General features: G+C 42.9%; 4 protein-coding genes across 4 annotated transcripts; all 4 read right to left on the minus strand.

Annotated features, from left to right (window-relative positions):
* Positions 1-4621: 4621 nt before the first annotated feature.
* On the minus strand, positions 4622-4941 carry LOC139179959 (late cornified envelope protein 1E-like). Its single transcript, XM_070780738.1, has one exon. The coding sequence runs from the start codon at positions 4939-4941 to the stop codon at positions 4630-4632; it is 312 nt and encodes a 103-aa protein (XP_070636839.1). The 3' UTR covers positions 4622-4629.
* Positions 4942-20357: 15416 nt separating this feature from the next.
* On the minus strand, positions 20358-22816 carry KPRP (keratinocyte proline rich protein). The gene has a single exon (XM_019958166.2). The coding sequence runs from the start codon at positions 22814-22816 to the stop codon at positions 21086-21088; it is 1731 nt and encodes a 576-aa protein (XP_019813725.2). The 3' UTR covers positions 20358-21085.
* Positions 22817-50441: 27625 nt separating this feature from the next.
* Positions 50442-50786, minus strand: LOC139179687 (late cornified envelope protein 5A-like). Its single transcript, XM_070779482.1, has one exon. It carries the CDS (start codon positions 50784-50786, stop codon positions 50442-50444), a length of 345 nt encoding a protein of 114 aa, XP_070635583.1.
* A 17332-nt stretch (positions 50787-68118) lies between these two features.
* KPLCE (KPRP N-terminal and LCE C-terminal like protein) lies at positions 68119-68892 on the minus strand. Its single transcript, XM_019958167.2, has one exon. The coding sequence runs from the start codon at positions 68890-68892 to the stop codon at positions 68119-68121; it is 774 nt and encodes a 257-aa protein (XP_019813726.2).
* Positions 68893-72089: the final 3197 nt, after the last annotated feature.

The raw sequence follows: 72089 nt of genomic DNA on the forward strand, positions 1-72089 counted from the left end.
CTCTTATCCCAGCATAAATGTTCATAAACCTTCTTTTCAAATTCAACCCTGTTCCAGTTCAGATAATGACGATATAGTCACACTACCATCCAATGATGTCTTCTTAAGAGGCTTCACTGATCAGGATAAAACCTAAACAACTTGGCCTTGATTCAAATGTCTATACAGTATGACCCTTTTCTGTTTCTAAAAGTTTTTCCTTTGTTCCCTTAAGAGAAGAAATCCTCTTAAACTGAAATGGCTCATTAGCTCTACTTTGAATAGGCTGCATGCATGCGTGCTAAGCCCTTCAGTCGTGTCCGACTGTTTGTGACGCTATGGACTCCAGGCAAGACTACTGGAGTGGGTTGCCATTTCTTCTCCAGCGGATCGAACCCCCACCTCTTATGTCTCCTGCATTGGCAGGTAGGTTTTACCACTAGCGCCACCAGGTTACTTCATGCCTTATTTTTGTTTTGCTTATGTGACATATTTCTGATCAAGTATTTATTGAGAACAGGGTCTGGATATAAAACATTTATATCCCCCTCTGCTCCTAGAGCAGAGAGATGCAGATAGCCATTTCACCAGGGTTTCTTAGCACCCAAGAGTTTGTACATAGCTTTTCCATGGGATTTAAGTCAATCAGGTAACAGTTTGATATTAAGACGTGTACTGTTATATGTGCTGGTCATATCATCCTACAGAGATCTCCTTGTACATTACTCAAGTGAAATATTTGTTCTCAATATGTTCTAAAGGGCGTAGCTATGGAAGGAGAGATTGGGATATTGATTCCCTGGCTCACACAGTCAGTAACTACTCCAAAGCCCAGCTCATGGATTCCTAGGTTAATGGAGCTGATGTCCCACTGGGTCATGCCTCTGCCTCTAAGCATGGCAACACCCAACCTTTTATGAGTCTGACTCCGGGTATAGGTGATTAATCAGCAGTGTGGTTGCAATATCTTGAGGACTTCTTTCTAAGCCTTGGCTTTTAGAGTTCAATTGATGCAGTAACATTTCAAAAGAAAACAAAAATGTTTACTTACAAGGGATTGGTTTTCTGAGATTATTTACTCATCAAAGTGTAAGGCGAGTGCAGAGAAAAAGAGAGTGAGCTAGGCAGTCAGGCAAGGAAAAGAAATATACTAGAGGGAAAACGAGAGGGTGACTGGCCCTTGAGAAGAACCAGTGTCCTCCCGCTCTGACGGGATCTTTCTTATACACCTCCAGTGAAAAATTCTCTGAAGGGATGGTTAAATTTTAGCCTGTAGCTGAGTCCTGAGGTCACATAGCCGGAGGTCTGGAATCTGGTGGTCTCCTAAGATCTTTAGAAGGTAGGTGCCATCAGGAAAGCAGAATGTCGTTTGGGCAATTTGGTCAGTCTCAAGGGTCACTGTGACTTTATCCTTTGTTTGAGAGGTCAGCGTAAGTTATGTTAACAATGAGTCCCCATGTAGGCCCTATCACAAAGGTATCTGTCTCCCATGTTCTTGGATAATTTCACAGGATGGGAGGAAACACTGCTGAGATTCACAGGAAGCTATTAAAACTGGGTGAATTTTTCTCATTCCCTGCACCCTACAGCCCCTTCCAGAGACAGGACCTTGTACATCATCAATTTTTACTTCCCTTCCCTTCCCTTCTCTTCCCCCTCAAAATATTTGAAAGTGAAAGTGTTAGTTGCTTAGTCATGTTCAACTCTTTGCAACCCCATGGATGGTAGGCTGCCAGGCCCCTCTGTCCATGGGATTCTCCAGGCAAGAAAACTGGAGTGGGTTGCCATGCCCTTCTCCAGGGGGTTTTCCCAATCCAGGGATCAAATCTGGATCTCCTACATTGCAGACAGATCCTTTACCTTCTGAGCCACCAAGGAAGCCCTCAAAACCTTTAAGATACAAAATATTTTTAAAAGGACATTTTAAAAGTATTAAGGGAAAATATTTATTATTTCTAATTCATTGAGAAATAAACTTATTTTGAAGGAAAAAGAATTATAAAAGAAAAATTGATAAATGGGTATGCCAAGTTAAAAATCTATATAACAAATAGCACTCACAAATAAGACAGAAAGAAAATCAATAAGTGGGGAGATTGCAACACATTTACGAGGAACATAGAAGACAGCTCTCACAAGTCAACAAAAAATATGCAAGTTCAGTTCAGTCGCTCAGTTTTGTCTGACTCTTTGCACCCCGTAGACTACAGCATGCCAGGTTTCCCTGTCCATCACCAACTCCCGGAGCCTGCTCAAACTCATGTCCATTGACTTGGTGATGCCATCCAAATATGCAAGCACACCAACAAACAGATGAGCAAAGAACAAGAACAGGCAACACACGTTGTATTTGGAGTTTTTTACGGAGTATTTCCTGCCATATCAGTAAACAAGGCTGTCACAGCCATCAGTGATTTCCGCACCTCCGAATGTAAATTTCTGAGCCCAGAGGGTGTCTGAAAGGGAGAACAATGCCTGATGCCTGCGATCCAGCAGCTGTTGGATGCCACCACTAAAAATCAGGAAGCAAGATGCTGGCCCCAGATAGCTGAGATACATATGAAAGCAATGATTTCAGTGAGCCCAGGTGCTTGCATCTTCCCATACAAAAAGGAACGTTAAATTCCTTAACTTGAGGTATCTGGTTTTCCTTAATTGACAGTAATATTTTGCTGTTCAGACTGCCTTCTGCCTGCCCCTTTTGTTGCAAACTTCTGTATAACCTGACTCCTCCTGCATCCTCAAAGCAGTTTCTCAGGACTACTTGAGATACTACCTCCTGAGCTTGAAGTCCCAAGAGTTCCCACCAAATAAAACAACTCTCTACTTTCAGGTTGTGACTATATTTTTCAGTTGACACACATACCAGAAAATAAATACAAATGGCCAAAGAATAAGTGAAAATATATTCAATGTTGCCAATCAAAAAAGATCGACAAATTAAAAGGAAATGTCTTATGGAACAGTGTCAATCCGGTGTATTCATTCACTGGCAAAGATTGAGTACCTGACAGACTCTCATTGTTGGAGGGGATGCATGGAATTGGACACTCAAACTTCATTGGCTTGAAAATAAATTGGTATAATTATCATGCATGACAGTATGATGATTCATTCATTTAATCAGCCTTTATGATGTGTGAATGAATTAAAATGTAAAATGAGCATACTTTTTTGACAGTGTTTGAATATATAGGAACTTAGCCTAAAGAAATAAGGGAATGGTAAGAAAAAAAATATATGCATAAGGATGTTCCTTGTAGCAAATTATCAATAGTAGGAATACAGTAATCCTAACCCTGCCAGCCTCCTGTGTCCATGGGATTCTCCAGGCACGAGTACCAGAGTGGGTTGCCAGTTCCTCCTCCAGGGGATTCTCCCAACCCAGGGATTGAACCCACGTTTCTTATGTCTCCTACATTGGCAGGCAGGTTCTTTACTACTAGCACCACCAGTTAATCCCCCCAAAACACATTTTCCCTGACTGGGAATTGAACCCAGTTCATAGTGGTGAAAGGACCTAATCCTAGCCACTAGACCACCAGCCTGACAAATGGAATTGCTCCATCGTTGACACCCTGTCCTCAGGACTCAGACCAGTAACAGAGGAGCAGGTGTTTTTCAGAGAGTGTGCAGATGAGGGTCAACAAGTCTGCTGGAGTGCCTGTCCTTCTTGCTCTGGTCCATGACGGTGAAAGACCGTGAAGCTCTCCTCCCACTGGTTTGACCGTCTAAGATGGGGAAGAGGGTGGTCAGAGAGCATCCTGGGTCCTAATGTGTTGCCTGGACTGTGTGGACATCCTGACCTCAAACTCAATGGAAATTGTGGAGAAATTTCCTATGTGTGGGCAGGAGGGCTCCCACACATAGGAGGCAGAGAAGAAATTAAGTCCAACCTCCACTGCTGGACACTGATTTCTGGACTCACCAGAGATCAAAAGGTAAAAAGAAGGGAAGATCCAAGAGAGTTTGTCTCCTTGTTTGTAAGGAGCTTCAGGCCTTGAAGCATCTATCAGGACCCATATCAGCATTTCTCCCTGTGCCTAGAGGCAGTGGTAGTTGAACTTGCCACTTATCAACCTTTATTTGCCTTTCAGGTCTTCAATAAGTCAGCAGTTCCTTACAGAAAGTTCTGTCTGGTAAGGCAAACATCTTAATTTCTGTTCCCTGACCTCTTCTAAGAGAGTGACTAGTTTCAGCTTTAATGAGGACAGGAGTTGAAGGAATTTAATCTTAAGGACTCAATGAGTCTAGAAAGCAACTGATACTGTTCTAGGGTTCAGATGACAAGTGGAGAAAGGGCAGAGGGCAGACATGCTTGTATTTCCCGGTACGTCGACAAGTAAGAGGAAGACAGTCTAGGACAAGGTGGTGAATGGATGATTTGTTTTATTGTTTCATTTCAGGTAGGGAACTGCCAGTGGCATAAGAATTATTCTCTGGGGTTCCCAAGGCAGCCTGAAGAGATGGGATCAGGGATTGGCAGATGAGTTTTTAGGAAAGAACACAGATTTCTGGATTCCAAGTCAGAAGAAACTTCTAGGACAAAATTCGAAATCTTCACTGATAACGTCTCAGCAGACAGGCCAAAGGAAGATGGTCTTGTCTTTTTCATGCCTCTAATTCAGCTCTTCTTGGCTCAGGTCCACTTCAGCAGCAGCCGCCTCCAAAGGACTGACCACTCCCCCCTCCGCAGCACCCGGAGCCCCCCGAGGGCTGGCTGCAGCAGTCAGACCTGTGGCGTCTGCGGTGGTGGGACCTGCGGTGCCTGTGGTGGCTCAGGCAGCAGCCCCCACACCCAGAGCTGCAGCAGTCCCCGGAGCTGGGGCCGCAGCAGCCCTCGGAGCTGACATCACAGCAGGAGGAGACTGGGGGACACTTTGGGGGGCATTTTGGGGTGGGGCACTTGGGGGCACACTTAGGAGGGGGCTGGCACTGCTGTTGGTTCTGCTGGTAGGACATCTTGGTGGGCGGGTTCAGGATCTGAGGGAGAGACAGACAGCAGGTCAGACCAGCACACAGAGACTTCCCTGCCCCTTCCTGAACTTTCAGCATCTTTCTAGACCATTTATCTTGAAAGCTTTCAGATCAGACATAAGAAAATCATCTCTTTTGTGCTCATTAACATTTCCTAAGTGTCAGAAAAAGGACCAGGAAATAAATTGGCTCCAGGTCAGCATTCTCTCTACCACGTCACCAAGATCCTTGAAAATGTCCAATGTAGGGACCATTTTAGAGCTGAAAGCCTCATTAAGGAAAATGAAAAATCTTCCCCTCCATGAAGAATTTCTGCTATGTTTTGGTTTTGCAGAACATAGAAAATTGCAATGACAAAGGGCCTTGGAGTCAATGTGTCCCAGTCAGCTCATTTCAGAAGAAACTGAAACAAAGGCAAATTCACTGGCCTGGTGCTATTCACAAATACATCACAGTTTCATCCCCAGGTTCCCTGACTCCCAACCCAATGACTGTCTTATATCCTTCTCCCCTGGCTTGTTGCCGGGCTTCTCAGCCTCTACTATGGATCTTCTTGTTGGAATCCAAACAGATCCACAAGTGTTTCTGATTCTCTCCACTAAGTACTAACATCCTCAGTCCATTATTTCTACAACTGGGTAGGGATGTGTTTCCAAAATGATGTTTCCATTATATACCCTACTCCAGCATCATCTAGAGGTCAGTATTTTTATTCCCTAAAAGCAGAAAAACACACCCAGCAACTGAAAACCATTTGGTTTCTCTACAGCTCCAGCACTAGCCACAAGAATGTTTCCAGTAGCTCTTGGTCTGTCCCTCATCTTATCCTTCCCTCCTTCAGATTTCCTGAGCTTTTGTCCTTGCCAGCCACAACTCCACCCCCAAGTTTCTGCCCTGCCCTCTCCTCTGGTCTAAGCATCCTCTTTGGAAGGCCCTGCTCCCATTCCCAGTGGACACTCACCAGCGCACACGCAGCAGAGAGTCGTCAGCACCTCAGGAAAGGAGTGGATGGAGGTGCTGTGTCCCAAGGCCCTTTTATCCTGGCCTTGGGCTCTGCCCTCAGGTGTGAGCCAGGGCCTGGGCATCTGGACATGAGAGGACCGCCTCCTGCCACCTACATGGTTCCTGTGACAGGTGATGAATGGCACTTCTTCCCTGCCTCCCTCCATGTGGCTCAGGGCAGCTGTTCCTGGCTAGGAAAGCACCTGCCTAAAATGAGGGCTATAGTGGGTGGAAACAGACACCAGCATTTGTGGACTCCTCTATTGCCTTCCTTTCCATGGAAGATGGCTCTCTTCACAGCCTTCTCTTCACACTGAGGGACCTGGTCACATGATGCCTTTCCTTCCACCCCAGATATTAATTTTTCATCTGGACCTCTGGATCTAGATAGCTTGGAGTGAAAATCTACATGTCTAAATTGCAGGGGTGTGTGTATGTGTGTATGACTGTCAACTAAAAAATCTATTCACAGTCTAATAGTTTAGAGTTTTGTTTTATTTGGTGAAAATTTTTAGGACTTCAAGCCCTGGAAATAGCATCTCAAGTAACCCTGAGAAAACTGAGATGAGGTGAGGGGGAAACTAGGGTATTTAGGAGTTTTGCAACAAAGGGCAAATAGTAGGTGCAAAAGATTACCATTAGTAAAAGAAAACCAGATATCTTAAATAAAGGAACTTAGCACTTTTCTGTGTTTGGGAAGATGCAAGAGTCTGGGCTCACTGAAATCATTCCTTGGATATGTGCCTCAGCTATCTGGGACCAGTATCCTCTGTTTACACATCCCAAATTTCCTGAGGGCTCACCACAGGGAGTGGCTGCATCTGATGACTGCTAGATAGCAGGTATTCTTTTCCTTGGGGCTCACCAGCTCACCATTGGTGGTGGCTGCAGTCTCTGATGACTGTGGCATCCTTTGTTTATTGATGTGGCAGGCGATATTTCGTATCAGAATAGAATATTCTGATTACTAGAACCATATCAGAATGGAATATTCTATCATAACCTTAGTTTTCTAATATTTTAAATTGAGATTATGATAGAAATGTCTTCTTCAGGATTTACAAATTAAGATGGCAAAGAGAAAGTAGACCAGATTGCATTCAGCACTAATTGATGTTCAGGTTGATAGGTATAAAGAAAAATAGATTCAGACATGAATTTTTAACAGACAGTGGGCTTTTATTAAGCCAAAGCTATCTTTTAAAAATAGGTGGGTCTTATTAAAACTAAATGCCATTTTTCCCAATATACCTCAACAAACCTGACATTATGACGAGACCTCTAGAATTAAAATTGGAGACGAGGACTGAAGAGGGGCATGTTTCCCTAAATTATACCCTGAAAAGAATTCACAGTTTCCTGGGGCAGATCTGCAGGAATTAAGTAAAGTAAAAATGGGATAAGTGAAAAAAGAAAGTGACAAAAGAAGAGGTCTTAAAGTGTGACTTCAAGTGGTGTGACTGGTATACTTAAGAACAGACATATTCAATATTCATTAAAATTTTTTCATTACTGCAATATAGATTTCCTATGTTCCCCAAGGTTAAAAATAACCAAATGGAAATTTTAAAAATTAGAAACAGATTATCTGAAAAAAATTAGTTCAAAATTAAATATAATGTCAGAAAAGTCACTGGATGGTCTTAGCAGATTGTAAAGCACAGAAGAACAGATTGGTGAACCTGAATTTGAAAAAAATTATTCAAACTGAATGGAAGACAGGAAAAAATATTGGGGAAAAATGAACACATGATTGATAATCTGTTAAAAAATAGCAAACAGTCTACATACATGTTAGAGTCCAGAAGATAAAATAAATAGAATGGAGGAGGAAATACATTTTAAAACAATAGTCAAAAATTTTCCAAATTTCTTAAAAATTGTTAACTAATAAATCCAAAATGTTATAGACAAACAAAAAAAAATCCAGTAAGTAGTAAAGTGTGTCTAGGGGCAAGATACAAATTATTCTTGGAAAATAGGTAAAAGAGAAAGGAATTCTGAAGAAGGTAACCAGAAAGATTTGTCAAAGAGGTCTGGTACGAATATAGGCTTTAAAGGGTGGTGAAGACTTGATCCCTGGGGTGGAACCAGGAGGACGTTCAGTGGAGAAGAGCAGTGTGAGAATATGTATGGTGCAGGAGGATACAGGTGGTCTTTTGGGAGCAGAGTGGTCCAGCATGATTGGAATGTAGGGCATATGTGATGGAGTAGGGAGGGAGAGTGAGGCACAGAATAAGGCAGAAAAGAAGACTAGGTCCAGATTTTGGGGAGACTACAGCCAGGGTCAGTCCCCCAGGTTTTATGCAATGTTCACCAAAAATCCACTGAAGGTCTTGGTTCAATTTTATTATTGTTACTTGTATGTTTGACATTTTAGCAGGGTAAGGATAGTCACATTCATGCTGAGGATTCACGCAGGAGACTTTGGGACAGAGGACAACAGCAGTAGGGGGAGAGCTGAGAAAATGCCACTGCTGATAATCCCCTAGATGTTGTCAAGATTGATAATTGCTTTCTCATGAATTCCAAATCCAAAGACCTTCGAAAACTGAGTTTCTTGTCTGATTGTTTATGATAGTCATTAGGTGGCAAAAAAAACTGAACTGAGCTGACAGTGAGGTTTCTTCACCTTACTGTGAATGTTCCTATGTTCTGTTGCAGAAATACAAATGACCTCTCTGAGGGAACCCTGAAGCCATGGGGTGTGGAAGATCTGGACTTTACGCCCTGCCTCCCCAAGATGTGGTGGACTCCTTGGTTTGAGTTTGTAAAAAATTATGTGACTATCTCAATTAAATAGAGGCTAGCACCACCAGGGGAAGCTCTCATGCCCTGCAAGGATAACAGAGCCCAACAAGAAGAAAAAGACTTCTCTCCTGACCAGGACTCAGCCAATGAAAAACCATGGACTCTTGTTAACTACAGCCCTCCCAACTTCCTTTTCCCCTTCATAAAAGTGTTCTCCTTTCCTCACCATGTAGGGACTTGTATGTGACTCCCCATGGTTGCAGACACCACGTTGCAATTCACCAAGGATCCCAAATAAACTCATCTTTGCTGGAGAAATAGCTGGCAGTCTGTTTTAGGTCAACAAAATCCATGGTGTTGGGGTTGTACATGGCCAACTCTGAAGTATTCCTGCAGCATTACTATCAAAAATAAATTATATTTATTGACTATCCTCCTTTTTTAAAATGTCCTAAATTTTATTTGGTGCCAAGGGATTCAGATAAGGAATAGGTCTGTGGTATTTGTATCCTGGCAACCCACTCTGGTATTCTTCTCTGGGAAATTCCATGGACAGAGGAGCCTGGTGGACTATAGGCCACGGGGTTGCAAAGAGCTGGACACAACTTAGCGACTAAGCAGCAACAAATGCCAATATAGTTTGCTACTGGAGGATTAAGACTATACTCATTGGAAAAAGCTCCCGGATTTCTGACTGAATAAAACAAACCTCTGAAGAATGCAAATGGGATGCTTAGGAAATAAATGATGAATAAATGCTTGCTCAGCCCAGCCTTTTTATCCAGGCAAGGTCAAGTCAGGAGGCCTTTGAGTGACTAAGGGCCCAATCTCCATTCAAGCCTAAAAGGTACTTCTGATTGATGGAGAGCCTCTTCTCCCTGGTACCACCTGTCTCTCTGGCTGGTCCAAGGAGACACACCAGTGGTAAACTGGCTGCACAACATCAATAAGCTGGTGGTCATTTGTGATAGCTGCTCATCTCAGTATCCTTAAACCCAACATCCACCCTGGTACTTGAACTTTGTGATCTCAAAACTTCTACTCTTTCTAGATTCAGCGTTTTGCCTCAGCCATTTTCCAGCATCATCGCTTTGTCCCTCTTCTGTCTGCCATTCCATGTCCCTTTACTTCTTCAATTGCTTTTCTTCCAAGCCCCCCTACTTGACCTAGCTTGAGGCAGGAGATATATGGGCCCCTGGGGAGTCGGAGTTAGTTTCCGGTGAACCAAATAAAAATAGCAGGACAATTGAGAGAGGAGGCTGGGCTCTGCACAGATAGAGGACGTGTGTGTGTGTGTGTGTGCGTGCATGCATGTGCGTCAGTGCTCAGTTGTGTCTAACTCTTTGTGACCCCAGGGATTATAGCCTGCCTACCAGGTTCCACTGTCTATGGAATTTCTCAGGCAAGAAAACTGGAGTGGGTTTCCATTTCCTACTCCAGAGGATCTTCTCAACCCAGGGATTAAACCCACGTCTCTTGAGTCTCCTGCATTGGCAGGCAGGTTTTTTAATCACTGTGCCATTTGGGAACCCCCAGATAGAAAATAAGAGACCACATATTTCTCATTCTCAAAGTCAGGAGACCTCCCCAACTACACATATGCAGAAAGGCTCCTTGGAGGTCAAAATAGAGAAGGTGTCACCTCATAGTAAGTGATGTCAACTACCCATTGGCCTCTTTGTTAGAATCCATCTCGGCTAAAAGATGCATGTGCACACATAGGAGGACCCTGTGTTATAACAAATTCTGACTCAAAACTAGTCAAAGCAAGATAATTGGCCAAAGGAAACCTGGAAAAAAATGCCCCCAAAAAGTGATTCAAGGGGGCATTACTCCATGAGTCTATCCACACACACTGTACTTTTCTTCCTCCTAATAAACACTTTGATGGTTTCACTACTTCCCATCTCTTTGTGGAAATTCATTTTTGTATAGCTGATGGTCCAGGGCCTGTCACTGGCCACTGGCCCTCGTGGTCTAGCGGCTAGGATTCAATGCTCTCCCTATCACAGCCCAAACTCAATCTCTGTCTGGGAACCAAAACCTGGCTTTAAGCCACTGCAGGCCGAGGCCACGGGAGATCAAGCTGACCGCATTCACTCCTGTTTGTGCTTCTCTTCTACTCATTTGACCTCTGCTTGGGCCCGGACTTACCTGTTTTTGTGGTCTACCTCCTTTATCAAGTGGACAGTTCCCAGGGCCAATTGCTGTATCTTTCCTCTACTCTCCTTAAGGCTGACCATCTTACTGCCAAAAACAAATGTATTTGTAGTATTTTGTAACATACAAAATGTTTTAAATAATGTATCTCATTTAACTTTCAATGTGACCCAGACAGGTGTATGTATTTTTTTAGCTGAATTTTATAGATGAAAAAACTAAGTGTCAGAGAGACTTAGTTAAGCTAAGTCTTAGCTTAAGACCTCCTGCTGCTGCTGCTAAGTCGCTTCAGTCGTGTCTGACTCTGTGAGACCCCGTAGATGGCAACCCACCAGGCTCCCCCGTCCCTGGGATTCTCCAGGCAAGAACACTGGAGTGGCTTGCCATTTCCTTCTCCAGTGCATGAAAGTGAAAAGTCAAAGTGAAGTAGCTCAGTCGTGTCTGACTCTCTGCAACCCCATGGACTGCAGCCCACCAGGCTCCTCCATCCATGGGATTCTCCAGGCAAGAGTACTGGAGTGGGGTGCCATTGCCTTCTCCAGCTTAAGACCTAAGCTAAGCTAAACCTCCCAGTTAGTAAGAGGTGGGGCCAGCATCAAGCTCACTTTCCATGATGCCCATCCTATGTCTTTTCTATTCCTGTGTGCTGGTTCACAGTTCCACACCCCTCTGAGCCCCTTTTTGCCACCCACCACCTTCAGTCCCTCTCCCCTTCCTATGCTGTCTGGGATGCATGCACAGATCATCTTCATCATTGCTTTATTTGTTTTTGCCTCCAAACTACTTTGGGTATTTTATTATATAATTTAAAAACACATCCACTGTTTATATTTTTCTTTGCTAGAATATCAACACGGGCTTCCCTCGTGGCTTGAACACCTTGAGAATGATAATCTTTGTCTGTTTTGTTAACTGATATATCCCAAGCATCCAAACATCTGACACATAGTAAAAACTCAATTAATATTTGAATAAATATTTGTTGAATGTGTGGATAAATATTCCATTTCCAAACAGTTCTGCTATCTTCTTTATTTTTAGCCAAAATCTTCTCTTTATGCTTTCCATTCATTTGATTTAAGCTCTTGAGTTATATTTTCTATGAAAAAAAAAAAAAGCCTTTCAAATCGTGGAAGACTGCAACATGCTACTCTTTTTATAACATCACTATGCCTTTCACAGGGAGACAGACCAAGTTTGGGAGTAAGATAAGCCTGGACTTGGAGTCTAGCATTATCAGGTCTTAGATGTGTGACCAGATAAATTAGTTAACTTTGCTAGATTGTATGTGTGTGAGAGAGAAATAGAGAGGGAGACTGCTTATAAATTGGAGCAAATCATAGCATCTTTTCAAGGAGTGAATATGAGTAAGAATGTAGGTTTCCTCTTCAGGTGGTGGCTTGCACACAGTAGGTCATCATCTTCAAGCCTCACTCCTATTTGATCTGAGCTGAACAAACTAGGTACCCCGGTGTGCACTGTGTGTGCCAAGCAGAGCAGCACACTCATGCCTAACTAAAATAACAAGAGTTCATCACCGTTTGCCACAGATAATCTCACTCTTGGCCTGTATTAAGTTGTAATCAACCATGCTTTCTCCATACATGCAGGTTTACAAATACCAACTCATCTTCTATCTTAAGTGCGGTTTACATTTAAATTAAATTCATAACTTCACATTTACCTTAACTATAGTTTATCTTTTCAGATTAAGGCCATTATACTAACCTGTGTTGAATCACTGCCTACTCTTCAATTTCCCCATCCCTTGAATTCCACACTTGGAATTTCAGTCAATTTCTTCTCAAGTGTTTCTCTAAGAGGCTGATAAGAAGTTCATTAGAGCAGGATAAGAATTGAATCTGGGGACCATAAAAGTGTTAGGAACCAAGACAGATGATCAATGAAGGAAGAAATACCCCTCCAAGGGCTTCTCTCATTATACCATTTGCTCTGACAGCACGCCTATTATCATCTCTGTCTGGAACACAGTTCCTCTTCCCTCCATTCATTAGATAACTCCCACCTGTCCTTCACGTTGCTGATCATAGCTGCCTCCTCCAGGCACTTAACCCCTACAAGTGCCCCTCCAGTGGGCTTCCTCAGTACCCTGTGCCCCCACACTGAAACTCTTACGACTTCTATTGTCTCTTAACCTCTTGGTGAGACAAACAGGGTCTGCCTGGCTCACCATTGCCTCTCCTGGAATAAGCACAGTTCCTGGCAGAGCACTGAGGCTCCATAAAGATTTGCCAAATGAATGGATGTGTTGATACAAGTTGATACATGGGGTTTTTCCCCTGATAGCTGTTAGTACTGGAGAACAGAGGGAAGGTGTTAACCCAGCTCAGGGCTCCCATGATAAGATGTAGTGAGGAATGTGGTGGGCAGGTTTGACACATCTTGAGTTATTTCTAGGCTTCTAGGTACTTCTACTTTAACCTTCCAGGTCAGGGAGCTTCTTCTTTTGGAGGAATAATTTTGATTGTCCCTGGTGATGGGGAAAAACATGAGTCATCATGCATCACCATCACCCTCTCTTCCTTCCTAGTCTCAGGCCATAGGCATGTGGATCCTCTGGGATGTCCCACCACATCAGAAATCAGGAGTATGCTGTGGCCAAGGACCAAATCTTGCTCACCATCTGGCCATTCTCCCATTTGTCAACGAGGTGTCTACTTGCGCACTGCCTGCCTTCTGATTACTGCCATACACCTAGCTAAACCATTATGAACAGCCAAGCTACTTCCTTACACATGACAGTTCTATTTGCTTATTCATCCTGGACTATTCTAATCTGTTGGACAAACTATGGAGTGTGGAATTTCTCCCTTTTACTATTTGGGAAATTCCTGGGTAAAGGAGAGATATGCCAAAACTTGGCTTCTCCTATCCTAGCAAAAATATCTTACATATACTGGACACCACCCAACCCCCTCATCAGCCACTTACAAGTGCTCCATTCTAAGTATTTTTAGTGGCAGTGGGGATGGGGTTTTAACTGAGAGAAAGGAAGAAGTACTTTATCTTAAGGTGTTTCTAGACTGAGTATAAATTTGATTCCACACAGAGGATAATTACCTAAAACCTCCCCCACCCCCAAAAAAAAGCTTAATGGTCAGCACCCTATTGCCATCATGTCCACATTCTACTCATGTTGTACCCAGATATGTACAAGCTTTAACGTTCCTTGTAGGTATAGAGTAAGCTCATGCCCCTGGGTGTTCATTGTAACAATGGTCTCCCCACCCAGCTGATCAGAGTAATTTTCAACTACAGTCCAAGATTTTATTGCTGGAAATTCAAATTAAGTAGTTCTGGGTTGGATCCTGGGATTCCATGTCTTTAAGTGGGTTCCCAGCTTACTGTACCTTAGCCTTGTGCCTGTAACAAAGAGGAACTATGGAAATTTACCTGGTGCAAAGACAGCCTCTAAGAACATCTAGTGTGATTTCCTCATTCGACAGTGAGGATGCTAATCTCAAGGAGGGAGGCTTCAGTTCAGTTCGGTTCAGTCACACAGTCATGTCCGACTATTTGTGAATCCATGGACTGCAGCCCGCCAGGCTTCCCTGTCCATCACCAACTCCCAAAGCTTGCTCTAACTCATGTCCATCGAGTCGGTGATGCCATCCAACCACTTCATCCTCTATTGTCCCCTTCTCCTCCTGCCTTCAATCAGGGTCTTTTCCAATGAGTCAGATCTTCGCATCCGGTAGCCAAAGTATTGAAGTTTCAACTTCAGCCTCAGTCCTTCCAATGAATATTCAAGACTGATTTTCTTTCGGATAGACTGGTTTGATCTCCTTGCAGTCCAAGGGACTCTCAAGAGTCTTCATCAACACCACAGTTCAAAAGCATTAATTCTTTGGCGCTCAGCTTTCTTTATAGTCCAACTCTCACATTCATACATGACTACTGGAAAAACCATAGCGTTGACTAGATGGACCTTTGCTGGCAAAGTAATGTATCTGCTTTTTAATATGCTTTCTAGGTTGGTCACAGCTTTTCTTCCAAGGAGCAAGCGTCTTTTAATTTCATGGCTGCAGTCACCATCTGCAATGATTTTGGAACCCCCCCAAAATAACGTCTCTCACTGTTTACATTGTTTCCCCATCTATTTGCCATGAAGTGATGGGACCAGATGCCATGATCTTAATTTTCTGAATGTTGAGATTTAAGACAGCTTTTTCACTCTCTTCTTTCATCAAGGGGCTCTTTAGTTCTTCTTCGCTTTCTGCCATAAGGGTGGTGTCATCTGCATATCTGAGGTTTTTGTTATTTCTCCCAGCAATCTTGATTCCAGCTTGTGCTTCATCCAGCCCCACATCTCACATGATGTACTCTGCATATAAGTTAAATAAGCAGGTTGACAATGCACAGCCTTGATGTACTCCTTTCCCAATTTGGAACCAGTCTGTTGTTCCATGTCCAGTTCTAACTGTGGCTTCTTGACCTGCATATAGATTTCTCAGGAGGCAGGTCAGGTGGTCTGGTATTCCCATGTCTTTCAGAATTTTCCAGTTTGTTGTGAATCACATAGTCAAAGGCTTTGGTGTAGTCAATAAGGCAGAAGCAGATGTTTTTCTGGAACTCTTGTTTTTTTCATGATCCAACAGATGTGGCAATTTGATCTCTGGTTCCTCTGCCTTTTCTAAATCCAGCTTGAACACCTGTAATTTCATGGTTCATGTACTGTTGAAGCCTGGCTTGCAGAGTTTTGAGCATTACTTTGCTAGTATGTAAGATGAGTTCAATTGTGTGGTAGTTTGAGCACTCTTTGGCATTGCCTTTCTTTGGGATTGGAATGAAAACTGACCTTTTCCAGTCCTGTGGCCACTGTTGTCCAAATTTGCTGGCATATTGAGCACACCACTTTCACAGCATCATCTATTAGGCTTTGAAACAGCTCAGCTGGAATTCCATCACCTCCACTGGTTTTGTCCATTTTGATGCTTCTTAAGGCCCACTTGACTTCGTATTCCAGGATGTCTGGCTTTAGGTGAGTGATCACACCATCGTGGTGATCCGGGTCATGAAGATCTCTTTTGTACAGTTCTGTGTATTCTTGCCACCTCTTCTTGATATCTTCTGCTTCTGTTAGGTCCATACAGTTTCTGTTCTTTATTGTGCCCATCTTTGCATGAAATGTTCCCTTGGTATCTTTTCTTTTCTTGAAGAGATCTCTAGTCTTTCCCATTCTATTGTTTCCTCTATTTCTTTGCATTGATCACTGAGGAAGGCTTTCTCATCTCTCCTTGCTATTCTTTGGAACTCTGCATTCAAATGGGTATATCTTTCCTTTTCTCCTTTACCTTTAGCTTCTCTTCTTTTCTCAGCTATTTGTAAGGCTTCCTCAGACAACCATTTTGCCTTTTTGCATTTCTTTTTCTTGGGGGTGGTCTTGAGCACTGCCTCCTCTACAATGTCACAAACATCTGTCCATAGCTCTTCAGGGACTCTGTCTATCATATCTAATCCCTTGAATCTGTCTGCCGCTTCCACTGTATAATCATAAGGGATTTGACTTAGGTCATACCTGAATGGTCTAGTAGTTTTCCCTACTTTCTTCAATTTAAGTCTGAATTTTGCAATAAGAAAGGAGGCTTAGAAGAAGGGAAAGAAAGGAGAACTGCAGAGAGATAGAAGCAGGATTCCAAAGAATGAGACCTGAGCCTTAGACCCAATTTCTTACATTCCCCTGGACTACTTAGCCCTCATCTCTGGAAACTGGGCCCTCATTCTGATGCAGCATGACTGGATTACAGGCACAGACGTTTGGCTGACCCTTGCCTCACATTGCTTGTGACTTGGCTAGAGCAGTGGCATTTCTAGCAATAGTCCATCAAACTGCTAAATGGAATGATACTGTCCAACAAGTGGGTTGCCTCAGGTTAGTGTGGAATTCAAGCGGAGTCTTTCACAGGTCTTTGAACCCCTTTAAAGCATTTTATGAATGATTTTTTTTTTCCTCTGGAATGTTCAGCCCTTGTCCAGGGGACACTTTAAGTTTTGTTCAAATGGTTGATGTAGAAGGAGAAGAGAGCCAGATCTGGGAGGCAGGTCGTCAGCAAAGAAATGGAGAGTGGGGAGTGAGGAGATGACCATGCAAGACCATCCAAAGCCAGCGTTGAAGGACTGCAGGGTATCCCAAACCTTGCTTCTGAGTTCCCAGTCCCCACTGCCAAATGCATTTTAAAAGCCCTGAGCTTCTTTGGCCCATTTTTTGATTGGGTTGTTTATTTTTCTGGAATTAAGCTGCAGGAGTTGCTTGTATATTTTTGAGATTAGTTCTTTGTCAGTTGCTTCATTTGCTATTATTTTCTCCCATTCTGAAGGCTGTCTTTTCACCTTGCTTATAGTTTCCTTTGTTGTGCAGAAGCTTTTAAGTTTAATTAGGTCCCATTTGTTTATTTTTGCTTTTATTCCCAATATTCTGGGAGGTGGGTCATAGAGGATCCTGCTGTGATTTATGTTGGAGAGTGTTTTTCCTATGTTCTTCTCTAGGAGTTTTATCAGCAGCTGAATGGATAAGAAAGCTGTGGTACATATACACACTGGAGTATTACTCAGCCATTAAAAAGAATACATTTGAATCAGTTCTAATGAGGTGGATGAAACTGGAGCCTATTATACAGAGTGAAGTAAGCCAGAAAGAAAAACACCAATACAGTATACTAATGCATATATATGGAATTTAGAAAGATGGTAACAATAACCCTGTATGTGAGACAGCAAAAGAGACACAGATGTATAGAACAGTCTTTTGGACTCTGTGGGAGAGGGAGAGGGTGGGGTGATTTGGGAGAATGGCATTGAAACATGTATAATATCATATATGAAATGAATTGCCAGTCCAGGTTCAATGAAGGATACAGGATGCTTGGGGCTGGTGCACTGGGATGACCCAGAGGGATGGTACGGGGAGGGAGGTGGGAGGGGGGCTCAGGATGGGGAACACATGTACACCCGTGGTGGATTCACGTTGATGTATGGCAAAACCAATAAAATATTGTAAAGTAATTAGTCTCCAATTAAAATAAATAAGTTTATATTTTAAAAAATAAAAATAAAAGCCCTGAGCTTCTAAAGCACACAGACAGAAACAACAGTCAAATGGACATACTGAGAAACATGTAAAGCCCCCAAAAGGACATGTAAACACACATCCTCCTGAATACCCCTTTTCTCTGAGTGCTATAGATGGGCTGTGACTCTTCACTATGGGCCTGCCTGGGTGCTCAAGGCAGGGCATTCTGTCAGAGGAAGTGGAGGACCACTGAGGCCAGTTCATACCAGTGTTGGGGGAGAGGAGTGTTGGACCTTGAGCCCCTCTGGCTACTGGGAGATGGCATCACAGCCTCGGTCTGCCAGGGGGCACCAGGCTGTCAGGGGTTCCCTGGCTCAACCCCAGACTGACTCACCCAGAGACCCCTATATTCTACCATCTTCCAGTCCCTTTGCATATCCAGGCCCAGTTATCCTGGGGACCAGAGTGTGTCCCCTGAGGATAGGACAGGTAGTGGGACACTGTAATCAAGAGCCTGCATCATGACCTTCTCCTGCACCTGCAGAGGGAGCCGTTTCTTAGAAGTGAAAGCCCTTCCCTCTTAGTCAGTCTGAGTTTCTTCTGTACCTGGGTTGTGGGGTGGGGGTCTATTCCCCACCTCCCCCCAGTCAAGGGGGTTCCTGTCAGTAGTGTGTTTGTGAAAACAGGGGCAAGATCCAATGAAAATTGCCATCTGAGGCTTCCCAGCCTCTCCCTGTCCTGCTGTCTTCACTCCAACTCAAAGGCCTGGGGTGATGGAAACCTTCAGATGCCCATGGGAGCCATTCAGGCCCAGCCAGACCTCTGGGGCCTAGGCCACAGAGCAAGTGCAGTTCTAAAGGAGCCTGGATTTTCAGAGAAGAAGCAAGGCGAAAGTGGAGAAAAACCTGTGAGACAACTCCAAAATGTTGTTGGAAAAATGACTTAGGTGATACAGGAAAGATCTATGGAAGAGGTTATGACCAAGATGGATGGGACCATGTGTAACAGGAAAGGGTATAGATTGTAAATGACATCTGGCTGCCCAACTAGGCAAGTCACATAAATCCTGTGGGATTAGGTTTCCACCTCTGTCAAACAGCAAGTTGATAATGTCTTTGTGATGGACTGTTGTAGAAATTAGAGAATATATACACATACACATGCACATTCATAAACATATTCATTTTCTACCTGCATGAGGCATTTCACTAAATCAATAATGACCAAACATTATTGGGTATCAGAAATATCTGGGAAAGAAAGTAAAATAAATACCTGGAGGCTTGGTTAAAACAGTTTTCTTGGCCTCACTCTCAGATTTTCTGCTTCAATAGCTCTGGAGTGATACATATGCATTTCTAACAAGGTCCTAGGTGAGGCTGATGCTACTGTTCTGGGTACCACCCTGAGAATCAGTGTGCTAAGCTGTGACAGCAAATAAGCATTATGTCTCTCCCTTTTATGAGTACCTTCCTAGCAGATAAGCAATGAATATTTGTCAATTAAAAAATGAATGAGTGGATTTCACATAAAAGCCTTGGTTTTCTTTTGTACAACACAGGGTTTCACTACATGGTCTCTTGGGTATTCATCATTGACACTGAGGGACTGGATCCCTTGGGTGAGGGGAAGACATCTGAAGAGCCAGGCCCTGGATCTGTGGTTTCAGACTATTGAGCTAGAGCTATGGGGTCTTTTGGTGTTGTGGCTTGTGTGGAGGAGGGCACTATTGCCTAAGCCAAAGCCACCCCTGCTGTCCTCCTAAGAGGAGACTTTTTCATCTTCTAAGACCAAGGTGGCCTCAGGGCACTCTCTTCTCTAGGGAAGCCCATCCCAGCATCGTTTCCCAGTATCCTCTGTGGTATCCATCTCATCTGCAGGGAGGCAGAAGCATCGCCCCTTTTTCTGCCTCTCTAAGCCCTACCTTCATATACCCAAAACCACCCATGCCTAATGGGATTTGAGGGCAATCAAGGAGTGCAAACTCAGCCTCAGATGTATCCTTTTCTATTGTATCAAAAAAAAAAAAAAAAGCTAATCATTTATTCTGAACCAAACAAGAGTGTATCCTGTGCAAAGGACCCCAGAGAGCCTATTCCAGACTCCCTCCTCCCCTCCCTGACTCCACAGAGGTCACATGGCTATGACTAAGGCCCCAGAGTTGAGTGACATACCCAACCCTGGCCTGAGACCTTTACCTCTAAATAGAGGAGCAAGAGTTAACCTCCTTGTTCCCTTATTCCTCATCCCCTTCATCCACCCGTTCCCAGCAGGGGCCAGGGACACTGATGGTAGACAGAAAACTGACAAGGCAGCCCACTCAGTCTAGGCTAAAGAAAGCTCAAACCATAAGTAAAATAAATCCAAGAAGAAGAAGACAAAAAAAAAAAAACTCATCCCAGAGAGTCAGGAAGGAGTAAGAATACAGGCATTATGCAGGACTTAGGCTGTGAGGGTATCATCATCTTTATTGTTACATGGTTTCCTCTTGTCTCCAGTCCTGTGGTTGCACATCAGGACAGACCATAGCTCAAGCTGCAAACCCAGAAGCCTTACTGAGGAGCTGTCTGCCCCAGGAGAAGCACAGGACTTTGGGGATACTTTGACTCCACTCCAATGGGAGTTTACAACCTAGCTGGGCAGGTAGAGACAGACACACCTGAAAAGTGAAATAACAATTCAAGAGATGTTCCAAAGCAGTTGCCAAATGGATGGTGTGGATGATTCAATGAGTTCTAGGAAATCAGTCCAGGGTCCTGCAGAGAGGAACAAATACAAAAGGCTCCAAGGAATAGGTCTTGAAATACAGGTTGGATTTTTAGATACTGGGAGAAGCAGAGAAGTGGTCCAGGTAGTAGGGAAAGAGTGAGCAGACGCTTGGGGGCAGGGACCCCAAGGGGATGTCTTGGGAAACACCCAAGATGTGCCATGGTGGCCAGACTGGTCTGGCTAGAACGGGAGGATGTGTTTGGGGAAGAGTTAGATGTGAGGCTAAAGAGGTGTCTCTGACCCAGGTCTGGATCCTGAGATGGCATGCAAAGGAGTTTGGACATCATTTCTGCAGCAGGGAGCCTCTGAAAGTCTTGAAAGTGATACAAACCAGAAAATGTTGGAAATTGTGGCTGCTGGGAATGGAGGATCAACATTTTCAGGGCAAGAGGTAAGGCTATCTCAGCCGTGCTTTCTTTAAAAGTAGGCACCCTTTACTCCACCACGAGTTCCACCTTTCACTCCAACACTGACGCCTCCTTGGTCTCCACAACCACCAAGACCCTGTGATTCTGGAAGGCCTACATCGCAAGGTCTACATCCAGGCTCACTGTCTTGCCACCAGTTGTAACCAGCTGGGCCACAGATGGGGGCCTCAGTGTCCAGGCGGTGTGGACTGGACTCATGACAGCCTAGGTCTCCTGTGCATGGATTTGGTCGGGGCTCCACACATGGCTCTGGGCTTGGGCAGGGCGATGGAAGCGGAATTGGCTCCGGAAGTGGAATTGGCTCCAGAAGTGGAAAAGATTCTTGGCGCTCATAGGGCTGCGGATATGGACGCGGTGCTGAAAGATCGCACTGCACTGGGCGAGGATGACGTGGGGCTGGATATGGCACTGGACGTGGTTCTGGATACAAACAGGGTTCCGAAAGTCGCCGTGGTGGAGAGCAGGGACGGAACTCTGGACTTACGCACCGCTCTGGACGTGAACATGTACGTGGAGCTGGAAGTGGACGTGGGCATGGAGCAGGAGGTGGACTTCGCCACAGTGATGGCTCTGGACATTGGTCCAAACGCCGTGGAGGATGGAAGCTTGGGAGTGGACACGGCTCTGCACGTGATCTCAGATCCGGGCAGGAGGTACCCCAGGAGGGTCGTGGGGCACAACTCTCAGAGCAGCGTCTGATGGGAGGAATCTGAACAGGACACTTCTGCGGGGGAACCTGCCTGGGGCAGCGAGGGGAGGAAATCTCTATTCGGCACTTGGGTCCACATCTCTGAGAGCAGCCCAAAGTGGGACGCCGAGAACAGTCACTGTTATAGATGGGCTCAGAGCGGCGGGGTGGGGTACAATAGTTATAGGAGCCCAGAGAACATCTTGACGGCAGGCAGCTACTGCTGTAGTAGGGCTCGGAACGTCGTGGTGGGGAGCAGCTGCGGTAAGAAGGCTGCAGCTGGCGAGGAGGGAGGCACCTGCTGGTGCTCCGAGAGCGACTCTGTGCAGGAAAGCTCCCATAAGAGCCCCGGGTCTGGCACTGGGGCGCCCAGGTGCTAAATGAAGCCCGGGACTCTCGCTGGGGGTCGCAGCCGCTGTAGGAGCCCTGATACTGGCACTGGGTGGAGAATCTTCCCTGAGGCTGGCACACCAGGGGACCTGTTACATAGGTCTGGACAGGCTGAGGTGCCGGGCAGGGTACACAGCTCTGGCCTGGGCATTCCACATAACAAGTTTCTGTATAACAAACTGGAGCACATTCTACATAGCAGGTCTGCACAGGGCATGGGCCTTCACACTGCACATAGGAAACCTCAGACTGGCATGGAACCTGGCATTGAACACATGTAAACTGAGGCTGGCTTGGAGCCTGACCTTTCACCTGTGTGGTCTTAGACTCGCATGAAGCTTTGCCCTTCACCTGGGTGGTCTTAGACTCGCATGGAGCTTTGCCCTTCACCTGGATGGTCTTAGACTCGCGTGGAGCTTGGCCCTTCACCTCTGTAGTTTTAGACTGACATGGAGCCTGGCATTTTACCTGGGAAACTTGAACTGGGCATGGTGCAGGGCACTCCACAATTTGCATCTCACAGGGGGCTTGGACCACCACCTGGCTGTTGGCACAAGGGGTTTGGGAGATGTAGCAGGGGGAACATGTCACACAATACTGGGGGTGTGGCTGGTAACACTGAATCTGCTGCTGGTCACACATGGTTCTGATGCAGGCAGGTAAGCAGAACCTGAGGGTAGAAAGACCAAGATCAGGAGAGTGAGAGTTGTTGGGGAATGGTGACCAGGACCAAGGGGAAGACACCCTGCTTCTTTCCTGGCCTTTCCTCCCTACCTTCAACTTGTACCCAAGAGTCCTTACAGAGTGAGCTGGACCCAAGATTAGTCACCATTGCCCACAAGACCTGCCTTGAATCTGCCAAAAGACCTAATCTGAGGGAGCTTCAAAGAACAGCAAATGGGCATTCCAGTGTCCAGCACAAGAGGGTGCTGATGACAAGAGAATTCCCTCACTTCATCAAGTCCCAAGAGATAGTAGGGAGCTTTATATGAAGTAGAGAGAAACCTTCCTCCCAAGGCCCCAAGTGGGAACTCCACACCCACAGAAGCTTGGATGCCCTCAAGCACTCACACTGGCAACTTTCACATATGTGCAAACATGCAAAAGGGCATATATGGGAGCAAGCCCTCAGGACTTCCCAGGTAGCTCAGCGGTAAAGAAACTGCCTTCAGTGCAGGGGACCCAGGTTTGAACCCACTCCAGTATTCTTCTTGCCTGGAAACTCCCATGGACAAAGAAGCCTGGCAGGCTACAGTCTATAGGGTTGCAAAAAGTGAGACACAAGTGTGTGACTATGCACTCAGGCACCATCTGCGTGCAAAGAAAGTATCCACTGTAGATTAAAGGATCCAGCCACTCACCAGACAGCTCAAACCCAACATAAAATGTTTGTTTCTCTCTATTCAATCTTTTTAGGTGAATTTACTTAAACAAGCCCTCATGGATGTATGCAAAACACGCACATACCAAATACACCAACCTTGGAAAGGCTCAGGACCGTCTTGGAAACTTGCCTAGGCAGATTCCTGATGTCAGTCACTTCAACTGGGACAGTCTGCTAGTTTCAGAAATATTTTCTCCCCAGCCCTTCTGAGAGGCAAGGCACAGTTACCTAAAATGGGGTAACCCAGAAAATGCAAGTTTCCTAAATCACAAGACTGACATTCAGGCACACATAAAGCTCTAAATAGCAGAGTGTTACAAACACGATGGGTGGGGTGCTGATGCTCCCCAACAGCACACGTAGCCAGAGAGAAACTGAGGCCCCATCCCCACTCCTCTGTCCTCCTCAAATCTGCCTGTTCACGGGCATCAGCCCAGTGACCAGCACAGCACGGAGACTGTTTTGACAGTTAGTCCATCCATCAAAACACATCTCCATAAGCTCCTGAGATACTGAAATACTTCTAATGAAGAGCAAAGCCTTCCATTGTCTATTCATACAGCCTGTCTAAGTATACATGTCCTTGAGGAAGGTAACCCTCTTACACACATGTCTGTTCACAAGATGTAAATTAATAATTCATCTTTTCCAGAGAAAGAGGTCCTGATGCAAGAAAATGGTACCTATGGATAAGTCCATGGTTATCCAAGGCAAATACGCTGACTTCATTGTCCCAGCTTTTCACCCCAACTCCGTAGATATTCTTCCTCCATCCTCTAAAAGCCCTTCAGATTGTTCCCCTCTGAAGGAGTGCCTCTCTTTTTCTGGTCCCAGGATCTGCCCTCACTGTGCCTCATCCCTGTGAATCTGGGAACCCTGTGGGCATCATCCAGACCCCAATCCCAAGACCCAACCCCTAAACTCACCGTCCTCACAGGCAAGCAGTCATTCAGGGTGAGGAATATGGAGACAGGACTGTATATAAAGGCTTCTGGGCCTGGCTTAGACCATGAGACAACTGGTTGGCATCTGCCTGGCATCACCCAATTCCAGCAGCCAGTCACCTCCCTGTGGGCTTGTCCTTGCAGTCACCTGTAGAATGTGGGAGTGTCTCACCTTAGTGTTGAAGCCTCTGAACTATGAAGGAGCAGGTCCTTGTTTTCTTACTCCTTCTTCACACTGTCAGTTTTTTCTCCATCCCTAGAAGACCTGGTTAAGGGGATGATGAGGTGTGGCAAAGATATCTTTTCTCTTGAAAGATGATTCCAGGCCCCTGCATTCCTTCTTGTCTCAGATTCTAACCAGGTAGAGAAAACAGGAAAAATCCCTCTTTAAATTAAATAACAGATAATTCACTTCAGTTCAGTCATTCAGTTGTGTCCAACTCTTTTTGACCCTGTGGACTGCAGCATACCAGGCTTCCCTGTCCATCGCCAATTCCTGGAGCTTACTCAAACTCACGTCCATTGAGTCAGTGATGCCATCCAACCGTCTCATCTTCTGTCATCCGCTTCTCCTCCTGCCCTCAGTCTTTCCCAGCTTCAGGGTCTTTTCCAATGAGTCAGTTCTTTGTGTCAGGTGGCCAAAGTTTTGGAGTTTCAGCTTCAGCATCAGTCCTTCCAGTGAATATTCAGGACTGATTTCTCTCCTTGCAGTCCGAGGGACTCTCAAGAGTCTTCTCCAACACCACAGTTCAAAAGCATCAATTCTTTGGCACTCGGCTTTCTTTATCGTCCAACTCTCACATCAATACATGACTACTGGAGAAACCAGAGCTTTGACTAGACGGACCTTTGTTGGAAAAGTAATGTCTCTGCTTTTTAATATTTTGTCTAGGTTGGTCGTAACTTTTCTTCCAAGGAGCAAGTGTTTTTGAATTTCATGGCTGCAGTCCCCATCTGCAGTGATTTTGGAGCACAAAAAAAATAAAGTCTGACACTGTTTCCACTGTTTCCCCATCTATTTGCCATGAAGTGATGGGACCAGATGCCACGATCTTAGTTTTCTGAATGTTGAGCTTTAAGCCAACTTTTTCACTCTCCACTTTCACTTTCATCAAGAGGCTCTTTAGCTCTTCTTCACTTTCTGCCATAAGGGTGGTGTCGTCTGCATATCTGAGGTTATTGATATTTCTCCCAGCAATCTTGATTCCAGCTTGTGCTTCATCCAGCCCAGCATTTCTCATGATGTACTCTGCATATAAGTTAAATAAGCAGGGGGACAATATACAGCCTTGACGTACTCCTCTCCCAATTTGGAACCAGTCTGTTGCTCCATGTCCAGTTCTAACTGTGGCTTCTTGACCTGCATACAGATTTCTCAGGAGGCAGGTCAGGTGGTCTGATATTCCCATCTCTTTAAGAATTTTCCAGAATTTGTGGTGGAATTTGGCACAGTCAAAGGCTTTGGCATAGTCAATAAAGCAGAAATAGATGTTTTTCTGGAACTCTCTTGCTTTTTCGATGATCCAGCGGATGTTGGCAATTTGATCTCTGGTTCCTCTGCCTTTTCTAAATCCAGCTTGAACATCTGGAAGTTCACAGTTCATGTACTGTTGAAGCCTGGCTTGGAGAATATTGAGCATTACTTTGCTAGCATGTGAGATGAGTGCAATTGTGTGGTAGTTTGAACATTCTTTGGCAATGCCTTTCTTTAAAAGATAATTAAAATCACCTAAAAGATAGAGGAAACTTTACAGGATGAAGAGAATATTGTGTTAGAGCTAAGTCTTATATCCCAGGTTGGCTATGTGCAACTGTGACCTTTGTAACCAACCTGAATATTAATTTACTCATCTGCAAAATGAAGATAATTAAATCAATTTTCCTGAGTGATGGTGAGCATTGAGGCAGTTATTTTATACAGAAGCATCCAGACAAGAATGATATTCAAAGCATTGAACATCTGCTAAGAGTACATGCTGATCATAAGCAACAGGCATATCTGGACTGATAGTTGCCTGCTGTGTCCCAGTCTTGAGCTGGCAACCTGATGGTTTCACAGCAGGTGTGCAGCTAATGCTATTTGGAGTGGTCCTTGAAAACAGCACAGTGCAGAACAGGAATAATGCTGTGAGCCAGATGCAGTCAAGATGGGGTAACATTTCATTTTGTGCAACCATAGTTTTCACTTAGATAATTAGTAATCATTAGCATTTAGAAATAGATTTTACTTAAGATTGCAGACATTCAGCTTTTCTTCTAAAGTCAAAAGATCCAGCACAGATGAGCCTACCTTCCATCAACCCGATTAACAACTCCCCTCCCCCCTGCAAAATAGGGCATGTACTTTTATTTTCTACAGTTCTCCATCATTCCTTATAGCCACAATGTCACTCCAAGTGTAAGTTTCCTTTTATTATTTTATTTTTCCTCTTAAGTTTCTTTGGCAAAATTGAAGGAAAGGGAAATAACCCTGGGTCATTTCACTTGTTTATAAACTGGTAAGCATTTAAGATAGAAGTTATTAGATAGATTTAGGGTTGAATCTTAACTCTACTATTTGCTAATGGGGTTAAAGCTCCTTAACCTGCATGAGCCTCAGATCTATAAAATGGAAAGAAGAAAAATAAGAAGGAGGAGAATGAGGAAGAGGAGGAGGAAGAGGAAGAAGAAAGAAGAAAAGGAAGAATTAGAAAACTCATAGGAGTATTGTATGAATTAAGTGAGATAATTGGTGTAAAGTACTTAGCACTTTATTAGCTGTTTATTACTCTGAACTTTAGTTTCCACATATGAAGATGGGAGTGAAAATACTTACTTTACCAGGTTCTCATGAAGATAAAATCAGATAATGGGTATGAAAGTGCTTTGTGACCTACAGTGCCCATTCCAGTCATGGCTGTGAAATCCTTCCCATGGAGGAATTTCTGTCCAGATCCCCCTGACTTTAGAATCAGAGTTCTGGATGCCATCATTCATTCCAAAGGGGTCTCCAGATACCATTATTCTAAACTCAGGCGGGGTCATAGACTTTCAGAGGGTCAGAGCAACAAGCACCCAGAAATTATCTGATCCTACCTGTCGTTCTGCAGGTAAGGAACGACACCTAACCTCAGGCTAGGCCTCTTTCACTACAACAGAGAAGTTATCTTTCTCATCACACAATTTGGCCAAGGTGCTCTAAACTTGGGTAGTGTTGGTCTTGAAGGTAGTCAGGGAATCAGTGAAAAAGTAAACCTGAAAACACAGTCCAGCTGTGTGACCACCAGAATGGAATTATTGAATCCTGTATTGATTTTTAAAAAGATGGAGGCAACTTGAAAAGCACAATAAATCTAGAGATAATTCATTGAGCACTTGTTATAAAATGGTCTCTTGGGTAAGAAATTTGACATACATTAAGTCTCTCAATCTTTAAAATAGCCATGAAGGACACATGTTATTCTCATAATTTCATAACTGGGAAAACAAAAGTTCAAAGAAGTAGTAGTTTGTTATAGGTCACAAGCTTGAAAATGGCAGGATCAGGATTATAGTCAAGTTATCTAGAGATAGAGGCTTTAGGAAATACCACACACACACACACACACATATATATATCATATGTGTAAATACATCATATATATATATACGTATATGTATGTGTATGTATATATACACATAATGAAATGAAATTGCCTTGAGTTACAGATACACAGAGAGGCATTCTATGCTTTATTATACTATAAGACCCTTTTCAGGAGTTATTATCTTATCCTTTAGGATACTGGCTGTGAACCTTAAAAGAATTTACTGGAGTCTTAATGATTCCTTAATCCTGAGAGCTAGTCCATAAATACTTGTCCTTTGTGTGCAAAGATGTATATTTTAACAGATTCAATACGACTTCTTCCTTTGTATCATTCACAATCTTCTTTTCACTTCTTTTCCCCTCCCATCATTCTAATAGCGGAGGTTCTGGAACTCACCCCTGAAATGGTGATGATATTTGTCATTTAGATATCTTCCAATCTTTCCATACAAATTCTTAGTGCCTTATATCTTCTACCCTCAAGAATTAAAGTAGTCAGGGTTTTACCTCGGCACCAGGGTACCACTGAGTTTTTCTCCCTAAGACCATCTTCAACAGGTCACATGCCTATTTAAGCAACAGAGTACCTATGTGTCAACCAGGGTAAAGGTAAAGGCAAAAAAAATAGTATCACAGATTGTCACCATGTGGCTGTTAATAGATAATGAAACAAGCACACATCAGGAGAACAAAGAAAAGCTAATACTCAACAGAACAGGAGAGCTCCCCAATTGTTTGCAACCACTCTTAAGAGAGACATTGAAAGTTAAAAGAGAAAGCAAGCACAATAAGGATAGTGATAGAGGTAATGCATGGATATATAAGGAAATATGAAGATACAGAGGAGAGATAAAGGGGAAGAGACTGGAGTTCAGTTCAGTTCAGTTCAGTCACTCAGTCATGTCCGAATCTTTGTGACCCCATGGACTGCAATAAACCAGGCCTCCCTGTCCATTGCCAACTCCTGGAGTTTATTCAAACTCATGTCCATGGAGTTGGTGATGCCATCCAGCCATCTCATCCTCTGTAAGCCCCTTCTCCTCCTGCCTTCAGTCTTTCACAGCATCAGGATCTCTTCCAATTAGTCAGTTCTTTGTATCAGGTGGCCAAAGTTTCAGCTTTAGCATCAGTCCTTCCAGTGAATATTCAGGACTGATTTCCTTGGGATGGACTGGTTTGATCTCCTTGCAGTCCAAGGGACTCTCAAGAGTCTTCTCCAACACCACAGTTCAAAAGCATCAATTCTTTGGCACTCGGCTTTCTTTATGGTCCAACTCACATCAATACATGACTACTGGAGAAACCAGAGCTTTGACTAGATGGACCTTTGTTGGAAAAGTAATGTCTCTGCTTTTTAATATTCTGTCCAGGTTTGTCATAACTTTTCTTCCAAGGAGCAAGCATCTTTTAATTTCATGGCTGCATACCCCATCTGCAGTAATTTTGGAGCCCCCAAAAATAAAGTCTGTCACTGTTTCCACTGTTTCCCCATCTATTTGCCATGAAGTGATGGGACCAGATGCCACGATCTTCATTTTCTGAATGTTGAGCTTTAAGCCAACTTTTTCACTCTCTTCTTTCACTTTCATCAGGAGGCTCTTTAGTTCTTCTTCACTTTCTGCATAAGGGTGGTGTCATCTGCGTATCAAAGGGTATTAATACTTCTCCCAGCAATCTTGATTCCAGCTTGTGCTTCTTCCAGCCCAGCATTTCTCATGATGTATTCTGCATATATGTTAAATAAGCAGGGTCATAATATACAGACTTGACATACTCCTTTCCCAATTTGGAGTCAGTCTGTTGCTCCATGTCCAGTTCTAACTGTTGCTTCTTGACCTGCATACAGATTTCTCAGGAGGCAAGTCAGGTGGCCTGATATTCTCATCTTTTTAAGAATTTTCCAGAGTTTGTGGTGGTCCACACAGTCAAAGACTTTGGCATAGTTGATAAAGCAGAAATAGATGTTTTTCTGGAACTCTCTTGCTTTTTCTGTTGGAAATATTCAGATGAGGGATGCATAGAAACAAGGGAGTAGGACATAAAGTGGAGCTATATCTCTGCTCTAAGTTTTTTTTTTTTTTCCACATTTTGCAAATTTAATAAGGTTGCTCAGTGAATAGTAATCTATGTATGTTTCATTGGCAGAATCTATGCTAGGTAACTTATGCATCTGCTTGTGCAGAGAATTTGGGGCTTCTGAAAGTCTACTTATTATCTTGCAACACTGTTACCATCACAAAATGATATTCAGAGTCTAGGGCAGAACTAAACCAACTACTTTAAATGGTAATAATCTCTCAGACAGTCATTATACTGTTGAATTGAGAGTCCTGCTTAAGCAGACCCTCAGCCTCACAGAATGTTACCAATATAGCATCATTGGGTTATCAATATATCCTTGCCAGCTCAGTGGCAAGGATATATCAAATGCCAATCTGTCTTTGGTTATTGAGAAGGCTTCAGCTATAGCCAGTTCCTCACAATTGCTCCCAATATAGTCTGGTGCCTCATTTCACTGCCTTTTATCCAAATTCTTTCCTCTGCTCAGAGCACTCTCTTCTGCCCCCCCCCCCTTCACCCACTCCTCTTTGCCTTGTATGTCAAATGTCTACTAATAACTTCATCACATTTAGCTCAAATACCAATGTCTCTATCCGTTTTACTTGGCTGTATTCTCACCACCAACCCAGGTAAAATGAGCCATTTGGGGGCCCTGAATTGCCTTCTTTTATAGAATCTACAAGCATTGCACTTCTTTGCTGATATGTCTCATATCTTCATTAAATGATGAACATCCTGGTAGCAGAAGACTGCACCTAGCAGAAAGCCAGGCTCCTAGAAGGTGGCCACCAAATGTTTTGAATGACATTATGAAAATCAGTTCTTTCCTTGAGAACCCCATGAACAGTATGAAAAGGCAAAAAGATAGGACACTGAAAGATGAACTCCCCAGGTCAGTAGGTGCCCAATATGCTACTGGAGATCAGTGGAGAAATAACTTCAGAAAGAATGAAGGGATGGAGCCAAAGCAAAAACAATACCCATTTGTGGATGGAACTGGTGATAGAAGCAAGATTTGATGCTGTAAAGAGCAATATTGCATAGGAACCTGGAATGTCAGGTCCATGAATCAAGGCAAATTGGAAGTGGTCAAACAGGAGATGACAAGAGTGAACATCAACATTCTAGGAATCAGTGAACTCAGATGGACTGGAATGGGTGAATTTAACTCAGATGACCATTACATCTACTACTGTGGGCAGGAATCCCTTAGAAGAAATGGAGTAGCCATCATAGTCAACAAAAAAGTCTGAAAGGCAGTACTTGGATGCAATCTCAAAAACGACAGAATGATCTCTGTTTGTTTCCAAGGCAAACCATTCAATATCACGGTAATTCAAGTCTATGCCCTGACCAGTAACACTGAAGAAGCTGAAGTTGAACAGTTCTATGAAGACCTACAAGACCTTCTGGAACTAACACCCCCCAAAAATGTCCTTTTCATTATAGGGGACTGGAATACAAAAGTAGGAAGTCAAGAAACACCTGGAGTAATGGGCAAATTTGGCTTTGGAGTACAGAAAGAAGCAGGGCAAAGGCAAATAGAGTTCTGCCAAGAGAATGCACTGGTCATAGCAAATACCCTCTTCCAACAACACAAGAGGAGACTCTACACATGGACGTCATCAGATGGTCGACACCAAAATCAGACTGATTATATTCTTTGCAGCCAAAGATGGACAAGCTCTATACAGTCAGCAAAGACCGGGAGCTGACTGTGGCTCGGATCATGAACTCCTTATTGCCAAATTCAGACTGAAATTGAGGAAAGGGGAGAAAACCACTAGACCATTCAGGTATGACCTAAATCAAATCCCTTATGACTATACAGTGGAAGTGAGAAATAGATTTAAAGAACTAGATCTGATAGACAGAGTTCCTGAAGAATGATGGATGGAGGTTCATGATTTTGTACAGGAGACAGGGATCAAGACCATCCCCAAGAAAAAGAAATGCAAAAAAGCAAAATGGCTGTCTGGGGAGGCCTTACAAATAGCTGTAAAAAGACAGGAAGCAAAAAGGAATGGAGAAAAGGAAAGATATGCCCATTTGAATGCAGAGTTCCAAAGAATAGCAAGGAGAGATAAGAAAGCCTTTTTCAGGTATCAATGCAAAGAAATGGAGGAAAACAATAGAATGGGAAAGACTAGAGATCTCTTCAAGAAAATTAGAGATACCAAGGGAACATTTCATGCAAAGATGGGCTTTATAAAGGATAGAAATGGTATGGACCTAACAAAAGCAGAAGATATTAAGAAGAGGTGGAAAGAATACATAGAAGAACTGTACAAAAAAGATCTTCACAACTCAGATAATCATGATGGTGTGATCACTCACCTAGAGCCAGACATCCTGGAATGTGAAGTCAAGTGGGCCTTAGAAAGCATCATTACAAACAAAGCTAGTGGAGGTGATGGAATTCCAGCTGGGCTATTTCAAATCCTGAAAGATGACACTGTGAAAGTGCTGCACTCAATATGCCAGCAAATTTGGAAAACTCAGCAGTGGCCACAGGACTGGAAAAGGTCAGTTTTCATTCCAATCCCAAAGAAAGGCAATGCCAGAGAATGCTCAAACTACTGCACAATTGCACTCATCTCACACGCTAGTAAAGTAATGCTCAAAATTCTCCAAGCCAGGCTTCAGCAATATGTGAACTTCCAGATGTTCAAGCTGGATTTAGAAAAGGCAGAGGAACCAGAGATCAAATTGCCAACATCTGCTGGATCATCAAAAAAGCAAGAGAGTTCCAGAAAAACATCTATTCCTGCTTTATTGACTATGCCAAAGCCTTTGACTGTGTGGATCACAATAAACTGTGGAAAATTCTGAAAGAGATGGGAATACCAGACCACCTGACCTACCTCTTGAGAAACCTATATGCAGGCCAGGAAGCAACAGTTAGAATTGGACATGGAACAACAGACTGGTTCCAAATAGGAAAAGGAGTATGTCAAGGCTGTATATTGTCACCCTGCTTATTTAACTTATATGCAGAGTACATCATGAGAAACGCTGGGCTGGAGGAAGCACAAGCTGGAATCAAGATTGCTGGGAGAAATATCAATAACCTCAGATATGCAGATGACACCACCCTTATGGCAGAAAGTGAAGAAGAACTAAAGAGCCTCTTGATGAAAGTGAAAGAGGAGAGTGAAAAAGTTGGGTTAAAGCTCAACATTCAGAAAACTAAGATCATAGCATCCAGTCCCATCCTTTCATGGCAGATAGATGGGGAAATAGTGGTAACAGTGTCAGACTTTATTTTTCTGGGCTCCAAAATCACTGAAGATGGTGATTGTAGCAATGAAATTAAAAGACACTTACTCCTTGGAAGGAAAGTTATGACCAACCTAGATAGCATATTAAAAAGTGGAGACATTACTTTGTCAACAAAGGCCTGTCTAGTCAAGGCTATGGTTTTTCCAGTGGTCATGTATGGATGTGAGAGTTGGACTATGAAGAAAGCTGAGCACCAAAGAATTGATGGTTTTGAACTGTGGTGTTGGAGAAGACTTGAGATTCCCTTAGACTGCAAGGACATCCAACTAGTCCATCCTAAAGGAGATCAGTCCTGGGTGTTCATTGGAAGGACTGATATTAAAGTTGAAACTCCAATACTTTGGCCATCTGATGTGAAGAGCTGACTCATTGGAAAAGACCCTGATGGTGGGAAAGATTGAGGGCAAGAGGAGAAGGGGACGACAGAGGATGAGATGGTTGGGTGGCATCATTGACTCGATGGACATGAGTTTCGCTGGACTCCGGGAGTTGGTGATGGAAAGGGAGCCCTGGCGTGCTGCAGTTCATGGGGTCGCAAAGACTCAGACATGACTGAGTGACTGAACTGAACTGAACTGATGAAAATCAGTCTAGTAATAAGCACCAGAAGCCAATTAAAAGAGTTAGATTTCTAATAATACCAGGAAAGGATTCTGTAGGAATATCATGACTAGATTTAAGATGAAATTTCACTGATTAATATGAAGATATTTAACTTTTTATGTTTGAATTATTTATGTGCTGCAGGTTTTAAAGATAAATTACCTTCCAGTTTAGTCTTGATACTGTATTTATATGTATATACTTTTTTCTTAGCTTAAATTTAAACTTGAAGTTACTTTATTACTGTAAAACTTTTTTATTCTTTATAAATCTCTTTTATTAACACAGAGAAGACATGAAAAGTTGTGTGGCCTCCAGCAAAGTTACTTATATTATTTGGGTCTCAGTTGGACTTTGTAAACTCTGAAGTTATTTCTAGTCCTAATATTAGGCTCAAATTATAGAGTTAGACAAGCTGGAATCAAGATTGCTTGGAGAAATATCAATAACCTCAGATATGCAGATAACACCATCCTTCTGGAAGGAACTGAAGAGGAACTGAAAAGCCTCCTGATGAAAGTGAAAAAGGAAAGTGAAAAAGCTGGCTGAAAACTCAACATTCAAAAAACTAAGATCATGGCATGTGGTCCCATCACAGCATGGTAAATAGTTGGGGAAACAATGGAAATAGTGACAGACTTTATTTTCTTGGGCTCCAAAATCACTTTGGATGGTGACTGCAGCCATGAAATTGAGATGCTTGCTCCTTGGAAGAAAAGTTATGACCAACCTCGACAGCATATTAAAAAGCAGAGACATTACTTTTCCAACAAAGGTCCATCTAGTCAAAGCTATGATTTTTCCAGTAGTCACATATGGATGTGAGAGTTGGACTATAAAGAAAGCTGACCACTAAAGAATTGATGCTTTTGAATTGTGGTGTTGGAGAAGATTCTTGAGAGTCCCTTGGACTGCAAAGAGATCCAACCAGTCCATCCTAAAGGAGATCAGTCCTGGGAGTTCATTGGAAAGACTGATGCTGAAACTGAAACTCCAATACTTTGGCCACCTGATGTGAAGAACTGACTCATTGGAAAAGACCCTGATGCTGGGAAAGACTGAAGGCAGGAGGAGAAGGGGACAACAGAGGATTAGATGGCTGGATGGCATCACCGACTCAATGGACATGAGTTTGAGTAAGCTCCGGGAGTTGGTGAAGGACAGGGAAGCCTGGCGTGCTGTGGTCCATGGGGTCACAAAAAGTCGACATGACTAAGCAACTGAACTGAACTGATAAGAGTTAAAAAAAGAGAGTGAGAGAAGCTAAGATAAAACTGATTGTCCTAGAACAACAATCAGTTCATTTCAGTCACTCAGTCGTGTCCGACTCTGTGATCTCATAAGTCACGGCACGCAAGGCCTCCCTGTCCATCAACCAACTCCCAGAGTTTACCCAAACTCATGTCCATCGAGTCAGTGATGCCATCCAGCCATTTCATCCTCTGTCATCCCCTTGTCCTCTTGCCCCCAGTCCCTCCCAGCATCAGAGTCTTTTCGAATGAGTCAACTCTTCGCATGAGGTGGCCAAAGTATTGGAGTTTCAGCTTCAACATCAGTCCTTCCAATGAACTCCCAGGGCTGATCTCCTTCAGAATGGACTGGTTGGATCTCCTTGCAGTCCAAGGGACTCTCAAGAGTCTTTTCTAACACCACAGTTCAAAACCATCAATTCTTCGGCCCTCAGCTTTCTTCACAGTCCAACTCTCACATCCATACATGACCACTGGAAAAACCATAGCCTTGACTAGACAGACCTTTGTTGGCAAAGCAATGTCTCTGCTTTTTAACATCTAGATTGGTCATAACTTTCCTTCCAAGGAGTAAGCGTCTTTTATTTCATGGCTGCAGTCACCATCTGCAGTGATTTTGGAGCCCAGAAAAATAAAGTCAGACACTGTTTCCACTGTTTCCCCATCTATTTGCCATGAAGTGATGGGACCAGATGCCATGATCTTAGTTTTCTGAATGTTGAGCTTTAACCCAACTTTTTTACTCTCCACTTTCACTTTCATCAAGAGGCGTTTTAGTTCCTCTTTGCTTTCTGCCATAAGGGTGGTGTCATCAGCATATCTGAGGTTATTGATATTTCTCCCAGCAATCTTGATTCCAGCTTGTGCTTCTTTCATAGAAAGAGACAAATAAATATAAAGCTTTGAAGATAGTGTCAGTTCATAGAAAGATGAAAAAATTATATAATAAAGTCTTATGGATTGCTCATAAGAATTTATAGGTGAAATTAAGATTAAAACATGGCTGGCTTTTCATATCCACAGATTACTCATTCGTGGAGTCAACCAATCCCAGATCAAGAATATTTTTAAATGATCAGCAAGTTTCAAAAATCAACACAAATTTACTGTGTGCTGACAATTATTTACATGATGTTTATATTTCATTAATTATAAGTAATCTGGAGATGATTTAAAGTATACAGGAGGATGTGTGTAGATTATGTACAAATAATGCACATTCGATTAAAAGATAAGGGACCTGAGCATCTTGTGGTTTCAGAGGGAGTCCTAGAATCAGTCCCCTTCTGATATCAAGGGATATATAATTCTTCATATCATATGGAAAAGTTAATTCAAAATAGATCAAAACCTAAGTGTAAGAGCTTAAATGATAAAACTCCTAGAAGTGAACATAGGAGTAAATCTTCTTGACTTGACTTTATTTAAGTGGTTTCTTAGATACAACATCAAAAGCAAAATTTAGACAAAATTTTTAAAATAGATAAATTGAGCTTCATAAAAATTTTAAAACCTTTTATGTTGCAAATGTGAAAAGCTGACCTACCAAATGAAGGAAAGTATTTGTAAATTATATATCTGAAAAGGGACTTTTATCTAGAATGTGTAAGGAACATTTATAACTGAAAGATAAAAGATAAAAAGATGTGGCAATTTAAAAATAAATAATGGATCTAAATAGATATTTCTCCAAAGAAAATATAGTAATGGCAGTTAAGCACATGAAAAAATGCTCAACATCATTAGTCATTAAGGAAATGCAAATCAAAACCATAATGACATACCACTTCACACCCACTAGCATGACTATAATAAAAAAAGGATAAGCAGTAACAAGTGTTGAGGAGGATACATAGAAATTGGAATCCTCAACACATTGCTGGAGGGAATGTATATGGTACAGTTACTGTGAAAAGCAATTTGGCAGTGCTTCAAAACTTAAACCTAGAGTTACTTACTACATGATCCACCAACCCCCTCACTCCTAGCAAAGTGAAAATCCCTCCAAACAAAATGAAACCATCCACTCAAAAAATGTATACATAAATGTTTCATAATGGAATTGTTCACAGTAGCCACAAGGCATAAACAGCTCAAGTGTCCAAATGATGAATGGATAAACACTTGTGGTGTGCAGATACAATGGAGTATTAATTGGCCGTATCAAGGTGTTGAATTTTGATACATGCTACAACATGAATAAACCTTGAAAACATTCTGCTGGGTGAATGAAGCCAGTCACAAAAGATCACATACCATAAAATTCCATTTATATGAAACTTTCAGATGAGGAAAATCTGTAGAGACAGAAAGTGGGGCTCAAGGGGATGAGATGTAACAGCTAATAGCTACAGAATTTTGTTTTGGGGTAGTGAAAACATTCTAAAATTAGATAACTACATAGCTCTGTGAACATACAAAAAAACACTGAATTGTACACTTTCTGTGGATGAACTGTATGGTATGTGAATTATATTTCAATAAAAATTATATATGTATATATATATATTTGCTTCTGTATGTACATTTGCATATATATTGTAAGATGTCTATCAATCAAGATAGATATCACATACATACACATGCATACATAAGTAGAGATATATCCTTAAGCCTTGGTGACAACTAAATCACATTCATGGAGCATGGACTCACAAGCTTCTTGAGATCCAACCTCCCTGCCATACAGGATACCCTCTATAATTTCTTTAGGGACAACCTTTCCTTGAACCTGAGTCAGGCATCTTCCCCAAGCATCTTGGAAACACAGTCATTCAGGCTGACATGTTCACTGGAGGCTGACCTGTAATCCAAGGAAATATTATATTCTTCTTGGTGATGACTACTTCTTTCAAATCTTCCCTGCTAGTAGTAATTATCTCAAATGTCCTATGCTAAATGGATACGGTCTTAGTTCATCAAGTGGAGCTTATTAAATCCAGGTCACTCCCAAGTATTTACAGATTACCCATCAGATTCCTAGAATTGAATTAAGATCAGTCATCATCCATCCACACAACAAACATTCTGTAAACAGCTACTCATAGCTTCTGTCCTCAAGGAGCTTACTGTCTAATAAGGAAAATACATAAATGAACAGACATCTGTAATACAGTGTGATAAGGGCTTTGATGTAAGCACAGGATAAGAGCATAGAAAGGAGGCACTTAAAAAAAAGTTAGGAGGCACCACTTTTCAAAGTTTTTACCTTCTCACTCCACAGAAAAAGCTGCATATAGAAACCAATGGGAGACAGTGTTCATTGCAGCTCTATTTATAATAGCCAGGACATAGAAGCAACCTTGATATCCATCAGCTGGTGAATGGATAAAGAAGTTGTGGTACAGGGCTTCCCTCATGGCTCAGTGGTCAAGAATCCACCTGCCAATGCAGGAGACATTGGTTTGGTCCCTGGTCCTGGAAGACCCCACACACAGCAGAGCAGCTAAGCCCATGCACTACAACAATTGAGTCTGTGTGTAGAGCCCAGAAACCACAACTACTGAACCCTTGGGCCATAGAGCCTGTGCTCTGCAATAAGAGAAGCCATCACAATGAGAGGCCTGTGCATTGCAGCTAGAAAGCAGTCCATGCATCAGCAAAGACCCAGCACAGTCAAAAGATAAATAAATAAAATAATAAAATATAAATACAAAGGGAGAAATTGTGGTACATATTCATATACACAATGGAATATTATTCACCTGTGAAAAGGAATGAATTTGAGTCCACTGAAGTGAATGAACCTAGAAACTGTTACAGAGTGAAGTTAGTCAGAAAGAGAAAAACCAATATCATATATTAACACATACATATGGAATCTAGAAAAAATACTACTAATGAACCTATTTCCGGGGCAGGAATAGAGATACAGACATAGAGAACAGATTTGTGGAAACAGTGAGGGAAAGAGAGGATGAGAAGAATTGAGAGGGTAGCATTGAAACATATACATTGCCATATATAAAATAGATCTCTAGTACAAGTTGCCGTATAACACCGGAACTGAACCCAGTGTTCTGTGACAACCTAAAGGGGTGGGATGAGGGAGGTGGCAGCAAGGTTCAAGAGGAAGAGGATATATGTATAATTATGGTTGATTCACATTGTATGGCAGAAACCAACATCATAAAGAAATTATCCTCCAATTAAAAATTAAAATTAAAAAAAAAGTGAAATCTTTGGGGAAAATGAGACTATGAGCTTCCAAACATAAAATTGCATGACTTACATCACAAAAAGGCAAGTGTCTATGGTAGAGTTGTCTGATTTAGCAAATAGAAATACAAGGTCCCCAAGTGAATTTCAACTTCAGATAGACTATACATATATTTTAGATATGTATGTCCCCTGGGGCTGGAGCAATTAAAAAAATATTTCTATAGTAATATAGATTGAAGGAATGATGGTGGCAATATCAGTGATGCTGACTCATTAATTCTTCAATGCATGCATTTATTCATTCAGCTACTCGGTTTAACTGTGTATAAAACATCATGCTACATCCTGGAGTTACAGTGCTAAGATAAAGGAGTCATCAAATGTAGCCCCTGTTCTTAGAAAGCTGTTAGTTGAATGAAGAAGATAATCATCAATTGAAAGACCACACAGATAAATAGCCAATGATGCCCCTGATTAGTATTTGGCAGGAGAAGTCTACAGAGCAATGAGAGCTGCTTAAGGCTGAGAATGCAGGGAATGGGAGAAAGCTAACCTGGCCAGGGAGACCAGAAAAGACTTTCTTGAATACATGAGTATGGGCTGAGACCTAACGGATAAGTAGGAAAAAAGGAGGATGAAGAATATGCTAGAATGAAGGAATAGCATGTGCAAAGGGACACAGTATAGGAGATATGAGCGATTCTGGCATATTCACAGAATTGAAAGCAGCCTATGAAGCAGGAGAAAGGAGTCCCTCAGGTCTGTGTCCAGATCACTGGCAACTATTTTAAGCAGAGATGTGACAGGATCAGACTCTAGCTGCCCTGTGAGGTATAATGTGGGAGGAACTGAGCTAAAACAGGGACACAGGTGTGGAGACTGTGTGTCTTAACCCAGGAAATGGATTGTTGACCCTTTACCACTATTAGGCACCATCTTACACCATTAGCACTTTGCCTACTTTGATCTCAAGAAGTAAACCCCACTTAGGAGGCTGAGTGCCCCAGGAAAATAGCGAGATCATTGCAGGCAGACAGGCCTGGGCTTATGCTATGGTTCTCCCTCCAAGCAAGAGCTTGGAAGAGCGAGTTGTTTACTCTTGCTCAGCCTTGGTTAGTTTCATCAAACATAAAATGAAAACGATATTTGCCTCATACATTGTTGGAAAGGCTAAATAAAAAGTATGTGAAGAGTCAAGCCATGAAAGGGCCCTCAGTAAAGGTTATTATTGTTATTATCATCATTATATGATTATGATTACTTAACATCACAGCTGGTTTTTTTTTTAACCTCAATATGCTTACCTAATGGAAAAATAATCATTTCTGAAATAGTTTGCAATGGGACAAAATTTTTTTAAATATAAAATCATATAGGACATATCATGGGACTGTAGAAATAATTAAAAGAGTAAGAGATGGGGGCTTCCTGATTTGATCTCAGCTCTCAAATATATTGTGTTTGGCCTCTCTGAATCTTTATATCTTCATTCTGTTGGTTGTGTTTTTATTGCTTATTTTTCAAAGAATGTCATAAAAATAAAATATACCCCGTGTCATGAACATTCTTTAAATTAATATAAATCACAGTAAGCATAAGAGTCACTGCCCCTGTAGACACATGGCATTTCTAGTTCCCAAGCCCAGGACTGACAGAAGGGAAGAAGGTCCTTTTTCCACATTAAAAGACAAAGTCACTGGGGTCTTTGTTTTGGGAGGTGGTCTGGACAAAGTTGGCTGCTCCTTAGGATGGCTGGTACCTAAATTGGGCAAAGTCATCTGGAGAAACACTCACCCACATTGGTGAGGCAGAGCTGCAGGGAGGGGAGGTTTTTGTGAGACATCAAGGACAAGGAGCAGGGTGCAAAAGAAGAAACTTAATTTTTCTCTTAGTGGGATTTGGGGCTTGATGGTAGGGTGTGTAGGGTGAGGAGAGAGGGAATTTGTGGGGAGCACAAGGATGAGCCCTGTGCAAAGACTATATTTTAACTCAAACTCCAGAATGAAAGAAAGATTGTGAGGGGAAGGAGGAGGTTGGTGGATCTGTTACTTGGCTCCTCCCATTGCTGCTCTCCTGTGGGTAAGACCCAGGTTAACAGTAGTCACCCATCATAGAACCTGGAGCCCCCAAAGCCCCCAGAGAGCTCACACTCACAGCAGTCATGCTACAGCCCCAGCAACAGGGATGGAACCTGTGGTGGCTCAGGCAGCAGCTCCCACCCCCATCCCCCAGCCCCAGAGCTGGGGCCACAGCAGGAAGAGACTGGAGAGGGACATGGGGCAGGAAGTTGGGTGGGACATTTTGGGGAACACTCAGGAGGGGCTGGCACTGCTGCTTATTTTACTGGAAGTATATTTCAGGAGTTCAGCCAACCTGAGAGACACAAAAAAGAAATCAATGCACCATTTCAAAGATTCATTCTCATAGTTTTCTTTCCCCTGGATTTCATAGAGATCTTTCCTCTACAAATAGCAGGTTCATGAATCAAGTTCCACAATGGTGCCTGGAAACTGATGTGAAGGTAAGCAAACCTTAATGAATACTCTGTCCCCTCAGCCTGTTTTGCTTCCCCTGAGGTATGATGGCCAACTCCCCATATGGCCTCCAAACCCACTGATGTAAGCCTTCTTATCCCCAAAGGACACAAAGTAGTGCACTCATTTTCTGATCCTTAATCTCAAAGATATCAAATGGGAGTAGGATGTATCCCCCCAAAAATGATATTTTTTTAATGAATAAACTATAAAATTATGATACTGAGAACAAAGACTTCTGCAAGTTGCAGGATCCTTAAGCCCACCCCAATTCCCACCACCATTCCTGTAAAGTGACTCCTTCCTCTCTCCCTGGAGCCCCTTTATCCAGGCCCTGATATTTTCTCAGGGATGAAGCACTGCCCATGTATGCAGAGTGGTCAGTTTAACAACCTGGGATGAGGAGACTCTTTTTGCACCAGGATTTAGAGGGATCAGAAAGCCAGAGCTTGTCAGACATCCTCTCCCCAGGCCTGCCACCAGCAAGCCTTTCCCCATTCCCACTAGCTCGCCCGTGCATTCATTCATTCATTCATTTGGTCAATAATCATACACTGTCTATCTTGGGCCCAGAATTTTATGAGATACTGCTGTCTTCAAGAACAACTGAGTTTCCTTGAGGACACACTTTCTATTAATTTACTACAGCCTCTAACAGCTCTTAACTCAGAACAGTATCATGTACATTTGCTTGTCTTCCTGCTCTTCCAGATGGAGAATCTGTTGAGGACAGAATCTTTATTTCTGAATAAATCTGGACTTTATTCAGTTCCATTCCCTCTGTAGTTTCACAAACAGAATGGGTAGATGTGATGAAAAGATGAATTTCGATGCTTAGTTGATTAAGAGAGGAATGAAGAACTGTGTTTTAGCACCAGTGGGCAGAGACCTGTGGCTCAGGGTATCATTCTTCAGGCTTCAGACATCCCCTGAAGGAAACCACACACTGGTCACATGTGAAATGCTTTAGTTGTGATCATCTAATAATGGCTCATTCATTAATTGAATACTTGTGTATTTTCTGTCCTGAGACAGGAATTTTACAAAACTCTGTTTCCACAAAGATGAGACAGGTGCCTGGAGGATATACGTGTAAACAGTGCCCAGTAAACCAATTTGTGGCGTGCTACAGTGGTGGCCCCATGACTCATGGGTAGGCTCCTACAGTGCTGAGTCCTTGCATCTGTCTGTGCTCTTCCAGAGGGAGATCACCCTTTAGGGCAGAAACTGTACTGGTTTTTATTCATCTACATACGCCCAGAAGCCCCACTGAATGCTCACAGGATGGGTAGAGGCAAAGCAGTAAGTTACTGATTACTGTCTGAAAGGATGAATGATGTCTGCCTTTGGACACACATGTGAAGAGGCTTGGGTCTCGGGATCCATTTGTTGGGCTGGAGAAGTCCTTTAAAGCAGGACACACACTGAGTCAAATGTACACGACCACGGATGTCATCACCTATCAATGTTTCAGAAATAGTACATTTATTACGCCTGGGTACATAGGCCTAACGGAATAACAATCAGATGAGACTTGAGTATGTGTCAGCAAGCCAGCCAAGGGAATAAAGCTCAGGTCACTAGCCAGAGAAGGGGATTCAAAGAGCAGCTAATCAATGGTCAGGAAACAGCATGAGGGATTGAGGAATAGGATACAGACAGTGATATGAGAGGCCATCGGAGATCGGAAGGGGTTGGTGACAGGCAAGAGACAAGCTCTGCCACTCAGTCATGGGTTATTCCACTGGGCTTTGGTTTAAGACCATATTTGAAGATAGGCAATACTCAAGTGTGAAAATCCATATTTTGCCATTGACACATCTGAAATGAGATACAAGTAGACCTAATTAATGAAACGTGATGTGTTCTACATTGAAACAAGCATTCTACTACTCAAAATGAAAGATAATCATCCCTGCCTTGAAGGCTATCACAAGCCAATTTGAAGACAGATAAGTAAAACACATGACTCCTCTGTTAGACAAGCCCTGGATGTGACTGGGGCTTAGGGGAGGGTATGCAGCTAAGACTGGAGAGGAACTTGATACCTCAGTTCAGTTCAGTCGCTCAGTCGTGTCTGACTCTTTGTGACCCCATGAATTGTAGCATGCCAGGCCTCCCTGTCCATCACCAACTCCCATAATTCACCCAAACTCATGTCCATCGAGTTGGTGATGCCATCCAACCATCTCATCCTCTGTCGTCCCCTTCTCCTCCTGCCCCCAATCCCTCCCAGCATTAGTGTCTTTTCCAATGAATCAACTCTTCGCATGAGTTGGCCAGTGTATTGGAGTTTCAGCTTTAGCATGAGCCCTTCCAAAGAACACTCAGGACTGATCTCTTTAGAATGGACTGGCTGGATCTCCTTGCAGACCAAGGGACTCTCAAGAGTCTTCTCCAACACCACAGTTCAAAAGCATCAATTCTTCGGTGCTCAGCTTTCTTCACAGTCCAACTCTCACATCCATACACGACCACTGGAAAAACCATAGCCTTGACTAGACGGACCTTTGTTGGCAAAGTAATGTCTCTGCTTTTGAATATGCTATCTAGGTTGGTCATAACTTTCCTTCCAAGGAGTAACTGTCTTTTAATTTCATGGCTGAAATCACCATCTTCAGTGATTTTGGAGCCCAGAAAAATAAAGTCTGACACTGTTTCCACTGTTTCCCCACCTATTTTCTGTGAAGTGATGGGACCAGGTGCCATGATCTTAGTTTTCTGAACGTTGAGCTTTAAGCCAACTTTTTCACTTTCCACTTCCACTTTCATCAAGAGGCGTTTTAGTTCCTCTTCACTTTCTGCCATACGGGTGATGTCATCTGCATATCTGAGGTTATTGATATTTCTTCCAGCAATCTTGATTCCATCTTGTGCTTCTTCCAGCCCAGTGTTTCTCATGATGTACTCTGCATATAAGTTAAATAAGCAGGGTGACAATATACAGCCTTGACATACTCCTTTTCCTATTTGGAACCAGTCAGTTGTTCCATGTCCAGTTCTAACTGTTACTTCCTGACCTGCATACAGGTTTCTCAAGAGGCAGATCAGGTGGTCTGGTATTCCCATCTCTTGAAGAGTTTTCCACAGTTTATTGTGATCCACACAGTCAAAGGCTTTGGCATAGTCAATAAACCAGAAATAGATGTTTTTCTGGAATTCTCTTCCTTTTTACATGACCCAGCGGATGTTGGCAATTTGATTTCTGGTTCCTCTGCCTTTTCTAAAACCAGCTTGAACATCAGGAAGTTCACGGTTCACATATTGCTGAAGCCTGGCTTGGAGAATTTTGAGCATTACTTTACTAGCGTGTGAGATGAGTGCAATTGTGTGGTAGTTTGAGCATTCTTTGGCATTGCCTTTCTTTGGGATTGGAATGAAAGCGGACCTTTTCCAGGCCTGTGGCCACTACTGAGTTTTCCAAATTTGCTGGCATATTGAGTGCAGCACTTTCACAGCATCATCTTTCAGGATTTGAAATAGCTCAACTGGAATTCCATCACCTCCACTAGCTTTGTTTGTAGTGATGCTTTCTAAGGCCCACTTGACTTCACATTCCAGGATGTCTGGCTCTAGGTGAGTGATCACACCATTGTTCTTATCTTGGTGGTGAAAATCTTTTTTGAACAGTTCTTCTGTGTATTGTTGCCACCTCTTCTTGATATCTTCTGCTTCTGTTAGGTCCATACCATTTCTGTCCTTTATCGAGCCCATCTTTGCATGAAATGTTCCCTTGGTATCTCTAATTTTCTTGAAGAGATCTCTACTCTTTCCCATTCTATTGTTCTCTTCTCTTTCCATTGATTGCTGAGGAAGGATTTCTAATCTCTCCTTGTTATTCTTTGGAACTCTGCATTCAGATGCTTATATCTTTCCTTTTCTCCTTTGCTTTTCTCTTCTCTTCTTTTCACAGCTATTTGTAAGGCCTCCCCAGACAGCCATTTTGCTTTTCTTGCATTTCTTTTCCATGGGGATGGTCTTGATCCCTGTCTCCTGTACAATGGCTCGAACCTCCATCCATAGTTCCTCAGGCACTCTATCAGATCTAGTCCCTTAAATGTATTTCTCACTTCCACTGTATAATCATAAGGAATTTGATTTAGGTCATACCTGAATGGTCTAGTGGTTTTCCCTACTTTCTTCAATTTCACTCTGAATTTGGCAATAAGGAGTTCATGATCTGAGCCACAGTCAGCTCCTGATCTTGTTTTTGCTGACTGTATAAAGCTTCTCCATCTTTGGCTGCAAAGAATATAATCAATCTGATTTCTGTGTTGGCCATCTGGTGATGTCCATGTGTAAAGTCTTCTCTTGTGTTGTTGGAAGAGGGTGTTTGCTATGACCAGTGCGTTCTCTTTGCAAAACTCTATTAGCCTTTGCCCTGCTTCATTCCATGTTCCAAGGCAAAATTTGCCTGTTACCCCAAGTGTTTCTTGACTTCCTACTTTTGCATTCCAGTCCCCTATAATTAAAAGGACATCTTTTGGGAGTGTTATTTCTAAAAGGTCTTGTAGGTCTTCATAGAACCGTTCAACTTCAGCTTCTTCACCATTACTGGTTTGGGGATAGACTTGGATTACTGTGATATTGAATGGTTTGCCTTGATACCTAGTGGATTATATGATAAGGATGAGGTCTTGGTGGTCATCAGAACTAGGATGGTATGGGGAGGGAGGAGGGAGGAGGGTTCAGGATGGGGAACACATGTATACCTGTGGCGGATTCATTTCGATATTTGGCAAAACTAACACAATATTGTAAAGTTTAAAAAAAATAAAATTAAAACAAAAGAAAACAAAAGTCAATTGAAAAAAAAAAAAAAAAAGGAACTAGGATCCAAGACTTCACTGATGGATGGCAGATAAGGAAAGAGAATGGACCCAGCATAAACACTGTTAATCATTATTCAAAGAAAGAGAATTCTAAGGAAAACGTGATCACTATTATAAATTGCCCCAGTGAGTGTCCACTCCATTTGATGTTCTGTTAGAACATCAACAGTGACTTCAGAGTAGCTGATTTCACTGGATATGTGAGGACAGAAGTCATTATTTAATCTTTCTATTGGTGAATCAGCTTAAAGTTGCTAATAATTGAAAAATGAAGAACAACTTTATAAGAAAATAGGAAGGATAAAGGCAAGAAAATGACCATTTCTTGGGGCTTGCCCCCCAAAACCAAAGCTAAAAAACCTTTAAATTGCATTAAGACAGTATACAGTTGAGCGTGGAACTGCTTACAGGAGCTTTAGATATTCAGAAAGGAAGTGAATAATGTAGGCTTAGTTATGAACGTTGGGTCAGAGGACCAGCGTCATTGATGGGAGTGGCCATTTCATGATGATGAGGCTGACATTAGTGATATAGATGAGCTTGATCATGATGGTGCTGACAAAAGAACTGCACTCCATGAAATAAATGTGTTTCTGAGGGTTTTGTGTCACAGGAGAGCAAAAGTTACTGTCCTATCCTAAGCCTTTTATTTACATGTATTAACTCACTTAACCCTTACAGCCCTCCTTTAACCCTAACTATGTTAGCCCTCTTTGACAGAAGAGTACATTAAACACAGAGAAGTCAATGACTTACTTCAAGATCATACAACCCAAATTTTATTGAGATAATACATAGTCTTTAATTCATTGGTGTTACCCATGAAGGGTATCCCTGGTGGCTCAGACAGTAAAGAGTCTGCCTGCAATGCCAGAGACCAAGGATCAATCCCCGAGTTGGGAAGATCCCCTAGAGAAGGGAATGGCTACCCACTCCAGCATTCTTGCCTGGAGAATTCCATGGACAGAGGAGGCTGGTGAGGATATAGTCCATGGGTTCCAATAATGTAATAAAATACCTAAATGGTGGTATTTTCTACTTAATGGTATTTCTACCTAATGTATTTTTAATGTTTTACTTAAGTATTTCTACTTAGTGGTATTATCTACTTGAATGGAAATAATCATTTTATAAAAACCATTCTTTGACTTTTGATGGGTGTCATTTAATTTAATAATATTTCTACCATTCATTTGGCAGTGACCACCTAAGAGACACTGGGTCATAAGAAAGACAAAAATCCAGGATGTCTTCAGGTTCTGAACTGGGCAGATAATGATACTATTCATTGAGTTAAAGTCAATGTAGAACAAGTCTCATGAATGGAGGGCTAGGAATGGATTTTCTACTGTAAACTTTGAATTTGGGATGACAATGGAACGCTTCATTGGTGAAATCTAAAAGGTTGCCAAATGAACAAATCTGTAGCTCAGGAAACAAGTATGTGCATGTTCCGTCGCTTCAGTCTCCTGTGTTAATAGATGGGTTCTTTACCTCTAGGGCCACCTAGGAAACCCCCAGGAAACAGGCATGGACGTTATACATTGACCTAGGAGCTGCGTGCTGTGTGCTAGGTCACCTGAGTCGTGTCTGACTCTTTGTGACCCTCTGGACTATAGCCCGCCAGGCTCCTCTGTCCATGGGATTCTCCAGGCAAGAATACTGAAGCAGGTTGCCAGGCCCTCCTCCAGGGGATCTTCCCGATCCAGAGATCAAACCCTCATCTCTTGCAACTTCTGCATTGCAGGCAGATTCTTTACCACTGAGCCTAGGAGCTACATAACCAAAAAATATTTTTGACACTTCCACAATATTCCACTTTTGATACTGCAAAGATGCCATTGGGCAAGATAACAAGGTTTGTACCTTGGTGAAGTTTACATTAAGGTGAGAAGAGAGAGGCATAAAAAAAGTAAATAAATAAGAAATTATTGATTGGTGATAAGTGATATGAAGAAAATCAAGCCGAGTAATGTGCTTGAGTGACAAGGCAGCTATTTTAGGTTCAGGGGTCAATGAAGGGCTCTCTGAGAAGTGGCTTCTTTGCTATCACTGTGATAATGTTAACTGATGTCACAGGAGTAGATAATGTTGCTCAGGAGAGGTAGGGAGATAGGAGAGAGCAGGAAGGGAAGGCTCACAGATTGAGAGGGATCTGGCTGTATTCTTACTGCGTGAACTAGGGCAAATTATTTAACACTTCTGAACTTCAATTTCCTTACTTATAAAATTAACAGGGAATCAATATATTTTAAAGAGTCATGAGAATCAAATGATAACAGTATATAAGTTAATGAATATAATACATTTTTGGAAAAACAGGACCTTAAATGTATAGAATTAGAGAAATCAGAATCCTTGAACCAAGGCTTACTATCGTCATTGCTCTGCACATGCTCACTTTATTTAGTTCACTGATCTGTCTGTCTGTTCAATCATTCAATCATTCATTCATTTTAATAATATAAAAAATGGGGAGCCCACCAAAAAGAGAGCTAAGATGTTGACAGTTATGTTACCTCTGACCACACATTTCTTCCCAGCACTCCTCACCATGCTCCTCCCCACCCAAAGTACATATTAGTCCAAAAGAAAAAAGTTTTCATCCATACCTCATTTTCCTTTTTGTATAATTTTCAACCATATATGTACAACAACCTAAAAGGATATATTTAAATTTTAAAATAGGGTATCATGCTGCATGTAATCTTTTAGGAATCGCTTTTGTCACTTCATTGTGTGTTGCTTCAGCTCATTCTTATAAAACATTGAATCACAGACCATGTATGAATATCTCACAATGACTCATCTACCTTCCGTTTGATGAGCATTTGGCTTGCTTCCAGGTTTTTACTGTTGGATGTAATACTAGCAGTTTAATCACTTAATATGAACAGTTAGAGACATAATCATTGTATCTATTAATTTAAAACTTAATGAAGTAATAGAAACAACATTGGAGAAAGTTTAAGTGTACTCAGGGGACTTCCAGGTGGCACTAGTCATAAAGAACCTGCCTGCCAATGCAGGAGATGTAAGAGACCTGGGTTTGGTCCCTGGGTTGGGAAGATCCCCTGGAGAAGGGAATGGAAACCCACTCCAGTATTCTTGCCTGGAGAATCCCACAGACAGAGGAACCTGGTGGGCTACAGTCCAAAAGGTTGCAAAGGGTCAGACACAACTGAAGTCACTTAGCACACATGAATGCACAAAGCATACCCACAGAAGGTGGATATCCTCAAATGGCATCTGTAAGGTTAGAGTGGGCCTCTCTGTACAGGAAAGGTCAACAGAGGTCCTTCCAGGGACACCCTGTGAGTGTAGACCAGGTGACCTCCCACAACTCCTGAACCAGGCTTTCCCCAGGCAGGGCAGGGCTGAGCCACATGTTGCTAACTCTGACCTGTTGGGTGCTGCTGGCAAAAATAAATAAGAGGTCAGGTGGGCTCAGTGGGGAAGGTTTTTTTTTATTTTGTAACTCAGATGAGGAGGCCAGAAATATTTAGGGAAAATGCAGATGTTTCCATGGGAAGATCTCAGCAGCTCAGTCTGCAGGGCACAGAGGGAGAGGATAGTGAGCAGCAGGCTGGGGCGGGCATTCAGCACTCTTGTTCCAACTCTGCTTGTCACAGGTCCTTATGGGCGAGATCAGCAGCAGCCCCCAGAGCAGCAGCCAGAGCCCTCAGACTCGTGGCAGCAACTGGAGCCCCCAGAGTGCTGGCCACCGCCACCACCACAGCAGTTGGAGCTCTGGGGTCTGTGGCGATGGGACCTGCGGCGCCTGTGGTGGCTCAGGCAGCAGCCCCCACACCCTGAGCTGCAGCAGTCCCCGGAGCTGGGGCCACAGCAAGAGGAGACTGGGGGAGGACATGGGGTCAGACATGGGGGTGGGCACTTGGGGGGACACTTGGCAGGACATTTGGAAAGAGGAAACTTAGGGGTGGGGCACTTGGGAGGGGGCTGACACTGCTGCTGGCTTTGCTGGCAAGACATCTTGCAGAGGAAGTCAGTAAACCTAGGGAGAAATGCAAAAAGCCATCAGCACACAAGTGACAAGGAGATACACCCTATACCCTGGAGTTCATTGACTCCTCAGCCAAGACAAGCTACTTTGTGAGCAGGATCTACAAACAGAATCTGAAAACTGACAGGAAGTGAAACAACAGCAGTAAAGCTCTCTCTCTCTTTCTTTCTGTTCTTTCCGAAAGACTCAGGACCATCTCCCTACATGGGGCCCAAAGTCAACCCCATATTAGGCTTCCCATCCACTTGGAAGCACTGCTGGCCATAGTTCAGAATCCTTCCCACAATGGATCCGTCATTCCTAAGCATTTCCAGTGGATGCTTGTCATCTCTGAAAACCCTTATTGGATGAGGACAAGGAGGAAAGATATTTACAGTTCAAGTCTTGGCAGTTTAACCCCATGTTCCTGCTTCTTCTCCCTTCTTCTCTTCTTCTGCCTGGCAGCCCACAGTGGAGGGCTTTTTGTTGCCCTCCCCACCAACCTTGAATATTCTCAGCTCTACAGTCTGCTTCTCACCAGATACTTACTTGAGGATGGCTTGATAGGCTCTTCAGAGAGAGGCCTGGACCAGAGCATCTCTGGAGGTTGCTGAGTCCCTCACTTTGTTCCCACTCCCCAGAGACCCTTCCCCTCTCCCTCCTTTTTCTGCTTACTCCTTTGTAGTCCTGTCCCCAGAGCCTCCTTTTCAAAGCACTCACCTGGTCAGTGGAGGGGTGGGAACTGTCACCAACAGAGCTGAGCACTGAAGAGCCCAACACTGGAGCCCTTTTATCCTGGGCCTGGTGGCTTACCAAGGGTGAGACCCAGCCTAGGGATGCAGAGCAGTCACTTTCACAACCTGGGGTGAGTGACTCCTCACATTCCCAGTGCCTGAGATCCAGAATCTCCTCACATAGGACTTACAAGAATCCCGGAAGCCAGAGACTGCTAGCCATGTGCTTCCCAGGTCTGCTCCCAGCCAGCCATTCCCCCTCCATGCATTCATTCATAATTAGGCCAATAATCATGCATTGTCTATCTTGGGTCCAGAATTTTGCAAGATATCAATGACACTGCGATGATGCAGATTGCCTTCAGGAGCTGGTAGTCTTGGAGGATGCGTTTGTAAGGAGTGAACTGTGAGTTGTGTGTCATACGACCTTGATCTTTTGTTCATGTTCCTCATAGCTCTGGGCTCAGTGTTATCCTGCAGTCTTTCTACATGTCTATCTAAACTCAGAATCCTTTGAAAGCCATCTGTCTCTGTAGTATGTGTGTGGTACAGTATCTGGAACAATAAACTTTGGGTGAAAATTAAACATCAGGAAAAAAGAAGGTAGATATTTATGAGACCCTGAGGCAGACTCAGGCAGTCAGCATGGCAGCCTGTTGGCTTCCAGGATTCCTTGTAGCAAGATAGATTCCCAGGGAGATGTAGCATTATTTCCACTAATCCTGGATATTAGTTCCTGAGAAATATATTATTTGAGAGTATAATGGGAAGAAGTATCTGTGACAATAAAATCAAGTAGGAAGAATGAGGACCAAGGGGAATCTAGAGTAAGCATGAAAATATTCTCCTTGAAGAGTCTGATGTCTCCTGGAAGGAAGTGGGCACACAGAGGGGATAGTGATGCCATCTCAGGGGAGGAGACTTGAGATGTGAAGGAGCCTGGGATTTCTAATAGGTTTTTTGCTTCAGGGTTGAAGGTGAGGCCTGAACATGCTTGGGAACTAGAATAGCTAATTTTACCATTGGAGCATTGCATTCTTTATGTGATACTTATAAGGAAGACAAATAAAATAAGACATATGTAGATTCCTTTAAGTTGACATTATGTGAGCATCTACTTTCTAGCAAACTGCTGTGGATAGGGAAACATCTCTATCTAAACTTTGATGAGCCCACACTGTACTCAGGGCAGTTTAAGAGAACAGAAGAAATCCTGTGATATGAGTTTGCCAGGTTTAATAGGCATACGTAAAGGAGCACTGCCAAATACAAACTGGACTGGTTCCTGGATAATTAGACCACATGCAGATGGGCAAGGAGATAAGGTCATTATAGGAAAGCACACGTGCACAATAAAAGGCTAGGCACAGAACTTCAGGAGTATTCCAACTTCTGATAGGCAAAGAAAATGTAACACTTAGGAGTCTGAGAAAGAAAATTGAGATATCTAGTTGGAAAAATCATGAGAAAGTCATGGCACTTTGGAAAAAACAGGGAAAGAATTTTTGAAACAGAAGATGCTGCCCCCTTTGTGAACTGCTATAGACAGAATCCTGAGATTGGCAAGTTTAAGGGTATTGGTGGAATATAGGTTTTCCCTGGTGGCTCAGTGGTAAAGACTCTGCCTGCAATGCAGGTGACATGGGTTCAATCCCTGGGTCAGGAAGTTCCCCTAGAGAAGGAAATGGCAACTCACTCCAATATTCTTGCTTGGGAAATCCCATGGACAGAGGAACCTGGCAGGCTACAGTCCATGGGGTAGCAAAGAGTTGGACACAACTGAGCAACTGAGCAGGCACGCATGCACTTGAGACCCACTCTACTGCATGGGCCCAGATGTTTCAGTAGCTGTGGCTTGCTTCAACTAAGCTGGGACTATTTCTAGAGGACTGGCTATAACTCCATCCCTTTGTCTCTCACCAGCTCAATAGGTAATAGTGGGTCATGAAACTAATTAAGAAATCGAGTCCTGGAATAGATTGCGTGTTTGAGACTGACATGTAGACACTACAATATTTAAAATAGATATACCAGGGACTTCCCTGGTGGTCCCGTGGTTGGGAGTCCACCTGCCAATGCAGGGGGCATGGATTTGATCCCTGGTGCAGGAATATCCCACATGCCAGAGGGCAACTAAACCCGTGCACCACAACTACTGAATCCGAGCTCTAAAGCTTGAGAGCCACAACTACTTAGCCCAAATGCCTGGAGACCGTGCTCAGCAAGAGAGGTCACCGTGACTAAACAACAACAAAGGTAACGGTGGCTTCGGAAACAGTTTAATGGTGAGGATTGGAATGATGTTATAGAAGTTTTGGAAAGAAACACCATAGAAAAAGCAGAGGTCATTATGTCAAGAAACTTAAAAAGACAGATGAGTAATGAAGTAGCAAAAATAGAGTGAAGAAGCTACTATTTTAATATTATACATAGCAGTTGAGATAAGGTCATGAAGCCAGCTGGGCTATTGGATATATGGTGCTGATTTGAAGAACTGTAGCTATTCAAAAGGAGGTGGCCTTGATTCACATTGGGATTTTTAAGAAAGAGTTGTTGAAAAGCTAATGTTAATTAATAAAAGTGATGGTAATACTGACTCGAAGCATACCTCCAGTCACAGGACGCTAGAGCTGACACTGCAAGAACAGAGGATTGACAAAAATGAGTGCCCTGATTAAGACAACTTGGAGGTGTTTCAGAATATTAGTTTAAAAAGACGGTCTTAGAGTCAGACTTAAGCTGGAATCCCTACTTCTCTGTGCCATCTTAAATGAGTTATACTTTTTAAGCTACAGTTTTGTTGTCGACAAAATAGCATCATAGTTCTGCTCATCTGTATAAATAAAGTGAAATCTTGCCTGTAAAGCACTGAGCATAGTACCACACATGGCGGGAGCTCAAAAAGTGGTAGCTACTACTATAACTTGGCTTACATAGTGGCTCAGGGGTAAAGAATATGCCTGCAAGTGCGGGAGATGCGGGTTCAATCTTTGGGTCAGGAAGATCCCCTGGAGAAGGAAATGCAACCCACTCCAGTATTCTTGCCTGGGAAATCCCATGGACAGAGGAGCCTGGTGGGCTATAGTCCATGGGGTTGCAAAAGGGTGGGATATGACTTTGTGACTAAACAACAGCAGCAACTTCTACAACTACTGTGTGCTCAGTTGCTCAGTCGTGTCCAACCCGATCGTGCCCTGGCAAGAGGATTCTTGCCACCTGCGAAGCCTAAATAACTACTACTACTATTCTAGCTAATATGATTAGTTCAATATTTTGGTATTTTTAAAAATAGGTATTAGTCTTCCTAATATGATTTCCTCGGCTTATTGTCCTATTTTCCTTGTTGGACTCAGCAAAGGCAGTAGCTGGAGACGTCTGAAGACAAAGAAGGAAGAAGAATGACGACTAGGTGTGTCTCATTCTACACCGTTCAGGAAACCCATTCTCTGTGCAAAGTGGTGTACTAGGTAATAGGGAGGATTCAGTGAGATTTGGAAACCACCCTTATCTTCAGAGCTGGACTTTATCTAGAAGGCCCAACAGACAAGCACTCCACCAACTTTAATGTGAGGCAAACAGAGATGATTATAGGCAAGGCTATATTCTCTCTGAAACTAAGGTGTGACTATCTGGAGGCAGAGTCTAAGCAATGCAAATGAACAGAGGTGGAGACAGAAAAGGTAGGTATAAAAATGTAGAGATCTCTATTGATAAGTACAGTGTGTAAGTGAGACACAAAGATTTGCAAATAGGGTGTATCTGGGAGTGAAAATCTTCTATAGAATTAGAGTAATAGTATTATGAAAACAATGGAGAAGAGGTGGCAATATGAAGTGATTTGGGGTAAGAGATGAACAACTCTTTGCATTTAACATGATTGCCAGAAGCATTGGGTTTGAAAGTGGGCAAAATGGCTGAAGGGGTTCAAAAGATACAAACTTCCATTTGTAAAACAAATATGTCGTGGGGATGTGTGTGTGTATATATATATCTTCTGAGGCACAACACAGTGATTCAGGCTATAGAGTGAAGTATGCCCCATACACAAAGTATGCATGCACAGAGGCATACACACATACACACCAGTAGAAATGCTGCAACTGAGTCCCTACGTGCTGAGCAGATGTCCTGACTTGTAATGGTCACAGAGGATGACAGGTGAAGCGTAAGTATGAGATCAGGGGACATCACCTCCTCCCCACAGGACAGAAAGGCTGCCTCAGACACTAACCACTTCTGGAGTGCTCCTCTCCAGCTGTCCTGTTATGCTGAGAACCTGGGATGACATGGTGAAGGTCTTGATGGGTCTCTTACCCTGAATCTTAGGAGAATCCTATAATTCTTTTCTGACTCATGACCCATTTTCATTTTTCAGTGATTATGATTTATGACATTCTCCTACACCACTCTGAGGCTGATAATGAAGCATGAGTTATACACATTGTGAAATTTACTATATTTCTGGAATCTTCAGAGATTGCCAAGAAGAATTCTTTTTCCTGGCCTTTTCTGAATTAGAACTGAAGTTCAGCTTGGTTTTCTAATACCTTCCTTATATGCCTAATTTTTTAGCCCTTTGTAGGACAACCTCCTTCCCCCTCACTCCCTCCCCATACCCCGCCCACTGTCAGACAGCCACATTAGTACAGCTCAATCTGCCATTTCCCCATTGCCATTACAGAGGCAGGGGACTCATTTTATTACAGAGCTTGGCTATAAGTGCCTTTAGTCTTAAAGAAAGCCTCTTGCCCAGAATTCAGGACACTGTTTGCCACATGGGAGATATGATAGGAAAGGGAAAGAAGATGTCATGAATTAGATGAAAGACACAAAATAACCATCAAAGAGGACAGATAGAGAGGGAGGGAACCCAACTGTTGAATGTCCACAGTGGCTCAGATAGTTTATATGTACTATTTAATTTAATTCTCACAATAACACTACAAGGTTGATAATATTCTTTCTATTTCACAAGCAAAGAAAATTAAGACTTTAAAAAGTTCAATATCTTGTTGATGTTCACTTAACAGTAAAGATTAAAGAAAACGTTGTACTCTAGGAGCATTTGTGTTCTTTCTACTCTACCACACTAGAGGAATCTTCTGTGTAAGCTTTATCTGATATATTTTATCCTATAAAGGGTTTTGTATTCAGATTGTTGGAATTGGGAGGATAGTCATCACTTGACTATTGTAGGGATTTTTTATTACTGATTATTGAATTAAATAATGGAAAAATATCTCATCAATGCCCAGCACACAGTAGATACTCAATGTCTTTTTTTTTCCTGCATCTGTGATTAACATCAACAAATATTTTCATAGCTGTGTCATAAGGTGGCCCAAGCATACAAAAATAACCCAAGTGTGTGAAACTGTGTGATCATTTGAAGGTCAAAAGGGTTGGAAATAACTGTGGATCCTTTGTCTTACCTCTACTGGGAAAGTAGCTCAGATCTTTAAAGATGCAGTGATTTCTGATTCCATATCACTTAATGATGTGAAGGATGGAACTTCTGGAAACAAATATCCTCTTTGGGAAACTACGTGATAATCCATGTGTTTAATGCAGCATTTCTGTAAATGCACATCAGTTTAGTTCAGTCCTTCAGTCATGTCCAACTATTTGTGACCCCATGGACTGCAGTACTCCACGCTTCCCTGTCCTTCACCAACTCCTGGAGTTTACTCAAACTCATGTCCATTGAGTCGGTGATGCCATCCAGCCATCTCATCCTCTGTCGTCCCATTCTCCTTCTGCCTTCAATCTTTCCCAGCATCAGGGTCTTTTCCAATGAGTCAGTTCTTCACATCAGGTGGCCAAAGGATTGGGTTTTCAGCTTCGGCATCAGTCCTTCCAATGAATATTCAGGATTGATTTCCTTTAGGAAGGGCTGGTTGGGCCTCCTTGCAGTCCAAGGGACTCTCAAGAGTCTTCTCCAACACCACAGTTCAAAAGCATTAATTCTTTGATGCTCAGCTTTCTTTATAGTCCAACTCTCACATCCATACATGACCACTGGAAAAACCATACCTTTGACTAGACGGACCTTCATTGGCAAAGTAATGTCTCTGCTTTTTAATATGCTGTCTAGGTTGGTCATAAGTTTGTTTCCAAGGAGCAAGTATCTTTTAATTTCATGCACATCACACAGTTAAAAATGATATACACATACTCATTGGGTGAAATTTTATAATCAAATTAGTTTAGAATAATGAAGTTTTATAAAGTAAAACTGCTTCTGTAGCAAGACTTTTCAGATACTTTATGTAAATACAATGGTCATGAGGACCATTACAATGCTATATTTCATAAAATGCTGTTTCCTGGTATATTTAAGTTCTGGAAATCTTTATTTACATTGAATTTTATGGTAATTGTGTTCTGAGGAACAGAATTCATTAATAAAAGACCTGGATCTAACCTTTGAGTTTCAATAATGGTGAGCTATATTACTCAAAAACAAACAACAAAAATGATGTAACACAATCTATATACTTATGTTCACATATGTATATATAATGTAATATAATATATACATATGTACAATATACAGTAAGTCCCCTACATGTGCATGCTTAGTCACTCAGTCCTGTCTGACTCTCTGTGACTGCGGGCTATAGCCTGCCAGGCTCCTCTGTCCATGGACTTTTCCAGGCAATAATACTGGAGTGGGTAACCATTCCCTTCTCCAAGGGATCCTGACCGAGGGATCAAACCCAGGTCTCCTGTATTGCAGACAGATTCTTTACCATCTGAGCCACCAGGGAAGCGCCAGTCCCCTACATTTGAACCTTCAATTTGCAAAATTTCAAAGATGCCAATATTTGTGTCAGCCCCTGCATGTCAGCTGTACTTTACTACTTTACTTACAGTACTTTTCAAGATACTGTACTGTAAGATTAAAAATGTTTTACTTTTTGTGTTTGTTTTCTATGTACATATTATTTGTGGGAAAAGTATTATGAACTTATTACAGTACAGTACTACATAGCTGCTTGTGTTAGTTAGGTACCTAGGCTAACTTTGTAAGATTTATGAATAAATTGAATTTACAAACATGCTCTTCGAAGGGAACTCAATTGTATGTAGGGAACTTACTCTATATTCCTTAATCACATTTGTGTATATGGGTGCATGCACACACACGCGATTTAGGAATATGAATTACCAGAAAAACTAAAAAGAAAATGAAAGAAAATAGGAATCAAAGAGATTAGCAGAGTAATAAAGCTACTTTCACCCTAAGGATAAAATTAACACATTCAACATTTTCTTTTGGTGACCCAGCTTTGTGACAAAAATTAGAGACCAGAACCTCTCCTGCCAGGGTGGGAGGTCTCACAGAGGACCCTCCTGGAGTTGCTGGGCTCCCTCAGGTTAAGACTGAGCTACAAGGACTTGCTGCTGTGCTCCAGGCACCTCCCCTCAGGAACTTTGTTAAGGATGGTCCTAAAACAGGACCCCTCTGGAGCCCTGGAAAAAGCAAACACAAATCATCTCTGGAGGGAGGCACTTACATCATAAGTTTTCAGTTGTTCCAACAACTACATTTACAGATAAGTGATGCTATACTATACCTTCCTTGGCCAAAGTGTTGTCAATCTCTGGCCTAATTTTCATAATAAGATTTCATAGTTTGTTCTCCAAGGTAATTTAAGCATTTTTTATTTGTGTTGTACCTCATTTGCCACATTTATCATTTTACTTTGGTTGTTTAAAATTCTAGCTCAGCCAAAAATCTGGAAACCCCTCAAAGGCAGAGACCATGCCTTCTGCATCTCAGTGACCCAGCACTTAGCACTGTTCCCTCCTCTACCCAGTACCAACAACAGAGACTGTATCCAAGTCTTCCTTCCTGAGGGTATGGAAACTGAAGAGAAGTTGCAGTGTGTGAGTAAGTTAAGTAACTCCTGACATATAAGCCCACCACCTCTGCCTTGGCCTTTCAGAACTACCTTAGTTTCCCCCCAGGCCATAAGTCCCCACTTGTGGGGATGATGCAAATGCAGGCCTTTAGGTGAGTCATGTTGGGAGGAAGGTTTATTCCAAATGTCTTCTGCAATATGAACAGAACATGAGAATCAAGGGGATCAAGGAACAGAAGGATGAGGAAAGAGAATGACACAAAAAATGGAGGGACCCAAGAAGACAACAGGCTTCCCTGGTGACTCAGATGTGTAAAGAGTCTGCCTGTAATGCAAGAGACCCAGGTTTGATCCCTAGGTTGGGAAGATCTCCTGGAGAAGGAAATTATTCCTTGCCAAAAGTATTCTTGCCTGGAGGATTCCATGGACAGAGGAACCTGGTGGACTGCAGTCTATGGAGTGGCAAAGAGTTGGACATGACCGAGTGACTAACCCTCTGCTTTCAAGGGGACAACAGCTGTCATGAAGACAAGAATGAGATCTCTGTGCAAAATACCTGTTTGGAAGTCTGCCTTACCACATACTAGTCATCTTGATTAAGTCCCTTAACCTCTCTGAACACCAGGCTCCTCACTTACTTCATCTGACCAGTAATGATATTGAAGCAGGAGATAGATAATAGATAGGCCCCAGGCTGAGGAGCTGGAGTCCATCCCTTTCCGACAGATACTCTAAAATAGCAGGAGGGAGAAGCTGAACCCTGCCTAGGTAAGAGATAAAAGCCCACATAGTCCTCATTCTTGAAGTCAAGGAGACCTTCCCAACTACTTATGTGCAGAAGGTACCTTTGAGGTCAAAAAGAGAGGGGACACCACCCCATAGTAAGTGATGCCAACCTACCGATAGACTTCTTCACTAGAATCCATCTTGGCTAACAGATGTGTGTGCATACAGGTGAGGACCCTGAGATATACCAAATATGAATTCAGAACCATACAAAGCAACGTGATTGGCCAAAGGGAACCCAGAAGAAATGCCCCATAAGAGATTCAAATGACCACAAGTGGGCAACTCTCTCTGAGCCCACACGTGTGTCTACCCTTTTTCCTCCTATTAAACACTTGGCTTGTTTCACTATTTTTCTTTATGTGGAAATTCATTTCTACAAAGCTGGTGGGCCAAGGTCTTATCACTAGCCACTGGTCCCTAGTGGTTTAGTGGTGAGGATTCCATACTCATACTGCCATAGCTGAAAGGTTGCTGCTGAATGAAACAAAGATGCCGGGATTCTTGGCCTCTGGAGAAGAATTCAACCTGGGGCCAGAGATGAGCCTTGATCGCTCAGAGCTTTTGTGTAATAAAATTTTATTAAAGTATAAAGGAGATAGAGAAAGCTTCTGACATAGGCATCAGAAGGGGGTAGAAAGAGCACCCCCTTGCTAGTGTTAGTCATGGTGTTATATATTCTCTAATTAGTTATTACAGTGAATCAAAAGACTGTCTGGAGGTTGTAAAGACCTCACTAGACCTACTCCCATAATTTACACCTTAAGATAACAGGATTAGCCAGAAGGTTTTTTCCAGAGGCTATCCTCAAGCAGGAAACATGATTGTTATATAATCCTAAGGAATGTAGAGAGACAAAAAAGTTTGTCCTTTCCTCCTCCTTGAGAATTCCAGACCCCTCTCTCTTTGGGGACCCCTAGACTTCTTATCAACCTGCCTAGGAAATGACTCTCTCTCATAGCCTGACTTCACACTCTGGCTGAAAAACTGAGATCCTGCTTCAAGCCACAGCGGGCAGAGCCCACCTGAGATCAACATCGCTACTATTTTTAAAACGGCATTTTTAAATGAGTTTGAAGTTGTTTTGTAATTTAAAAAGAGCCAGTACACTAGATTTCGTGTTGCAGTTTTATCATTACAAGTAATATTTAAAGGCAACCCAGAGGGTAAAGGAAGTACAGAGAGAATAGAGGTTGAAGATTAAAGATGCTCTTTGATAGGAAGTAGATTTTCAATATAGTTCTAGAGTAGAGAGCAGAAGCACCCACTGGTTGAGAACAAGGACTGTGAAGTCAGGCGGGGTTAAAATCTGAGTTACTGTTAGTGTGACTTTGGCAAGTTATTTCACCCTAGAAGGCTCTCTACCACTCTGCTAGAAAATGAAGATAAAGATTGTATCTACCTCTTAGGTAATAATGAGAATTAAATGAGCTTCAATCATTCTTCCAATAAATATGTATTAACTATTTGTCACATGCCAGACATTGTCCCTGGCACTGGTGATACAATGGTGACTAAGATATATTCTGCCTTCAGGTTGCCTCCAATCTATCAGGAAGGCAGCATGATAAACAAATAAACATGTGATACAGTTTGTTGTTGTTCAGTCACCAAGTGGTGTCCAACTCTTCACGACCCCATGGACTGTAGCACACCAGGTTTCCCTGTCCCTCACCAACTCCCAGAGTTTGCCCAAGTTCTTTCCATTGAATTGGTGATGCCATCCAAACTTCTCACCTTCTGTCACCCTTTTCTCCTTCTGCTTTCAATCTTTCCCAGCATCAGGGTCTTTTCTAATGAGTCAGCTCTTTGCATCAAGTGGCCAAAATATTGGGGCTTCAGCTTCAGCATGAGTCCTTCCAAAGAGTATTCAGGGTTGGTTTCTTTTAATGTGATACAGTAGTAATAGTAAAATGGTGTAGGAGGAAAAATGAAGCAGAGTAGGAATGAAGAGATAGGGCAGGATGCTCCCTGAGTCTGGTGATCTGATATGTGGTATATGGAGTACTTAGCACTGAGAAAGGTTCACTGGACACTAGCCAACATTGAGCTTGACATTTTTCCATCTGAAATCCATAGATGCTATGCCTCTGAGTCTTCTCTCCCATTCCCTAGGTAATCAAAATAGATTCAAACAATAAAAGACATTCCCATAGGACAGATGCATGCCTGAAGAAGGTTCATTAATTCAATGACAAGAATATATTTAGTCCCACCCTACGCTAGGCTCTGGGGAGATCAAGTCAAATAGGAGTTAGTTCCCAGGTCCTGTACAGTCCCCAGTCTAGGAAGTTAAGATAATCAGACTTCCCAATAGAGCATCCTTGTGGCTTGAACACAAGGTTTGACCACTGGGGTCTCTGAGATTATGAATTATTGCCTGCCTTTCTCAGCCCTTTGGAGGTAAACACACTTTCCTGCCCCCTCTCTTTTCCTCTTTGGCCCAGCCCACTCCAGCACCTACTTGTCTCACACAGTCTACTTGCTAATCAGGTCACCAGCAACCATTAGCTGGGTGGAGATGCTTATACCATTGATGAGGAATGACATCTGATTGTGACATTTTTGCCATCCAGCTTCCAACTGAAGACCTGGCCAATGTTCTCCCTTCTCGTCAAACACTGAATACAGGAGAGGACTTCTTCCCAGTTTTTCCAGGGGTTTGGTTCCATGTTGTGGACTTGCTGTTCTCTTTAAATCACTCACAATGAGTCCTTTGTAAATATATTTAAGGGACCAGGAGTCATGGCACATCAAGACTTTTTAAGTTATAAAAAGTAGGTCATGGCAAAATTTCCGATTAACCTAAAAATATCCTGAAACTGAATATTCTGAACTTTTTATTTTATTTTTTGGCTGTGCCCTGGTGCATGTGGGATCCTAGCTCCCCAACTAGGAATTAAACCCATGCCCTTTGCATTGGATGTGCTGAGTTGTAACTACTAGACCACCAAGGAAGTCCCTAGTCTGAACTTTTCTAACCCATCAGTTTTAGAGATGAGAGTGTGAGAATCATGCAGTGAGAAAGTCCCTGTGCTGGGAAGCAAAGGACACCTGATGTTGATACTTGAAGGCATCTCACTCAAGGTACTGCCCAAGTTGTTATTTGATAGCTGTGCAAACTAGACCTGGAGATGGGTAGCTACACAGGGCAGAGTTTGGCCACATCCAGGTAAATTGATGCTACTAGGCAGTTGTTTTAGATTATCTTTTATATGCTTTAAAAATATTAATTTACTTCTTCAGAAAGAAATAAACTTTAATAGAACCAAATCATACCACTTGAAATTTCCCAATAGCTCCTTTTGATTGCTCCACTGACACCATACACGGCAGGACTCACCAGGCCCCTCAGCCCCTTCTGCCTCACTTTTCACTCTCTCCCATTAGCTTCTTACTCTGGTTACTCTCCTTCCTTCTGCAGAAGCCTTATTCAGGCTTTTGCCTCTTCCTGGTGAACTCTTCCCTCAGTTAGTTCAGTTCAGTTCAGTCGCTCAGTCGTGTGCGACTCTTTGCGACCCCATGTATCACAGCACGCCAGGCCCCCCTGTCCATCACCAACTCCTGGAGTTCACTCAGACTCACGTCCATCGAATCAGTGATGCCATCCAGCCATCTCATCCTCTGTCGTCTCCTTCTCCTCCTGCCCCCAACCCCTCCAAGCATCAGAGTCTTTTCCAATGAGTCAACTCTTTGCATGAGGTGGCCAAAGTACTGGAGTTTCAGCTTTAGCATCATTCCTTCCAAAGAAATCCCAGGGCTGATCTCCTTCAGAATGGACTGGTTGCATCTCCTTGCAGTCCAAGGGACTCTCAAGAGTCTTCTCCAACACCACAGTTCCAAAGCATTAATTCTTCAGTGCTCAGCTTTCTTCACAGTCCAACTCTCACATCATGACCACTGGAAAAACCATAGCCTTGACTAGACGGACCTTTGTTGGCAAAGTAATGTCTCTGCTTTACAACATGCTATCTAGGTTAGTCATAACTTTCCTTCCAAGGAGTAAGCATCTTTTAATTTCATGGCTGCAGTCACCATCTGCAGAGTCTTCCCTCACTGCTCTATAATTAGCTCTACTCAACCTTGAGATCAAGCTGTACTTTCTCAGAGAAATCTTTTCTGATTACCCTGACCAAGTAAAATCTGCATATTATATATGCTGACAGGACACTTGGCCCTCCTTCTTCATAGCTGTGCATTTCTTCATTTATTTATTGGATTTCTGATTGCTTATTCTTTCTCTCTGTTGCAAACCCCTACATAGTAGAGATGGTGCCTGAAACAAAACTGATGTTCAATAACTATTTATGAGATGATGAATGAAAATCAGATGTAAAAGTCATTTCTAGACCTTCCAGACTGGCCAGGTTCATGAGAGCTACTCAACTTCTGGTCTCTGGTCTCATGAGATCAATGCAAGAGGGGGTGTCCATGGCCATGTGTTGGTGTTCATTGGGAACTCCTCCTGGGTACTTGCCCTGGATGCCTTGAAAGCCTTGATTTTATCATTTGCAGCTTTTCTTTACATGATCTTTTCTACACAGCCATCTAACACATAACACCTTCAGCCCTCCTAAAGGTTCTGGAGTTCTAAGAAGATATTTCTGTTCTACTCCATTTTATGCCTCCAAATTTAGCCCCATGTTTCATGGGGATTTGATTTTTGTTTACTTGTTTTCAGCATGAGCTTCATCTTTCTGAGATCTAGGGCGTGGTTATACAGGCATGTTCACTGTGTAATACGCTTATGATTTGTGTACTTCTCTGTGTGTTATATTTCCATTTAAAACTTTAAAACATCTTTATTAAGACCTTAATAGCAGAGACAGACTGAGAGAGACAGAGAGAGCCTAAAATATATATCATAAGGGGAAAAAGAGGATGGTTAACTAAATCACCAGCCACAATGTTAGAAAACAAACAACAAAAAGTAATGGTAAGATACAATTGTATGCAGTAACCAAAATTGATGTTCAATATTTATTTATTAAATAAAACTAGGTAATCATAGAGTAATATACACATATTGTGATTCTATATAATAGAAGAAAATCTTTAAAACAGATAATAGAGATTTATTAATACATGTATTTCTCCCTGCCTTTCCTTTGACTGATATTCCTCACCAAAGAGAAATATATTTGCCTTTTAAGCTTTGTGATCCCTTCTATCTTATTTATACAAGATCAATAGGATAGGCCAGAGAAAGAGTTACAACATCTGGAGAGAAAAGGAGAGGATTTTGCTCCTGGTCACACCCTCTGAAATGAAGAATCCCGGAACTGGGCACAAGACAGAGAAAACTAACAAAGGAACCAAAGAGACCGGGGTTATACAGCTAGGACCAGACTTGAGTCAGGTCATGGAGGGGAGACGAGGAGAAAAGGGGGAGAGAGATAAAAGAAGCCATAATTTCTGGGTGTTGTAGAGCATTTAGCAGTGCCTAGTGAGAATATTCTGAGCAGCTGTAGAATATGGGACAATTGAAGAGGAGAGAAAAATGGGGATTTTAGAAGTAAGTTGTGGATTATGAAATAGATTGCCTACAATATTTTACAGCAGGGAAATCAAATGAGTCAATCCTAAAGGAAATCAACCCTGAATATTCATTGGAAGGGCTGATGCTGAAGCTGAAACTCCAGTACTTTGGTGACCTGATGCAAAGAGCCAATTCATTAGAAAAGACCCTGATGCTGGGAAAGATTGAAGGCAGGATGAGAAGGGATGGCAGAGGATAAGATGGTTGGATGGCATCACCAATTCCATGGACATGAGTTTGAGTAAGCTCCAGGAGTTGGTGAAGGACAAGGAAGGCTGGTGTGCTGCAGTCCATGGTTTGCAAAGAGTCAGACACAACTGAGTAACTGAACAACAACAGTATTTACAAGAGTATTTTTTAGATACATCAATGCTGGTTGGAGTTTTGGGGGGTGCCATTCTCACAGAAACTAGGCCACAGGGAACTCCAGGAGTTTTTCAGCTGTGTGTGGTTGATATATAACCAAAAGGCTTAAATGGATATAATCCAAACTCAGCATGGACACCCTGGAAAAGGGTGTAGAACTAGACGTCTAAAGATAATGTTTCATTTTTATCTGTATGTGTCTGTTAAAATTTTTACATAGCTCATGCAACTTAGTGATTTTTAAACAACAAATGTAAAAAAGCATTATAGCATGTGTGCTTGGTCATATCTGACTCTTTTGCAACCCCGTGGGCTATAGCCTGCCAGGCTCTTCTGTCCATGGGATTTCCCAGGCAAGAATACTGGAATGGGATGCCATTTCCTTCTATAGGAGAACTTCTCGACTCAGGGATCAGACCCATATCTCTTGCATCTTCTGCATTGCCAGGCAGATTCTTTACCAACTTTGCCACCTGGGGGAAAAGCATTAGATGCTTCTGTCAGTTGCAGAACAAGCTACACTCTGACCTCCCATACTGAGGTGCCACATGGTGGTACATGAGGAAATCATGGTCTTGGACAAGACTGCTCCCAGCTCTGAGCAGGTGTCCAGTGACTGGGCTGCAAGTTGATAGCATTTGAGTAGAGGGATGGAGTATGATTGTGGAGCCACGGGTGATTTCAATGTGTAAAGGCAGCACAGGAGTCCAGACAACTTTCTGTCCCAGGGTGACTCAAAAGAGATTGCTTAGAAACAAACACAAAATTCTCTGTTCTTATAAAAGCATCCATTTATACATTCACCAAACACGTCTCCAGGGCTCATGCACCAGGCCTTGCAGGGTTGCTTTGAACATCACTTACCCCTCTACCTCTTCTTTTAATGTGTGTGTTTATAGTCTCTAGTTACTAAAAAATAATTTACCCCAAGCCCTCCAGAGTTAGCAAAGCCACGGAGAAAAAGGTGCTAATGAGGAAGTGTGCCTGGCCTTGGGACCCAAATGATTGTCCATGAGGCTTATCTTCCTCTCTGAAACCTCCCACTCACTACCTGGGCTGTCTTTCCAGGGCTGACAGGGAGAATGCCTACCTGCTTCAGGGCAGCTTTAGCTTCTTCTTTCAACTCTTTACTCTATGGTGTCAGGAGGGCAAGCTTATCAGATGAGAAAACATAAACCATAAAACCCACCATGAATTCAAGTCCACTCATACAGCAGCTGGGACATAACTGTGATGCTCCTGGGAAGATCTGATTCCACACTCCCTTCTCCATTCAGGATGACAAACTCTGAGTTTACATACAGTGGTCATGCTACCAGGACAGACTCATCAAGGCCATACCCTCTCCTCAGATTGATCAGAGGGCAAAAGAGAGGTGTCCTTTAGCCCCACAATCTTCCGCCCAGATCCTGATAACATGCGTGCTGCTAAGTTGCTTCAGTCGTGTCCAACTCTTTATGACCCTATGGACCGTAGCCCTCCAGGCTCCTCTGTCCATGGGATTCTCCAGGCAAGAATACTGGAGTGGGTTGCCATGCCCTTTCTCCAGGGAATCTTCCCAAATGAGGGATCAAGCCTGCGTCTCTTACATCTCCTGCATTAGCAGGCAGGTTCTTAACCACTAGCATCACATGGGAAGCTTTTAACTTGCATAGGGAAGTTTATTCCCAGTATTCTAGGAGGCAAAAGGGTCCCCAGATGGGGGTACCAGCTCAGCCTACTTGTTCATGTTCTGCAGATGTTTCCTCTTGTTGAGAAACAAGAGTAGAGTGGGGAAGGTAAATGAGTTTCTGATAGAAAAGTGTAAATATGAACCAAATAAACAGGAAGTCACTGTGAACTGCATTCAAAGCTTTATTCTTGCCAGAGTTTGGGAGTTGCGCTAACTCTGGTAGGCTGCCTTAATAACGAAGCAAGGTAGGGAGGTGAAGCAATGAGATTTGAATACAGGGAGGGGAGCAGAAGCTGAGGAGTCTCCCAGAAGGTAGAGCAGGGTGGTAAGTTCTGGAGCAGAGCTGTTCTTCTGTATTTAACAGTCGCAGTCATCGTCGCAATCACAGCATGCAGGACCTCGGGACCTCATGGGAATAATTCCTAGACAACAGCACCCAGAACCACAGCACCCAGAGCTGCAGCACCCAGAGCCACAGCATCCGGAATCCTCACAGCAGCCAGACGATCCTGAGTTGCAGTCCTGGGGTCGTTGGATCCAGCGTCTCAGAGGACTCACCCCGAAGGTCCGGGGAGCCAGACAGCAGTAGCTGGTGGAACAGGGAGCAGAGCATGGATCAGGGACACAACATGAGGTGACTGAGCCTCTTACAGGAGCCTGAGTGTAGTAAGTTTGGGAAGGAGCAGGGGTCTGAACATAGTATGTCTGGGTCTGGCAAGGGGCTGGGGCTTTCACATAGGTCGTCTGGCATGGAGCAGGGCACTTCACAAACGTCTGGCAAGGAGCTGGGTATTTCACGTAGGTCGTCTGGCTTGGAGCTGGGCACTTCACTAGGGTCTGGCAAGGAGTTACACAGTTCACAAAAGTCTTCGTCTGGAATGGAACTGGGCATTTAGCATAGTTTTGAGTTGGACACGGAGGTGGACATTTCACGTAGGTCTGAGTCAGACATGGACCTGGGCATTTCACAAAGGTTTGAGTTGGACATGGAGGTGAGCATTTCACGAAGGTTTGAGTCGGACATGGAGGTGGGCATTTTACAGAAGTACATTTGGTACTCTGCACAACTCCCAATCCTGAACCTTTCACGCAAGATGGAGGGAATTCTGGCTGTTTCTGCTGGTCACACATCTTTCTGTGGCTTTGCAAAATCTGAAAAGAAAATTCTCATTAGATCTAAGAAGGCTTCCAAGGAAACTTGCAGGTTCCCCTTTGGATAAAGTGGCCTGTAAGCAGTAGCCTTTTTGAGAAGGTCACAAGCACCAAGATCTGGCTTTAGGACAGACTCAGAGTCAGGGATACTAGGCTCAGCTCTTGTGACTTTATCTGAGATGGTTGCCTTTGCACAAGTGACTGCTCACCTGTGGGACTCTGTTTCCAAAATGTAAAATGAAGAGGAGGAGTTTGATAGAGAGATCTCCATGTTTCTACCCAACTCTTCAGGCAACTCGTTTCACCCACTCTAGCATCTGCATTATGAATTCTCCTGGGGAAATTGTCATTTCCCAGCTGATTTCCCCTCCTCACCAACTCTCCCACAAGAGGCTTCTCTTCTTCCTCCTTCCTGGTCAGACGGGGCCCAGGGATTCCATTCACCTCACCAGAAGCTGAATCAACCTGAGTCTCAAGCTGATCCCAACAGAGGTAGGACAAATTTGAATAAGTTACCACCTTTTGCTCTTTGGATCAGCGGTACTATCCTTGCACCTCATTAGTGGACCCAAGGATGGCACAACTGAACTCAGAGAGGGAGAGGGTGGTGACCCAATTCTCTACAAAACCCTCTCACACAGAACGAATAGCTGGTCCTCTCCTCTCACACTCCAGACTCTGAGCTTCCAGCCAGTGACTGCCCTTTGTGTCTCATCCTGACCACCCTCATCCCAAGAGCCAAGTGTCACCAAGGCTCTCCTTCTTTCTGTGTCACTGTCCCAGGCATAGACTTACCCTCTTTGCTGATCAAGCAGGACTGGAAGAAGCCAGTGATCTGAGGAACTGGCAGTTGGGGACACCTTTTATAGGGTAGCAATGAGGCAATTTAATGGCATCTGAGTGAAGCATGAGATCACGAGGACAAGGGCTGGCATTGCATTGGCGAGATTCCTCCCCAGTGTGCTTGGCCCATCATCAGAGGCAGGGCATGTCTCTGCTTGACACTGAATTTTCCTGAACACAAGATAAATGATTCCTATCACTTTCTTCATGAAACTAGTCAGTCTTCTTCTTCTAAGAGTTATGAGAGATGAGATGCCTGGAAGAGCTGCCACTATGAAATGATTTCTATGTAACGTGAGCCTTCAAGGACTTGTTCAAGATGTAGAGTCTCAATTCTTCACACATTGTACTAAAAGCTACACAGAATCTTCCCAGCCTAAGTGATGTGTTCTTTCTGAGGGCTCCCATAGTGCTTCCTGCTGGCCTGAGTTGTTGGACCCAAAGAGTTTGGCCCTGTGGTCTCTGCCTCAGTGTGGCAGCAAAGCCCCCCAAGAAATGGCTTGTTCTGGACTGGAAGCTTATTCTAAGTTTCTTTGGGAAACTGGATGTGTATTTGATGATCCCAGGCCCCAGACTCTCTATCTAGGCTGCCTCTTCTCTCCTCCTCATGCCCTATAAACTCCCTCATCCTAGCCTTCCTGGACTTCACTATCAGGTCTAGATCCACAAGGACCTAGAACAGGGGAAATTTAATTGAATGCTTTTTATGTGCCATACAGTTCACAATACATGTTCACTTATAGATGGTCCTGTAACTGAGGCCCCAAAAGATTAAGGAAGTTACTCCTTGTCACAAAGCAAGAGTTCAAATGTAGGCAGTCTGCTTTCATAAGCCATGGTCTTTATCTCTACAACATGTTGCCTTTTATTTCTGGACATAATATACTCCCTGAATCTCTAAAAGCCCAGATGGCACTAGTGGTAAAGAACCCACCTGCCAATGCAGGAGACATAAGAGATGCAGATTTGATCCTTCGGTTGGGAAGATCCCCTGGAGGAGAGCACGGCAACCCAGTCCAGTATTCTTGTCTAGAGCATCTTATGGACAGAGGAGCTTGGCAGGCTGCAGTCCATAGGGTCACAAAGTGAAACAACTTAGCACAAGCATCTGAATCTCCACCTCCATTCCCTTCCCAGTATAGTAGATACAGGGAGAGAAATGGGAATATATGTATTAGGCACTTATGTTGTTAACGTACTCAATGTACTGCTGTCCTGGCTTCTTCACCTGTGTTAATTCATTTGATCTTCACAATAACCTTTAAACATAGGCTATGTTAGCCCTATCTTTTAATATTTATTTATTTGGCTGCATGGAGCTTTAGTTGAATCATGCAGGATCTTTCATGGGCTCCAGAGTGCATGGGTTCAGTAGTTGCAGTGAGCAGGCTTAGTTGCCCTGCAGCATGTGGGAATCTTAGTTCCCCAGCCAGGGATTGAACCCACATCCCCTGCATTGGAAGATGGATCCTTAACTACCTGGGAAGTTCCCCTGCCCTATTTTTAAAGAAGAATCTAAGATCCAAGGCCTAACCACTTCCCCAAGGTCATGCCATTGGTAGGCAACGGAGCATCACTTGAATCCAAGCATGTTTAGTTTCAGAGTCACACTCTTCCCACCAGGCCATGCTGGGTTGCCCAATGTAGATTATCTTATTCCTGAGACTAGCACTGGTTCCAAACTGCCACTTCCCTAGATCAGCCAGTCCAGGTCCCACCATGGGCCCTGAGGCCTCTAGGGTAAGAGGTGCTCCTGCATTTGTCCATTAAGGACCCTCAATTTCCCCAATATCTGTAAGCTCATCAACACCCAGGCCTGATATTGTACAAACAGAAGAGGAAACAGATGATGTTTTATTGAAGCCAGGTACTTCACAAGGGATAACTCATCAAATTTAGTCTCTACAACAAGTGTCTTAAATAAGTAAACAAATTTGCTCAAGCTCCCATAGCTAGAAGTAGTAGATGTAGAACCCAGGTTTATATTTGAACCTGAGTTTATATTTCAATTTTTTTCCTACCACAACAAATTGTTCCTACCACAGCAAATATTTCAAGTGTTAAAATCCAAAATGCTTTATAACCATTTCTTTAAGCCACTCAACAGACACATTCATAAAGCCCACTATCTTGTACATAGGATGGGACAGCCCCACTCTATAAGGAAGAAAACACTCTAGAAGTACAGCTATTTGAAGGCATTTTAGAGAGACATTTCCAGGTACAAGTAGAACTCAGCCCTGGTTCTGATTCTGCCACTGCCCTGAAGTGTGATTCCACTGTGCCCTCCATCTCTGGACCTTTCCTTCTTCCACTCTGAAATGAAGAGCTAG

The sequence above is a fragment of the Bos indicus genome, chromosome 3 (assembly GCF_029378745.1).
Source record: "Bos indicus isolate NIAB-ARS_2022 breed Sahiwal x Tharparkar chromosome 3, NIAB-ARS_B.indTharparkar_mat_pri_1.0, whole genome shotgun sequence".
In the NCBI taxonomy this organism is placed as follows: Eukaryota; Metazoa; Chordata; class Mammalia; order Artiodactyla; family Bovidae; genus Bos; species Bos indicus.

Excerpts from the sequence above, each read along its gene's own strand:
- KPLCE (XM_019958167.2), bottom strand. The coding sequence starts at position 68,892 with ATGTGTGACCAGCAGAAACAGCCAGAATTCCCTCCATCTTGCGTGAAA.
- LOC139179959 (XM_070780738.1), bottom strand. The coding sequence starts at position 4,941 with ATGTCCTACCAGCAGAACCAACAGCAGTGCCAGCCCCCTCCTAAGTGT.
- KPRP (XM_019958166.2), bottom strand. The coding sequence starts at position 22,816 with ATGTGTGACCAGCAGCAGATTCAGTGTTACCAGCCACACCCCCAGTAT.
- LOC139179687 (XM_070779482.1), bottom strand. The coding sequence starts at position 50,786 with ATGTCTTGCCAGCAAAGCCAGCAGCAGTGTCAGCCCCCTCCCAAGTGC.